The 72089-nt window shown below is 39.7% G+C and overlaps 1 long non-coding RNA gene across 2 annotated transcripts; it reads left to right on the top strand.

Annotated features, from left to right (window-relative positions):
- The first annotated feature begins 994 nt into the window (after positions 1-994).
- LOC112447126 (uncharacterized) lies at positions 995-46735 on the top strand. Of its 2 annotated transcripts, XR_003035222.2 has the most exons (4): positions 995-1084; positions 14284-14500; positions 44251-44370; positions 45963-46735. It is a non-coding gene; the product is annotated as an uncharacterized lncRNA (long non-coding RNA). The 2 variants fall into 2 exon arrangements; XR_009494963.1 differs by lacking the exons at positions 995-1084; positions 14284-14500 and adding an exon at positions 41196-41283.
- Positions 46736-72089: the final 25354 nt, after the last annotated feature.

A 72089-nucleotide genomic window follows, 5' to 3' on the forward strand; every position in this document is an offset into this window, starting at 1 on the left:
CATAAAACATATATTCTCTGAACTTCACAGTTAGGGATTTGGAGTAGTTTCTGTTGTTCTTGCCACTTAACTTCTATTCTTATCTGCGTTTCTGACCAAAGCTGTTATACAAACCATGAATAATCAGATGGTAAAGTGCACAGAACCAGTGGCTGGAATTTTATTTCCTGATTCAAGGTTTCATGTAAATGAAATGCAAGGATAAGGTTTGGAAGCAGAATCTATTACCTTACACCTACTCTTCAATACATAGAAATGCCTGGGCTCCAAATTATGCCAGAGAGAAAGTCTGCCTTCACTAGGAAGAAAATCTTACCCAACTCAATTTACTACCTAAGGATGGAGACCACATACAGATTTTGATGGTTAAGGCCCACTAGTAAAACATGCTCCAGTAAATGTCTTTTATTTACAAATTAGCACCTTTGCCTCACTTTGAGGAGCTGCTAATGGGAAGAGTGCAGAGAGACAAAAACATGGGAAGGAGGCAGAAAGTTCTTTCCAGAAGAGATGCAGGAATGGTCTCTGTTATCGATATTTACAGGAAATTTCTGAGGCAGGCAAGGTAGCAATTTTAATCCTCATTTTATAGTTGAAGGAAATTTACACCCAGAGCAATTTTACTACTTGCCTAGAATATTCTTACTGGAAAGAGTCACAGCCAAGCCTCAAAGCCAATTTTCCTGACTCCTGCTTCACAGGTTTTTCCACATCCGCAGATGGTGTCTATGGGCTTGGCTTTCACTTTCAAGCTTCAGTGACCCTGGATGATGATCTGGGCATCTGAGCCCAGGCAGAGGTGGAGGGGCCAGACACGGTGTGGGCAGCCCACCCACTCTTGCTGCAGTTCAACGGACCCTCCTGATGCACGTCCTACCCTGGAATTGTGATTTATCCCATAGACAAAGCACAAGGAGCATCCATTATCTGGAGAAGCTCCCAGAAGATAAGGTCCCTCTGCACCCAGCCGATGTGACTGTTTCGCTGACTTGGACAGCATGTTGGAGTCAGAATGGGCAATCCACAGGAAAGAGACCACCAAATGGAAGGACCCAGTGAGTGCAGCCATGGCACAGACTTAACGGTGTGTATCTGTCCCCACTGTGGATTTGATCACCCTACCCCTGCCTTTGACATCAATTTTGGAAACTTTTTTTTAGTTATTTTATACTGCAGGAGCAAACCTTTTATGTGATATCATTGAAACCAATCACTGCTTGACTAATCAGGAAGGTCAGTTAAATTGAAGAATCATGAAACATCATATACGCCTACCTTAAATATTTCAGCTTAGTATAGCATGCATTCATTCAGTCAGGATTTGGCAAAATCTTTGACCTATATACAGGTCTCTGACTGGATTTTCACATTGTATGTTCATTGTAAACCTCATTCCTAAAGACTTCTTTAAGACTTCCAATTTCAGTTTCCTTTAAATGGGATAAGATTTAAAGACATTTCTGAGAGAATAAAAATTTAGATTATTTCTACATAATACTTTTTATTTTCTATTTTTAATGTAATGTTGCCATAAATTAATCTGATATGTATTTTAGTGACTTACCAAACCCATTTTATGCAAAACATTAAATTAACCTGGTTTTAATAGAATTAGACAGAAAAAAATTGTTCTAGGGAAGACCATGTGGGGTGGGATTTATATGCCTTTGAAAGAGTTGGTCTCACCATTTTCCAGCAGAACATGCTTCAGCAAAGTGTTTTATCTTATTAAACTTTAGTTGCTGGTGACAATGACAATGATGAGTAACTATCTTGCAAGGCTATTATGCAGCTTCAGTGAGTTGGTGTTTGTGAAAGAATTTGGATGCTTGCAAGGCCAAAAAATTATAAGAAAATGTGGGAGGAAATGTGCTTCTCAGGCGGTGCTTGTGGTAAAGAATCCTCCTGCCGATTCTGGAGATGCAGGAGACACATGTTTGATCCCTGGGTCAGGAAGATCCTCTGGGTGGGAAATGGTGATCCATTCCAGTATTCTTGCCTGGAAAATTTTTCTGGACAGACAGGCCTGGCAGGCTACAGTCCAAGGAGTAGCAAAGTTGGACACAACTGAGTGAGTGAGTGAGTATACACATGCATGAAATGAGATGGGGAAAAAAAGGACAATACAGGAAGCAGCAAATAGGGCATGAGAAAGATGGCTGTCTCTCTCTGCATTCATTCTTGCCATCAGGTAGGTCAGAGTTACAGACCTGGAAATCACTAAATAGCCATATAATTAGTGCATGCTGAATACCAGTGAGTGTTGTATAGCGTTTATGCCTGAAACGTTAATAAGGGACACATTTTGGACCACTGGAGAGAGTAAGGTCAGTGTGCTTTGCCAGGAAACAAGTGTTACACCAGGAAGAAGAATCAGGGTTGTAGATTGAATTAAAAAAAAAAATAGTGGAGACTTTCTAAAAGAGAAGATCCATAACTCTGGCCATGAAGCATGATAGATATGGCTGAGTTTTGGGGATGGATGGGTGGTACTTCCAGCAATAATAAGCATGCCAAACAAGGAAACTGTACCACATGCCTCATGGAGAACCATCAAACAAAATCATGATAGCGCTCCTGAGAGCTTTTGCTATTCCCTCATCTTTCTGTGCAGTTAGCCTTTGATTTAATCTCTTTATCCCCCCAGCTCTCCACGGGGTGTAAACAAACACAAGTCTGATTCACAGGGCTGTTTGTTTTTCCAGCACAAGCAATTGCTGTGGAGAATAAAATGAATTCAGAAACACTTATAGAACTGGAAAGAGGTGTCATTGGTATTTTCAAGTGTTCATGCAAATTACCAAGGGCCTAATTCATCCCATGGTCCTTTTCTCAAAAGCACAGCTTGATATCAAAGAGGAAAAATAAATGTGCCTGAAAAAAGCCAGTGTCCGCTCTTGCTGTCTAGCTGGAGAGATCTAGAAAAAAAGAGAAGAAATATTCCCAGATCTCCCTGTTAATCCTGTATCTCAGGCTTTTGACCCAGGGGGAGCAGCTTCTTGATAAACAAGATCACTTTTTAAATAAGCAGAAAGGAAATATTTCTTCAGAGATTGTTCTGACAGGTTCCAGGTCTTGAGGAGCTGAGTCATTTTTCCTGTTCAAAACTCACTGATAGATTTAAATTAGGCACAGTAGAAACTCGAGTCTACAAAAGTTGTGCAATTCACAGAACACACATTTGGAGACTTCAGCATCCATGTCTCTTGGTTTATACCACACATGATGTTTTTGTTGTTGTTGTTGTTCAGTCACTAAGGTGTGTCCGACTCTTTTCGACCCCATGGACTACAACACTAAGGGCTTATATGTAATCCTCATAAAAAATAAGCCAACAGCTCCATTATAATCTACACTCACACGTACGTGAGATGGAGGTGCAGTGGTCATCGCAGACCTTCTGGCTTTAGAGCAGAAGCTGTTGAAAGCTGTTTCTCCTAACACTTTCCTCCTAGATACCCTGGGGTGATGATGGTGAAAAGTCCCCATAAAAAGCCCTTCATCCCACCAGGTCAAGAGAGGGCAGTGCTTGAGCACAGGTACCAGTCTGTGCGGAGATCTTCCCCGAGCTCACCCTGACCGGCCTCATGAGCGCATGAGGGTGCCGGGCATCCATCCAGACCCTTGGCTGTCAAGCCGCCTGGTGCCTCCACGGACCCTGAGATCAGGACCATTCACACAGGCTGCTGGCACTCAGGCCTTCCTTGGTCACTTGTCTTGAGCCCCATGACTTCTTCTCCTTGAGCTCTCTCTCTCCCTGCTTTCTTCCCGCGTCTACTTGGCTGCCCTCTGCCCTCTTGGCTTTGTTTTCCGCTCCAGCTGCTCTGGCTCTTTCTCTGGCTGAGCCTGACTGCACACAGCCAGCCCACTCCCTGATCCTTCTGTCCCTGGCAGCTTCAGACAAAACTCCCGCTTGACCAAACTCCAACCCCCAGCGCCCACGTGGCCCCTAAGGCGGGATTCCTCCAGTGCTTTTCACATGGCTGAGCAGGTAAATCGTGTGGTGGGTTATACAGCTCTAGCTCCAGAGTGGGAGACGGGGGTTAGAAAGCCTTTGGTATCAGACTTGGGCTGATCTCCCAGCCTCACCTGTCACCACTCCTTGGTTCCCCCACAACTCCTATTCTCCCTTGTCTGAGGGACTTCGCACATGAGATTCCCCCTTCCTGGGAGACTCCTCACCCCCACCCTCCACCACTGACTCCAGCTCATTCTTTGGGCTTCAGTTTGACGTCACCCCCCTGGGGATCCTGCATTGCTGTGTCCCCCAACCCTGGCCTGAATCACGTAGGTGCCGTTTCTTCCTTCTCCTTTGTCACCCAGCACCTCTCCATCACCTCCATGAGGGCTGCGTGCCTCACTGCGCAGCACAGTTTAGAGAACTTTGTAAGAATTCTCAAAACTGATTCTCCCCCACAACCGAGACAGATACCATTTTTAAATATTTTAATTTCTTTATACAATTATTAAAGGTTATATTCCATTTACAGTTATCACGAAATATTGGCTGTATTCCCAGTGTTGTAGAATACATCTTTGTAGCCTATCTTCCACCCAATCGTTTGGACCTCCCACTCCACTCCAAACCAACCAGTAACCCATTTGTTCTCTATATATCTGATAACCACACACTGGTAATTAGTTTGCTCACTATATCTGTGAGTCTGCTTCACCTTTAATGATTGATTTACCATGTTTATATACGTGTGTAAGGCTACACAGGCAGTTAGGTGCCGTCAGCGGTCGAACCCAGGCCGTCTTGCCCTGGAGCCTCTTGCTGTCGTTATTCTTACCTTCCTCTTCTGTGTGGCATTTCTCACACCACATGGCACTGTCTGATCACCCCTGTTTCATTCACAGCTGCATCCTAGCATGAAGTATATATCCTGATGAAAAATAAGCTCAATTAATACTTTTTTTGTGCAATGCGTACCTGAATTCTGGTTATAGATATTTTGTGTCTCACAAATTCAAATAACACATTCCTGATTCTTGATCTGATGAGATCAAATGTGACAGAAAAACAAAGACGACCAGCTGACGGGTGTGTGGTCTTTGGTCCCTTAACGATCTCTATGTTAATCAATCTTATTTGATAGGAACAATTGCAGCCAAAAGGAAAGTGTTGTCTGTCTCAGCCCCACATTTTACTCAGTCAGATGGAGGCGGACCATTTAAAATGACTTGTACAAGGTCATGCACGGAGCTGGTGACAAACAGGAAGCCAGGTTGGCTGACCTCCAGTCCTGTGTCCTTTCTCTGCACCTGGTCAAACAGAAACTCCTATCACACGAAGGTGAGCAGGTAAAACAAGCACCAAATATGCAACTGGTTTGATTCTGACTGCAAATAACACCAACGGGCCCCTGGCTCCAGCACTCCCTGGGACGGTGATCAGCCCAGAGTCAACACAGGGCATCTGATAGGGAGGCACGATTGGGCCAAGAAGGGCTTAGACTCTGCAAAGCTCTAAGAGTGTTTTGCTTACAGTTCAGTCTTTATTGCTGTGTGAACTTGAGTGCATTCTTTTACTTCTCTGGTCTCCAGTCCCTTCTATAGTATGACTCAGTGTTTTGAACTGAATGTTTGCACCCCCCTTAAATTCCATGTTGGAACTCTAACCTGGAATGTGATGATATTTGGAGTAGGCCTTTGGGAGGTAGTTGGGTTTATGAGGTCCTAAGTGTAGGAAACCCTGTGAAGGAATTTAGTTGTTAAGTCACTAAGCCATGTCAGAGGACGTCCCTGGTGGCTCAGACAGTAAAGCGTCTTCCTACAATGTGGGAGACCCGGATTCGATCCCTGGGTCAGGAAGATCCCCTGGAGAAGGAAATGGCAGCCCACTCCAGTATTCTCGGCTAGAAAATCCCACGGACAGAGGAGCCTGGTAAGCTATAGTCCATGGGGTTGCAAGGAGTCGGACACAACTGAGTGACTTCACTTCACTTAAAGCCATGTCAGAGTCTTTGTGACTTCTTGGACTGCAGCATGCCAGGCTCCTCTGTCTTCCACTATCTCCTGGAGTTTGCTCAAATTCATGTCCATTGAGTCAGTGATGCCATCCAATAACCTCACCCCCTTCTCCTGCCATCAGTCTTTCCAGTATTAGGATCTTTTCCACATCAGGTGGCCAAAGTATTGGAGCTTCAGCTTTAGAAACACTCCTTCCAATGAAAACCCTTCCAGGGTTGATTTCCTTTACAGTTGACTGGTTTGATCTCCCTGCTATCCAAGGGACTCTCAAAAGTTTTCTCCAGCACCACATTTCAAAAACATCAACTCTTCGGCACTCAGCCTTCTTTATAGTCCAACTCTCACATCTATACGTGACTTCTGGAAAACAATAGCTTTGACTATTGGATCTTTGTCAGCAAAGTGATGTCTCTGTTTTTTTAATATGCTTTCTAGTTTTGTGACCCACTCCAGTATTCTTGCCTGGAGAATTCTATACACAGAGGAAGTTTGCAGGCTACAGTCCATGGGGATGCAAAGAGTCAGACACAACTGGGTGACTATCGCTTCACTTCACCAGATTTGTCATAGTTTTCCTTCCAAGAAGCAAGCATCTTTTGATTTCATGTCTTCAGTCACTCTACACAGTGATTTTGGAGCTACTCCCCCCCCAAAAATTGTCATTGCTTCCACGTTTTTTCCTTCTATTCACCATGAAGTGATCAGACCAGAGCCATGAACTTAGTGTGTGTGTGTGTGTGTGTGTTTTAATGTTGTATTTTAAGCCAACTTTTTCACTCTACTCTTTCATCTTCATCAAGAGGCTCTTTAGGTCGTTTTCACTTTCTGCCATTAGAGTGGTATCATCTGCCTATCTGAGATTGCTGATATTTCTCCCAACTGTCTTGATTCCAGCTTGTGATTCATCCACCCCAGCTTTTTGCATGATGTACTCTGCATAGTAGTTAAATAAGCAGGGTGACAATATACAGCCTTGTCATACTCCTTTCTGAGTTTTGAACCAGTCAATTGTTCCTCATCTGGTTCTACTTGTTGTTTCTTGACCACAAACATATTTCTCAGGAGACAGGTAAGATGGTCTTGTATTCTGTTTAATAATTGTCTGCAGTCGAAGGCTTTATCATAATCAATGAAGCAGAAGTAGATGCTTTTCTTGAACTCTTTTATTTTCTCCATGACCCAATGAATGTTGACAATTTGAAGTCTGGGTCCTATGCCTTTTCTGAACCAAGTTTGTACATCTGGAAGTTCTTGGTTCACTATTGCTGAAGTATAACTTGAAGGATTTTGAGCATAACCCTGATATTGTTAATAATAGCATGTAGAAGGAGTGCAATTGTACAGTAGTTTGAACATTTTGAGGCATTGAATTTCTTTGGAATCGGAAAGAAAACTGACCTTCAGTCTTGTGGCCCCTGCTGAGTTTTCCAAATTTGCTGACATATTGAGTGCAGCACTTTTACAGCATCACTTTTCAGGATTTTTAAGTAGCTCAGATGGAATTCCTTCGCCTGCACTAGCTTTGTTTGTAGTAATGCTTCCTAAGGCCCACTTGATGTCACACTCCAGGATGTCTGGCTCTAGGTGAGTGACCACACCATCATGGTTATCTGGGTCATTAAGACCTTTTTCGTATAGTTCTGCATGGTCTTGCCACCCATTCTTAATCTCTTCTGGTTCTCTAAGATCCTTGTGGTTTCTGTCCTTTGTTGTGCCCATCTTTGCATGAAATGTTTCCTTGATGTCTCCAATTTTCTTGAAGAGTTCTCTAGTTTTCCCCATTCTATAGTTTTTCTCCATTTCTTTGCACTGTTCACTTAAGAAGGCTTTCTTAATTCTCTTTGCTATTGTCTGGAACTCTGCATGAGTTGGCCACTGATCATGGCACCATCTATTTAACTAGAAACCAATTACAACTCCTTTCTTCCTAGAAAACTGAGCTCTTATAAAGAGAAGCATATCAGTGAGCTTACCAATATTTTTTTATGCTCATAAATATATTTTCATCTGACTTTGGCACCAAAGGTATTTTGAAAAGGCATTTTTTTTCAGGGAAGTCAGAAGTTTTTCCCAGATCTCCTAATACCGTAGTGTTTACCACACTAGCTCTTCCTGTAAGGATGTTGAATTTTATTTTTGTCCCAAACATATATATTACATTACACATTTAGGGGGTGATATATAGAACTGGGTGTATATTCAAAGGTTATTAGCCAGGGAGTTGAGAAAAAAGCGATATCATGCCAATAATTACAAGAGTAGGTACCAGAATTGAGGAATTTCTCTGTGCCAGATGAATTATACACATCTTTCTAATAAGCCTTTCCTGAAATGTGCTCTGAGGACTATTACTATTAATTACTGAATACTACTATGTAGTCTTTTCCCTTAGAGAGTAGATCTTATAGAGAACACTCTGCATATAATTCACAAGGATTACTTGTTCCCTCCTCCTGCCAGAGCACTTAACAAGCTCCAGTCTTCACTGTTGGCACCTGCTGGGATTCCTAGAGGTAAAACCCTAGAGGGAAATTGTGTATTCCCTCCTAAATCTGTGTTCCCTCAAGAGTTTCTTCCTCATCCTAATTCATACTTATGCCCTAGAAATTAGTCACAATCACTCCTTAAGATTCCTCACCAGCTTATGGTCCCAGTGGCTTTGCTTCAGATACGCAGATCTCAGCTGTAAACCTTTGGATTCAACTGTCTCACCAGACTCGGAGGTAGTAGTGTGTTCTCTGACCTCAGTTCAATGATGGATTCAAGAAAAGTCCTTGATGTTCAATTTGTTCAGTTCTTCTTGTTGTAAGGATGGAAGTAGGGATTTTCAAAGCTCTTTACATGTTGGACTTGAAGTCAAATATTATTTCCTTAAATTTTCAATATTTTCACTAAATACAGAATTTAGGGCTTTTTAGTTCTTTCAGTATTTTATGTATGGCACTCCATTACCTTCCTGTTTACACAATTTATAGTAAGTCTGCTACAAGTCTTACAAATGCTTCTCTCTCAGTAATCTCTCTTACATCTTTTTCTGACTCCTAGATTTTTCTTTTTGTCTTTAGATGTAAATGGTATTATTATGATAGAGTTATGTGTAGTTTCACTGATATTTATTCTACTTTATGTTCTCTGATCTTGGATTTATGGTCTGGTATCTCTTCTTAACTTTGGAAAATTCACTGTCATTATTTCTTCAAGCATTTCTTCTCTTCTTCATATTTATTCATATTTATTCCAATTCAATATATCTCAGAGATCATTTGATATTGTCTCTCATAGACATCATATTGAAAAGCAGAGACATTACTTTGTCAATAAAGGTCCGTCTAGTCAAGGCTATGGTTTTTCTAGTGGTCATGTATGGATGTGAGAGTTGGACTGTGAAGAAAGCTGAGTGCTGAAGAATTGATGCTTTTGAACTGTGGTGTTGGAGAAGACTCTTGAGAGTCCCTTGGACTGCAAGGAGATCCAACCAGTCCATCCTAAAGAAAATCAGTCCTGAATATTGATTGGAAGGACTGATGCTGAAGCTGAAACTCCAATCCTTTGGCCACCTGATATGAAGAGCTGACTCATTTGAAAAGACCCTGATGCTGGGAAAGATGGAGGGCAGGAGGAGAAGGGGATGACAGAGGATGAGATGGTTGAACGGCATCATCAACCCAATGGATGTGGGTTTGAGTGGACTCCGGGATTTGGTGATGGACAGGGAGGCCTGGCATGCTGTGGTTCATGGGGTCACAAAGAGTCAAACAGGACTGAGTGACTGAACTGAACTGAGCTGTCTGATGCTCTGTCCTTTTTTTTTTTTTTTTTTTTCACTCTTTATTTTTCCTCTTTGCATTTCAGTTTGGGTGATTTCTATTAATCTGTTTTAAGATCACCGATTCTTTGCTCAGTTGAGCCAAGTCTATTAGTAAGCCCAGTGACAGTATACTCCATACTTAGTATAGTGTTTTTTTTTTTCCCTTATGGATTCTATATCTAATAACGTTACTTATCTGATCTTGTATTTTGTCCTCTAATTTTTTCCAGTAGAAGCTTTAACATGTTAATCATAATTATTTAAAGTATTTTGTCCGTTAATTCTAATATCTATGAATATGTGAGTCTGGTTTTGATACTTGCTCTCAGACTGTGTTCATTCAGCTTCTGTTTATGAGTCATACTTACTGTTTTGTTAAAACCTTGGCATGTTGTGTAGGGTAGTAGGTACTAACATCAATAATATTTATGCTAGGAGATAATCATACCTTTTTTCCCCTCAGCTCTTTAATGTGGTGACTTGTGCTATTCTATTCAGGTTGCAGAGAGTCAGACACTGTTGAAGCAGCTTGCACACGCTCACACTCAGAATTTCAATTGGGTTTGAAGCTTTCTCACCATCTGGATCACCTGGTAAAGAACCTGCCTGCCAGTGCAGGAGACATAAGAGACTCGGGTTCCATCTCTGGGCTGGGAAGATCGACTGGAGAAGGGCATGGCAACCCACTCCAGTATTCTTGCCTGGGAAATCCCATGGACAGAGAAGCCAGTCTATGCGATCGCAAAGAGTCAGACACAAATGAAGCAATTAAACCCACACGTGCCTCTGGGTCTTTCAATGACTCTACTCTCCAGAGAAAATCTGTCTCTTGCAGTGGTCCTTGCTGCATTCCAATGTTATTTCTACCCAGTGCTTGTTGGTTTGAGGTAGAGGCATCTGGGGACATTCTCTGATGTTTTAAGCCTTAGGCACTGTGAAACTGTGCCTTGTGGGTTTGGATTCTACATGGGTCTCTTTCCTCTTCTAGATGTAATACTGGGTCTTGCATTTATTCTTTGTCATTTCTCAAGGATGGGATTTTATTTCACTATTTCCTTCCCCTCCAGCTTCAGGGGGTTTCAATCGATGCACTCAGGCTTAAGTTTGGTTGCTTTTCTTTATGTAAGTTAAGTGTTTTAAGTTGAGACAGTGGATTTGGGACTGGGCGCAGTGTCAGCAGTAACTCATATTCCTCTCTCCTAGACAGGACCATGGAGAAAGTTTTCTTGGGATTCCCCTGTGTGTTCTTGTGAGCACCTGTTAGAAAAGCCTGGGAGAATGCATTAATATCTCTATGTCCTTGGCCCATAGTAACTTCACACTCTCTCTCACAGTAATATACACAACCTTTAGCTATTTATTAAAATTAGCTAGTGGACTTTTTTTTTTTTTTTTGTCAATCTATGCTGCATTCCCCTGGTAGCTCCATTGGTAAAGAATCTACCTGCAATGCAGGAGACCCTGGTTTGATTCCTGGGTGGAGAAGATTCTCTGGAGAAGGGAAAGGCTACCCAACTCCAGTATTCTGGCCTGGAGAATTCCATGGCCTGTATAGTCCATGGGGTCACAGAGTCAGACACGACTGAGCAACTTTCACTTTCTTTCATACAGCATTCACTGGCAATGTGCCACAAAAGTAAATGCTTAAGTACTGCTTTTAATTACTGATGTGTCTCTCCATCAGGAAAAGTTCAAGAAAGTGTTAGTTGCTTAGTCATGCCCAGCTCTTTGCAACCCCATGGACGGTAGCCCACCAGGCTCCTCTGTCCATGAATTCCTCTGGGCAAGAATACTGGAGTGGGAAGCCATTTCCTTCTCTAGGGGATCTTCCCGACCCAGGGCTTGAATCCTGGTCTCCTGTATTTCAGACAGATTCTTTACCATCTGAGACACCAGGGAAGTCCTATATCTCTCCATATTTTAGGTTAATTATTTGTCCTTCTCACCTAAATTAAAAAAAGAAAAAAAAAACCCAAAAAACTGTTTTCCCAGCAGATTTTCTTGTTACAAGGGTTGGAAAGGTGCTCATTCTAGTTATCTATGAACTGAATTTCTGGCCACTCACATTCAGTTTTTCACCCTAAAGTTTGACATTTCTTTATTCAATCTGCTAGATTTTATTTCCTTGCCCATATAATGACTAGCAGTTCCCTTAATCCAGACTCCTTGGTGCTTACATGCCTCAGCTATTCCCAAACCAGAATAAAAACTCTCAGACTTCCTGAAGATAATTTTTTTTTTACATCTATTTTTTCCCCATGATATTTCCATCATTCATCTTGCTTCCTGGGTTAAAAATTTATAATTTAATGAATTTTGTGTACCTACAATCTTAAAAGAATGAATACAAAGCAGAGCATAGAAATCATAAATTAAGTTGACAAAGTTCTCTCTTCTGTGGAGGCCACATTCCAATCAATAATATAATGTATGCATATACCTGAGATAGGTAACTCAGTGTATAAGGCACAAATCAGAGAAACAAAGAATGTTACAAGAACACAGTTTTATGTGTGTAACAAAACATGTGCTTTAAAAACTGTATGTGCACATTTGCATTTTAAATATTTATACAAATTCACCATGACCATGTAATACTAATGTCAAATGAATTAATATGGAACATAATGTATCTATTTTAAGCTTTTATTTATTTACATTTTTTAGATGTGTGATTATATAGCTGGGATTTTTCCCATTTGTTCCATGGAAGGTGCTAGTGAGGGTATGTAAAACTTCACACAGAGGCAAATCCCCACCAGTAACAAACTGAGCATGCTACGCTTACAGGAAAGGTTTTGAAATATAGCTCTGATTATGTAAGAGAACTCTGGAGCAGACGGGAAACTCAAAAGACAGTGCACTTTGAAAGACTAGTGTGAAAGTGCATCCCAGAATACTTGTATTTCCTATGAGGGTGCAAGTGAGATAGGAGGAGGAAAGTGTGAGGGTAGTAGATTGGTTATGTTTAATGCCTAAGCACAAACTTTCGATTTTCTAAAGAAATCCTTCTAAAGATGGAAGAAGATTTCTGGCAATTTTGGACATAATGGAAAGACTATTCTTGAAGATGCATGCTAGAGCCAGGCTGGAAATATTGTTGGCAGCAAAAATGATACAACAATAGCTTCTGAAGGTTCAGAATGTAGCAGCACCAAGTTCTGCACACCTTGTACATGACTATCAAGCAGTCTCAGAATAAGTCTGTGAATACATATTGCATTCAGAGTTATGATTAAACCTGGAGAAAAAGAGAGAGAAAGTGGTTCAAGGAAGGGCTCAAAGCAGCTGCCACTACATTAAAGCATGGTGATAAAGTGAAAGTGAAAGTCACTCAGTCATGACCGAATCTTTGCGACCCCTGGACCATACAGTCCATGGGATTCTCCAGGCCAGAATACTGGAGTGGGTAACCTTTCCCTTCTCCAGGGGATCTTTCCAACTCAGGGATCGAACCCAGGTCTCCTGCATTACAGGTGGATTCTTTACCAACTAAGCTATTAGGGCTCAAAATTAATATCACATGTTAAATCTCCTTTTTGAGTATATTGTTATATTATCTTGTACAATTCTCTATATGTTTAGATTTTTTTAAATAATAAAAATATGGACAATCCAGGTTTATTTCCAGTTTCTGATTCTACTTATATATGGAGGAGAGGTTCTCTGTTGAACTATGACTTGACATGATGAAAACACATGCTCACACAAGCATATATGCAAACAAGAGAATGATTAGATTAACTATTTAATCTATTACCAATGATGTAGCCAAACAGGGCAGAAACAGATGTAGCACTAAATCAGCATGGCTTTCCTTGGTTCCCCCAAATTCCTGTGGGGGTCACAAAGTTGTGTCACTCTTGCAAGGATAAGTATTACAGGAAGTGTAAAGTTCAATTTTCACTCTATCTTTTCTGTTTTGTACACGACCTTATGTCATGCTTCTATAAATGCTTCCATTAATACTGTGTGCGCTGCTTTATAAGAGACATTCTCTAATGTTGAATGTTATTCTTTCTAAAACCAAATTCTGAGTCTGCAGGTTTGCATACTTACTTGGGGAGAAAACTGGGTCAGCAACTGATATCCCAGAATTATTGTGCCACCTGATTTCTAGCAGGTTGGAAGCTAGCAGCCTTTTAAAATGTAGGTTAACAGAAAAAGTGGTAGATCCCCCCCATGAAGAATATTAAATGAGAAATTAGGTAAATGGTGGAACTATTTAAGAAGAAAAAGAAAACTATTGGAAGAGTAGGTTTAGGAAAGGGAGAACTTAAGAACTGTGTTTTGATTGTATGTATGAAAAGGCTTCTTGACTTCCAAAGGGAGATTCCAAGCGCACAGTTAGATACATTCACTGGCTATGTGGAACCAAATACTACTGGTTCAAGAGAATCAGTGTCACAGTTGTGGCTGAAAATTGGTCATGCGTTAGGAGAATCTGCACCATAAAAATTATTAAATGCTACAAATCTTTTTTTTTTTTTTTTCTTTTACAGAGCCCATAGGAATACAAGGTACAGAGAGCTGCAATGAAGTACAGCAAGGATGTCAGATTGAAGACTGAGATTTAATAGTCATCTGTTTATAGACAGTATTTATATTGGATGAGGTTACCTTGGGAGGAAAGGTGGAGAAGAAATAAAGTCCAGGAACTAACATCTGGGTCCCTCCAGAGTTCAGAAGTTGGAATGATCAGCAGTGGGAGTCATTGAAGTAAGAAGAGAACCAGGAGAACATGCTAAGTGAAAAGGTTGTTTCAAGAAAGAGAGACCAAACAGTTCTGTTCAATCACAGTAAGGGAAGGATTAAGTAAAACAATGGTTAAACATTAACAGTTCATTTTGGCAACGTGGAATTATTGGTGATAGTGATTACTTGTCACAGGGGTGGAAAGGGTGGTGATCTTATTGGAATATGTTTAGAAGAGAATAATGGCTTTGTTTTTTCTCAATTCACTTAACTACTTCCAACTTTTCTCCTAAAGCATAGGATTTTCTAGGCTCTTTCAATAATTAATTAGTTAATTAATTTTCTATTTATTTTCCTTATTTTATTCATTGTGCTTTGCACTTTTCTTTAAATCATTTTCACTTAATAATGTAGGAAGATGATATTAGTAAAGCATGGCACATTTAAGCAATATAAGCTATTCCCTAAGTCCTATGGGAAGAACAGCCAAGCTAGTCTTTAGCACATGGCTTCCTCCAACCTAGATTTGCAAACAATGTGAATGCATTCAGGCGTGACAATTTTGTTAAAGTGGGTGTTCAATTTGGATGATTTTAATAAAATATTTTTGCAAATTGCTCCAGCAAATATTTGGATAGTGGAAGCTCAGATAATGAGAGAGACATGCAAAACAAATGAGAATAATCATAAAGAATGTTTCATGTTCAAAAAAAAAATTATGTGGAGTAAAGGCAAGACAATGTAGTGGCAGTACAGCCTAGGTTTCAAAAATCTGACTTTGAAGTTTGGTTCTGCAACTCAATGCCTGGTACTACTACCTGTGTGACCTCGGCTAGCAGGTAAGCTACTCTAAGTTTTAATTTTCTCTACTGCAAAATGGGGTTATCATAATAATATCTCAGGATTGTCAGGTGGCTTGAAAGGGATGGTATACAGAAAGGGTTTAGTGTAATACACAGCAGCTAATAGATATCCTCTGCTGCTGCTGCTTCTAAGTCGTTTCAGTCGTGTCCGACTCTTGTGACCCCATAGACGGCAGCCCACCAGGCTCTGCCGTCCCTGGGATTCTCCAGGCAAGAACACTGGAGTGGGTTGCCATTTCCTTCTCCAATGCATGAAAGTGAAAAGTCAAATTGAAGTCACTCAGTCGTGTCCGACTCTTAGCGACACCATGAATGCAGCGTACCAGGCTCCTCCGTACATGGGATTTTCCAGGCAAGAGTACTGGAGTGGGGTGTCATTGCCTTCTCCGAGATATCCTCTAAATGGTAGCTAAAATAAAACAGAAGAGAGCATTAGCAGAGATGATCTTTTGACATGCATGCATGCATGCTAAGTTGCTTCAGTCGTCTCCAACTCTTTATGATCCAATGAACCATAGCTAGGCAGGTTCCTCTGACTGGGATTCTCCAGGCAAGAATTCTGGAGTGGGTTGTCATGCCTTCTTCCAGGGGATCTTCACCTCCCAGGGACTGAATCTGCATCTCCTGCATCCCTATTACTGCTCATGCTTAGATGCATGGTAAGAAATACTGGAGCCCCCAGCTCTCTTTTTCTCTAATTTTCTATTATCTTACCGTGTAGACACAGAAATAGTCAAGACTGGCTAAACTGGAAAGCAGAAACAAGCAGAGAAATAGTGCCTTAAATGTTTGGGTCAAGTACTTTGGCTCAGGACAGTATTTACTTAATATATGAACAGATTATAAACTGACAAAGCCAAGGAGCTCTCCAATCCCAACCTATTCAGTATCATTATCTTGAACTCAGGAACCACCATTTCATCTAAAATACACTGAGGTTATCTAGTTCAGTTCCCTTATTCTACAACAAAGCCGCTGAGGCTTAGAAGGAAAATGACTCAGAAAGACTCCTAAGCCAGCTTCTTTTGTTTAAACCAGATAATCTATGTGGCCTGCTCTGTGTAGTTCAAGAAAAAGGATGAAGTTACTTGAATCTCTCACTCTGAAGGACATTTATTTCTTTTAATATATAGAAGCTCAAACACATTATAGTACTTATCTAGATCCAAGTCCTTATTTTTCAGAGGAAGAAATGAATGCATGTAGAGGAGAAATGGATTGCCCCAAGGTCAGCTAACGATACAGCTGAGCTTGGAATCTATGTTTCCTGACTTACAAACCATTTCTCGGTCCACTAAAATAGAACACTCAGAGGATGCTAAGACTCCAAAGGACATGTAATTGAATTCTGAGATGCTGTCAAATATTAAGAATGAATAGTTGCAAGCTCTTCATTTAACAATAGCCAAGACACTCATCTTGCCTTTCCACTGAAAAATATCAAGTGAGGGACTAGTTTTGCAAACTTTTCTTCTAAGAGACAAACTCCACAGGCACATGGTCTTTTCTTTTTTTCTCAGTGAGTTGAGTTCATGCATAGAGCTTCCATTAAGTTTCCAGTAATCTTTTTCTGTTAATTTCATGAAGAATAGTGTCTGTTTTATCTGGAAATATCCTCATCTTCTAGGATACTTTGCTAATTCTTACCAATTCTGAAGAGTACAATTTTGGTTGTGTGAATGAGATTCACTGATAATTAGGTTGTGTGTGTGTGTTAGTCACTTAGTCATGTCTGACTCTTTGCAACCCCATGAATTGTAGCCTGCCAGGCTCCTCTGTCCAGGGGATTCTCCGGGCAAGAATACTGGAGTGGGTTGCCATGCTCTCCTCCAGGGAATCTTCCTGACCGAGGGATTGAACCCACATCTTTTATGTCTCCTGAATTGGCAGGTGGATTCTTTACTACTAGGGCCAACAGGAAACACATACTAATGTACTAATTAGTGAGTATTAGTGTAGAGTGTGGAGAAGGCAATGGCACCCCACTCCAATCCTCTTTGTTGCCTGGAAAATCCCATGGACGGAGAAGCCTGGTAGGCTGCAGTCCATGGGGTCACTAGGAGTTGGACATGACTGAGCGACTTCACTTTCACTTTTCACTTTCATGCACTGCAGAAGGAAATGGCAACCCACTCCAGTGTTCTTGCCTGAAGAATCCCAGAGATGGGAGAGCATGGTGGTCTGCCATCTATGGGGCTGCACAGAGTCAGACACAACTGAAGCGACTTAGCAGCAGCAGCAGCAGCACAGCAGTGTATAGTGAGTACATACTACCCATGAAGTAGCTTAGTGTTATTGGAAAGTATACTTGGATTAGTTGTACACTATAAAAATAAAATTAAAAAATATATTTGTTTTATTGTTTAGTTGCAATGTCATGTCTGACTCTTTGTGACCCCATGGAAAGTCATCCACCAGGCTCCTCTGTCCATGGGATTCTCCAGGCAAAACTACTGGAGTGGGTTGCCATTTCCTTCTCCAGAGGATCTTCCCAACCCAAAAATCAAACTCATGTCTCCTGGACTGTCAAGTGGATTCTTTATATATATATATATATATATATATATATATATATATATTATTTATTTTAATTGGAGGCTAATTACTTTACAATATTATAGTAGTTTTGCCATATATTGACATGGACCCACAGGTGTACATGTGTTCCCCATGCTGAACCCCCTCCCACCACCCTCCCCACCCCATCCCTCTGGATCATCCTAGTGCACTAGCCCCAAGCACCCTGTATCATGCATCAAACCTGGACTGGTGATTCGTTTCACGTATGGTAATATACATGTTTCAATGCCATTCTTGCAAATCATCCCACCCTCGCCCTCTCCCACAGAGTCCAAAAGACTGCTCTATATATCTGTGTCTCTTTTGCTCTCTTGCAAGTGAGGTTATTGTTACCACCTTTCTAAATTGCATATATATGCATTCAGTCAGTTCAGTCGCTCAGTTGAGTCCGACTCTTTGCGACCCCGTGATCGCAGCATACCTGGCCTCCATATCGATCACCAACTCCTGGAGTTCACTCACACTCATGTTCATTGAGTCAGTGATGCCATCCAGCCATCTCATCCTCTGTCGTCTCCTTCTCCCCCTGCCCCCAATCCCTTCCAGCATCAGGGTCTTTTCCAATGAGTCAGCTCTTCACATGAGGTGGCCAAAGTACTGGAGTTTCAGCTTTAGCATCATTCCTTCCAAAGAAATCCCAGGGCTGATCTCCTTCACAATGGACTGGTTGGTCTCCCTGCAGTCCAAGAGACTCTCAAGAGTCTTCTCCAACACCACAGTTCAAAAGCATCAATTCTTTGGCCCTCAGCTTTCTTCACAGTCCAACTCTCACATCCATACATGACCACTGGAAAAACCATAGCCTTGACTAGACAGACCTTTGTTGGCAAAGTAATATCTCTGCTTTTCAATGTACTATCTAGGTTGGTCATAACTTTCCTTCCAAGGAGTATGTGTCTTTTAATTTCATGGCTGCAATCACCATCTGCAGTAATTTTGGAGCCCCAAAAAATAAAGTCTGACACTGTTTCCACTGTTTCCCCCTCTATTTCCCATGAACTGATGGGACCAGATGCCATGATCTTAGTTTTCTGAATGTTGAGCTTTAAGCCAACTTTTTCACTCTCCTCTTTCATTTTCATCAAGAGGCTTTTTAGTTCCTCTTCACTTTTTGCCATAAGAGTGGTGTCATCTGCATATCTGAGGTTCTTGATATTTCTTCTGGCAATCTTGATTCCAGCTTGTGCTTCCTCCAGCCCAGCATTTCTCATGATGTACTCTGCATATAAGTAAAGTAAGGAAGGTGACAATATACAGCCTTGACGAACTCCTTTTCCTATTTGGAACCAGTCTGTTGTTCCATGTCCAGTTCTAACTGTTGCTTCCTGACCTGCATACAAATTTCTCAAGAGGCAGATCAGGTGGTCTGGTATTCCCATCTCTTTCAGAATTTTCCACAGTTTACTGTGATCCACACAGTCAAAGACTTTGGCATAGTCAATAAAGCAGAAGTAGATGTTTTTCTGGAACTCTCTTGCTTTTTTGATGTTCTAGCAGATGTTGGCAATTTGATCTCTTGTTCCTCTGCCTTTTCTAAAAGCAGCTTGAACATCTGGAAATTCATGGTTCATGTACTGCTGAAGCGTGACTTGGAGAATTTTGAGCCTTACTTTATTAGCCTGTGAGATGAGTGCAATCATGTGGTAGTTTGAACATTCTTTGGCATTGCCTTTCTTTGGGATTGGAATGAAATCACCTTTTCCAGTCCTGTGGTCACTGCTGAGTTTTCCAAATTTGCTGGCATATTGGGTGCAGCACTTTCACAGCATCATCTTTCAGGATTTGAAATAGCTCAACTGGAATTCCATCACCTCCACTAGCTTTGTTCATAGTGATGCTTTCTAAGGCCCACTTGACTTCATATTCCAGGAAGTCTGACAATAGGTGAGTGATCACACCATTGTGATTATCTGGGTCGTAAAGCTCTTTTTTGTACAGTTCTTCTGTGTAGTCTTGCCACCTCTTAATATCTTCTGCTTCTGTTAGGTCCATACCATTTCTGTCCTTTATAAAGCCCATCATTGCATGAAATGTTCCCTTGGTATCTCCAATTTTCTTGAAGAGATCTCTAGTCTTTCCCATTCTGTTGTTTTCTTCTATTTCTTTGCATTGATTGCTGAGGAAGGCTTTCTTATCTCTCCTTGCTATTCTTTAGAACTCTGCATTCCAATGCTGGTATCTTTCCTTTTCTCCTTTGCTTTCATTTCTCTTCTTTTCACAGCTATTTGTAAAGTCTCAGGCAGCCATTTTGCTTTTTTGCATTTCTTTTCCATGGGGATGGTCTTGATCCCTGTCTCCTGTACAATGTCACGAACCTCAGTCCATAGTTCATCAAGTACTCTATCAGATCTAGTCCCTTAAATATGTTTTTCACTTCCACTGTATAATCATAAGGGATTTGATTTAGGTCATACCTGAATGGTCTAGTGGTTTTCCCTACTTTCTTCAATTTCAGTCTGAATTTGGCAATAAGGAGTTCATGGTCTGAGCCACAGTCAGCTCCTGGTCTTGTTTTTGCTGACTGTATAGAGCTTCTCCATCTTTGGCTGCAAAGAATATAATCAGTCTGATTTTGGTGTTGACCATCTGTTGATGTCCATGTGTACAGTCTTCTCTTGTGTTGTTGGAAGAGTGTGTTTCCTATGACCAATGCGTTCTCTTGGCCAAACTCTATTAGCCTTTGCCCTGCTTCATTCCGTATTCCAAGGCCAAATTTGCCTGTTACTCCAGGTGTTTCTTGACTTCCTACTTTTGCATTCCAGTCCCCTATAATGAAAAGGACATCTTTTTTGGGTGTTAGTTCTAAAAGGTCTTGTAGGTCTTCATAGAACCATTCAACTTCAGCTTCTTCAGCGTTACTAGTTGGGGCATAGGCTTGGATTACCATGATATTGAATGGTTTGCCTTGGAAATGAACAGAGATCATTCTGTCGTTTTTGAGATTGCATCCAAGTACTGTATTTCGAACTCTTTTGTTGACCATTATGGCTACTCCATTTCTTCTAAGGGATTCCTGCCCACAGTAGTAGATATAATGGTCACCTGAGTTGAATTCACCCAATGCAGTGCATTTTAGTTCGCTGATTCCTAGAATGTCGACGTTCACTCTTGCCATCTCCTGTTTGACCACTTCCAATTTGCCTTGATTCATGGACCTAACATTCCAGGTTCCTATGCAATATTGCTCTTTACAGCATTGAACTTTGCTTCTATCACCAGTCCCATCCACAACTGGGTGTTGTTTTTGCTTTGGTTCCACACCTTCATTCTTTCTGGTGTTATTTCTCCACTGATCTACAGTAGCATAGTGGGCACCTACTGGCCTGGGGAGTCCCTCTTTCAGTATCCTATCATTTTCCCTTGTCATACTGTTTATGGGATTCTCAAGGCAAGAATACTGAAGCAGTTTGCCATTCCTTTCTCCAGTGGACCACATTCTGTCAGACCTCTCCACCATGACCCGCCCGTCTTGGGTGGCCCCACACGGCATGGCTTGGTTTCACTGAGTTAGACAAGGCTGTGGTCCGTGTGATCAGATTAGCTAGTTTTCTGTGATTATGGTTTCATTGTGTCTGCCCTCTGATGCCCTCTTGCAACACCTACCATCTTTCTTGGGTTTCTCTTGCCTTGGACGTGGGATATCTCTTCACGGCTGCTGTATTGGTGTTTTTCTTTCTGGCTTACTTCACTCTGTATAATAGGCTCCAGTTTCATCCACCTCATTAGAACTGATTCAAATGTATTCTTTTTTGGCTGAGTAATACTCCATTGTGTATGTATATCACAGGTTTCTTATCCATTTGTCTGCTGATGGACAACTAGGTTGCTTCCATGTCCTGGCTATTATAAACAGTGCAGCTGTGAACATGGGGGTACACGTGTCTCTTTCAATTCTGGTTTCCTCAGTGTGTATGCCCAGCAGTGGGATTGCTGGGTCATAAGGCAGTTCTATTTCCAGTTTTTTAAGGAATCTCCACACTGTTCTCCATAGTGGCTGTAGTAGTTTGCATTCCCAAAAACAGTGTAAGAGGGTTCCCTTTTCTTCACACCCTCTCCAGCATTTATTGCTTGTAGACTTTTGGATAGCAGCCATTCTGACTGGTGTGAAATGGTACCTCATTGTGGTTTTTGGTTTGCATTTCTCTGATAATGAGTGATGTTGGGCATCTTTTCATGTGTTTGTTAGCCATCTGTATGTCTTCTTTGGAGAAATGTCTGTTTAGTTCTTTGGCCCATTTTTTGATTGGGTCGTTTATTTTTCTGGAATTGAGCTGCAGGAATTGCTTATATATTTTTTGAGATTAACTCTTTGTCAGTTGCTTTGTTTGCTATTATTTTCTCCCATTCTGAAGGCTGTTTTTTCACCTTGCTTATAGTTTCCTTTGTTGTGCAAAAGCTTTTAAGTTTAATTAGGATTATTTACCATTAAGCCACCTGGGAATATTCTAAGGAAAGTCAGGGAAATTTAAACATTACAAAATTCTTCCAGCCCTTTGCCATCCTGGCTCTACTGTGCATTGTGTACATGAATCATGCATTGACCTAAGCTCCCCATTGGCAGAAATACCTGCTCAAACATAAAGAGCATCAGTCTCCTAGCATCAACAAAATAACTCCTTAGGAGATAGCCTTCCTCTTAATGTTATAAGGGACCATGATGACCCATGACTCACTATTTGATTTGCATGTGCAGATCTGGATTGTGTAAACTGTCAATATTTCATAACATAACGTACAGCCCTCTGTGTCAACAATTTACATAGCTGCGCTTTGACTTCTAATATGGAAACAGTTCTCAGAGCTTTCTGAGAGGCTGTTCCTGGGTTGTAATCCTCAATTTTGCACAAATAAAAATGTTCATCTCTTTCTTGGATTAATTAATTTTTTAATCTATGTAAATGTATATTGCAAATTCTAGGACACCACTTAGAAAAGAAGTATAACCAATAAGCTCAGAAAAGAGAAAAAAATGAATTAAAAATGCTCTTAAAGCTACTAAAGATAGGAAGATAAAGACAAGAACAAGGTCAATGAATAAAAAAATAGTAATGAGTATGACATATTAATCCAACCGTATCAATAATCAGTTGAAACATCAATGGTCTAAATGCATCAATTAAAAGATAGAGTGGATCAAACAAGATACAACCATATTTTGTCTACAAGAACCACCCTCCCCCCCATAAAGACATATAGAGATTAAAAGTCAATGGATAAAAAAAATGAAAAGTCAATGGATGGAGACATATTTTTGTGTGTGGCATAATTCTAGCTTTGTAGAGTTGCCTGTGAGTGAATTGTATGTTAGTGACTGTTTTTATGGCCTAGGATTTTAAAAATATGAACTGGCATATTAATAGTTGTCATTATCATGTGGTAAGTTATTTTCTAAAATTATTTAATTACTCAATTACTATCAGATGGTGGCTCATCAGTAAAGAATTCTCCTGCAATGCAGGAGACACAGGACACTCAGGTTTGATCCCTGGATTGTGAAGATCCACTGGAGGGGGGCATGGAAACTCATTCCAGTTTTCTTGTCTGAAGAATTCGATAGACTGAGGAGCCCAGGACTGAAGTGAATGAGCGCGTGCACACACAAACACACACACACACGCATATTATTCATAGTATTTTTGAAAGTGAAAGTCACTCAGTTGTGTCAGACTCTTTGTGACCCCATGGACTATACAGTCCATGGAATTCTCCAGGTCAGACTACTGGAGTGAGTAGCCTTTCTCTTCTCCAGGAGATCTTCCCAACCAGAGATTGAACCCAGGTCTCCCGCATTGCAAGTGGATTTTTTATCAGCTGAGCCACAAGGGAAGCCCAAGAATACTGGAGTGGGTAGCCTATCTCTTCTCCAGCAAATCTACCCAACCAAGTAATCTAACCTGGGTTTCCTGCATTGCAGGTGGATTCTTTACCAACTGAGCTATCAGAGAAGCCCTTCACACTTTGTGAAATTATATTAAAATTCTAACAACAAGATTGATAAATGAACAAAGTATATAAACAAAAAATTCACAGCAGGAGAAATGCAAATGTCCAGTAAATATATAAAATAAATATTCAATATTACTAACAATCAAATAAGTGTAACAATCAGAAAATGTCATATTTTTCACTCAAAGTAGCAGTTTGAAAAAAAATTGACATTCACACTGAAGGTGTGTATTGAGACATTCCTTAATCATGACCAGTAAGAATGTAAAATTCAGCAATATTTAAAAAAAATAATTTGCCAGTATTTATGAATACCTTTACTAACAGTTACTTTTTAAGTCTGTAAGGACTCTTGGAATCTATCTTGGATTAGTTTGGACTTGAGACAAAGATGCATCTGTTATATTCATCAAATTATTTTTTTTTACAATAATTAACGGTGGTAACAAACTTATGCATTTAACAGTTGAGGAACGATTCAACAAATGATATTGTATAGACAGGATAAAAACAATGCATGCTTTTTCAAACAGAATGTGTGTGTGTGTATGTGTGTGTGTGTGTGCACATATGTGCTCAGTAATATCCATCTTTGTGACTCCATGGACTGTAGCCCACCAGGCTCCTCTGTCCATGGAATTTTCCAGAATAGACTATTCGAGTGGGTTGCATTTGCTCTTCCAGGAGACCTTTGTGACCCAGGGTTTGAACCCATGTCTAATGTGTCTCCAGCAATGGCAGGCAGGTTCTTTACCAGCCAGGGAAGCCCTCAAAAAAGAATAAAGACCAAAAAAACCTATAAAAGAAGAAAATAAGACAGTATTCATATTATTCCCATTTTGAATATTTAGTTGTACATAAAAACATCAACATGCAGAATGTGGTTCTCTTTGCATTATAGGATTATTGGAAGCATTATTACTTCTTTACAAAATTTTTTGTTTGTGTAAATATGTAAAATATGTAAATATGTAAAATAAGGTCTTAAAATTCAGATCAAGGATGTTAAGTGACCTGGACATAAAGACCAGGGACGTTTCTGCGGAAGTTCAGACTTTTTCCCGTGTTTGCCGTGTCCCCCGTACAGTGCTACGTCACAAGGCTGGGTGCTTCTTACATGAAACCATATTGTTTGCAGGGACATTCTGACTCAATGCAAAAATTCTGGCTTTTCAAATTTTCAGTTTTAAAAAGATGGCAGATTTCCTCATCCTTTTCCAGACCCTTGTCTAATTTCTGAGTATAGACTCTTTCTAGCTCCCAACTCAGAGACTGTTGGGAATGAGGGATATTGATATGAAGTTCAAAAGTGAGCAAGTGTCCACTCTTTGCGATCCCACTGTAGCCCACCAGGCACCTCTGTCCATGGGATTCTCCAGGCAAGAATACTGGAGTGGGTTGCCATGCCCTCCTCCAGGGGATCTTCCTGACCCAGGGATCCAATCCATGTCTCTCATGTCTCCTGCATTGGCAGGTGGGTTCTTTACCACTAGAACCACCTGGAAAGCCTCAAATCCATTTCTAATAGAGGTTTATTTTTAGATACTAAAAAAATTTTTTTAATACTAAACAAAAATAGTATGTTGTTGTTGTTCAGTCTCCAAGTCATGTACAACTCTTGTCAACTTCATGGACTGCAGCACGCCATGCCAGCCTGTCCCTCACCATCTCCCAGAGTTTGCCCAAGTTACAGTCAATTGCACCAGTATTGCCATTGACCCATGTCATCCTCTGTCACCCTCTTCTCCTTCTGTCTTCAATCTTTGTCAGCATCAGAGTGGTTTCCAATGTGTCAGCTGTTCGCATCAGGTGGCCAAAGTATTGGAGTTTCAGCATCAGTCCTTCCAATGAGTATTCAGGACTGATTTCCTTCAGGATGAACTGGTTGGATCTCCTTGCAGTCCAAGGGACTCTCAGGAGTCTTCTCCAGCACCACAGTTGGAAAGCATCAATTCTATGGTGCTCTTCCTTCTTTATGGCGCAGCTCTCACAACCAGACATGACCACTGGGAGGATCACAGCCTTGACTAACAGAGCTTTGTTGGCAAAGTGATGTCTTTGCTTTTTAACACACTGCCTAGGTTTGTCATAATTTTCCTACCAAGAAACAATCGTCTTCTAATTTCCTGACTGCAGTCACTATCCACAGTGATTTGAGAGCCCAAGGAGAGGAAATCTGTCACTACTTTCATCTTTTCTCCTTCTATTTGCCATGAAGTGATGGGGCTGGATACCATGATCTTAGATTTTTTAATATTTAGTTTTAAGCCAGGTCTTGAACTCTCCTCCTTCACCCTCAACAAGAGGCTCTTTAGTTCCTCTTCACTTTTTGCCATTAGAGTGGTATCATCTGCAATATGAAGTTGTTGATATTTCTCCTGGCAATCTTGATTCCAGCTTGGACCTCATCCAGCCTGTCATTTCTCATGATGTGCTCTGTGAATAAGTTAAATAAACAGGGTGACAATATACAGCCTTGTTATACTCCTTTCTAAATTTTGAACCAGTCAATTGTTCCATGCAAGGTTCTAACTGTTGCTTCTTGACCTGCACACAGGTTTCTCAGGAGACAGGTAAGATGGTCTGGTATTCCCATTTCTTTAAGAGTTTCCCACAGATTTTTGTGATCCACACAGTCAAAGGCTTTAGTGTAGTCAATGAAACAGAAACAGATGTTTTTTTCTTGAATTCCCTTGCTTTCTCTATGATCCAGCATATGTTGGCAATTTGATGTCTGGTTCCTCTGCTGTTTCTAAACCCAGCTTGGACATCTGTAAGTTCTTGGTTCACGTAATGCTGCAGTCTAGCATGCAGGATTTTGAGTATCCCTTACTAGCATGGGAGATGAGTGCAACTGACCAGTGGTTTGAACATTCCGTAGTACTACCCTTCTTGGGAACTGGGATGAGGATTGACCTTTTCCAGCCTTGTGGCCACTGCTAGGTTTTCCAGAATTGCTGACACATTGAGTGTCGCACTTTGATAGTGTCATCTTTTAGGATTTGAAATAGTTCTGCTGGAATTTCATCACCCACCCCAGGTTTACTGACAGCAGTGCTTCTCAGTCCCTCTAGACTTCACAATCCAGGATGTCTGGCTCTGGGTGAGTGACCACACCATAGTGGTTATCTGGGTCATTAAGATCTTTTTTGTACAGTTCTTCTGTGCAAAATAATAGTATATTATATTACAAAACCCTACATTGTTTTATAGAAATATACGTCTTTCCACACAATTTACTTATGGCGTGATTTCAGTTTTGTGAATAATGTTGTGTGTGAATTAATGTCTATAGTGTAAGTCTAGAAAAATGTGAATGAACATATTAACAACTATTATTTCTTGGTGCTATGTTTATAGACGAATTTTTATTTATTGCTCATTTCTTATCTTCTAAAAGTAGTTAGTAATTCTATATTTTCTGATAGAAAGCTATATTTTATAGCTTTTTGAATAAGATAAACAATGTGGGTGTTTAACATAACATAAACCTTATATTGTTTGTTGTTCAGTCGCTCAGTCATGTCCGACTCTTTTGAGACCCCATGGACTGTAGCCTGCCAAGCTCCTCTATCCATAGCATTTTCCAGGCAAGAATATTGGAGTGGGTTGCCATTTCCTCCTCCAAAACATTATATAAAAAGCAGAAAATTGTATATTGCTTGTATGTTCTATAAACACTGTAGAATTTAATAAAATAAAAGTTAAATGTCTCATAATTTGTGTTAGAGATGAAAGAGCAAGCATTAGAAGTATTCATTGTGTATATTTCCTCATTATAAACAATAGCAAGTTTACATTTTAGCCTTGCCTTTTTAGTTTCTCTGCACTCTGATTTCAAAGTGGCAATATTGAAAAAAAAAAAAGAAAGAAAGAAAGAAAGAAACTCAGCATCCATTATCTCCTTTGTCTCCAAGATAATATTCTATTAAACTGACTTCCTGCTGAAGGATGCATTGACACGAATGTTACTCAGAAGCAGAAGAAAGATTAGGATCATCCCCACGTAGGCATGAGCACCATCTGGACCAGGGCTTCTCTGTAGACCAGAGTCGGTTCAATCACCCCTTCATCACAGATCCAGACCTGGCAGATTTCTAACACACACAGCCACCTGGAGGCATAGCGCTGCCCAAACCCAGCTGAGCTTTCACTCTGTGGTTTTCATTCTCTTGTATTTGATGTCCAGCACGCTTCCCTCTGATGTCGGCTTCTGAATTCCCTGACTTATGATCAGCATTAGAGAGAACTGCAGTGATGCTCAGATGATTTGCGAAGACCTGCAGCAGCAAATGCCTTCCAGTGTTCCCTAGATCCCACACTGTTCATCACGTTTCCTTTTCTCTTTTTTTCCAAACAGCATCTATTTCCAAGCCCTTTCCCCCATTCATTCTTCAATCCTAGAATTTAAACTCTCAAAAGTATTTACATTTAAATGGAGTGCTGAGGCCTTTTGGTGTTTGAAAAAAGCTTTTGAGATTTTTTTAATGAACTTCTAAGAGGTACTTGGATTGAAGCATTGCCAAGAGTAGGTCTATTCGGAACAATGGGAAGCCTGGCTTCAATTTAGAACTAGCCGGTCATCAATTCAGGACAAATTAGAGCCTTCAGAACTCTGCAATTGTTCCTGCTCCTTAGCCTTACGTTCAAGACCTTTGCCAATCGGTTACTGCTTACTTTGTCAAGCTCATCTCTGACCCGACAGGAGCCACAGCAGCCTTCCTGCTACTCCTCAGATGTTTCTGCTTTCCTATGATCTTTCCTCCTCTCTTCATCAATTGCCTTTTCAAAATTCATGGGCTAAGTTCAATATCACCTCCATCATGAAATTTCTCTTTGCTGCACATGGGTGGTTTAGGGAAAAGTGTATATATTACTCCCCAGAAATTTCTAATTTTCTAGCTTCTACAAGCCCTCAGAAGTTACATAACTAAGACACATATAATACAGCTCTATTTTAGGTAAGATAAAACATCATTTATTTTGTATAACTTCTGTGTAAACAAAGTCATATATATTTACTTATTTATGTTGGAGTCTGATTTACAATGTTTTGTTACTGTCTTCTGTACAGTGAAGTGAATCAGCTATACACATATATAACATATATCCACTCATTTTTAGATTCTTTTCCCATACACGTCATTACAGAGTGTTGAGTAAATTCAAAGTCATGTTTATGAAGTTCTCCGGATATAATAAGTATCTCCATAGCTCTGGAAATTGGGTAAAGTTATTTACCCCATCACTGCCCCCAGAATTTCCACTCCTGAAAAGCAATCTTCAAAAGATTGTAATAAAGATTAAATGAGGAAATCTATGTAAAAATCTTAAGAGAAATATCTGGCAGATAATAGCAGTTCATTAAAAAATTTTAACAATCCTTATTAACCAATGTTCTCTTCCTGGCTCTATCTGTGTGTGCTCAGTCGCTAAAAGTCTTGTTCACCTCTGTCTCCCATAGCTCAGCAGGCTCCTCTGACCATGGTATTTCCCAGGTAAGACTACTAGAGGGGGTTGCCATTTCCTGCTTGAGGCGATCTTCCTGGCCCAGGGATCAAACCCACATCTCCTGTGTCTCCTACATTGCCAGGCGATTCTTTACCCGCTGAGCCATCTGGGAAGCTTGCCTGGTTCTGTGCTTATTTGAATAAGCTCTTAATGGCAGTATTTAGTGCACCTGTGTTCAGGTTCTTCCCCAAACACCACATTCTATTTGATAACAAGAACCATATGAACACAAAGCCCAAGATCATGTGTGTGGTGTGTTATAAGCTTTTAATACACTGTTCATGCAGTACAGTCAAACTAAACCCAGAAAAAATATAAGTCCTCTGCTATTTTAATGGCTCCATATTGTTATCTGACAACATGAACAAATAGATGTACCAAAGGATGTGATTGATGAAGTCAGTTTGACTTTCAAATAAACCTCATTCTCACTTAGCTCTCACTCTGTTGCTTCTTTTGGAAAATGAAAAAAGATCAATGTTTCCCCCAAATAACATGATGATTCCTTTGACTTTTGGCTGCTTTATTTTTTCTTTGGAAGGCAGACCACAATAGGGTGCATGTTATGGGCAGATGACATTTCTTTTTGTAATTTAGATGAAAGGACTATGAAATATTGGTATTTGGTTGAACATACTGGGCTGTTCCAAACAAAGACTTTTGATCCTGAGTGTAGACCTGCCAGGACTCTATATTTCAGATTGATGGATGATCTTTCCAGCATCGTATTTTCATTATTTTCTACTTTCCTGTTCTATGTGTCAAACCACCATTAAATCACAGATACTAAATGCTGAATAAAATAAAACATCTATGAATTAGAAATGAGTCCTTTCATTTCCTTAATGCAGCTCTCTCATCCCATGCTGCATTTTACATCATTCATCTGGTTTTCCCAGTCTCCTGGTATATCCTTCTTTTTGAACTTTCGGTTCCTCACATTTTAATGAAGTCAGTGTGAGGGAACAAAATGGCTTTGAGCGGAGTGTCAAAGGACCTGACCATAGTCTCAGATTTGCCTCAGCTAGTGTTGTGCCTTGAGAATCTCTTTTCTCATCTTTCAATAAGAAAAATGTACAACATGGTCTTTAAGTCATTGAAACTCTATGATTTCTGATTTTTATCTAGAGCTCTGCCCCTTGATAATCTATTTTGAAAAAATGGATCCTTTCCCCACCTTTAAAAAAAAATTCATGTTGACCAGTATTTTAATTATGTCTCCTTTTGTTTACTTTCTACTGAGGGCTGCTTTGAAAAATAATAAAATAATCTGCAGTAAATATTCTAGCATAATTTACCTTCTTTTCTAGTTCTAGTTAAGCTCTGCCTTCTCTGCTTCCTCTATATCATACTTGTTTATATTATTCTTTTATTCTAAAGTCCTCTTTGATTCTCCCAATATTTCACAACCTCTAATTTAATTCATTAGCAAATTCTTTTATAAGTTTATTAAAGTACATAGCTACTGTGGGCCAAAACTGGGTTATTTTGCTGTTTTGGAGTGTTGAATAAATAAAATTCCCATTCTCTGCCTGAGCTTGAAATTAGTTAAGATGTAGATTAAAGAAGATGAGATGAAGATAAGTACAGCCCGTTGAAGCTGTTGGAAGATGCTACATTTCAGTTCAATTCAGTTTAGTCACTCAGTCGTGTCCGACTGTTTGCAACCCCATGAATCACAGCATGCCAGGCCTCCCTGTCCATCACCAACTCCTGGAGTTCACTCAAACTCATGTCCATCGAGTTGGTGATGCCATCCAGCCATCTCATCCTCTGTCGTCCCCTTCTCCTCCTGCCCCCAATCCCTCCCAACATCAGAGTCTTTTCCAATGAGTCAACTCTTCACATGAGGTGGCCAAAGTATTGGAGTTTCAGCTTTATCATCATTCCTTCCAAAGAACACTCAGGGCAGATCTCCTTTAGAATGGACTGGTTGGATTTCCTTGCAGTCCAAGGGACTCTCAAGAGTCTTCTCCAATACCACAGTTCAAAAGCATCAATTCTTTGGTGCTCAGCTTTCTTCACAGTCCAACTCTCACATCCCTACATGATCACTGGAAGACCCATAGCCTTGACTAAATGGACCTTTGTTGGCAAAGTAATGTCTCTGCTTTTCAATATGCTATCTAGGTTGGTCATAACTTTTCTTCCAAGGAGTAAGTGTCTTTTAATTTCATGGCTGAAGTCACCATCTGCAGTGATTTTGGAGCCCAAAAAGATAAAGTCTGACACTGTTTCCACTGTTTCCCCATCTATTTCCCATGAAGTGATGGGACCAGATGCCATGATCTTTGTTTTCTGAATGTTGAGCTTTAAGCCAACTTTTCCACTCTCCACTTTCACTTTCATCAAGAGGCTTTTTAGTTCCTCCTCACTCTGCCATAAGGGTGGTGTCATCTGTATATCTGAGGTTATTGATATATTCTCCTGGCAATCTTGATTCCAGCTTGTGCTTCTTCCAGCCCAGCGTTTCTCATGATGTACTCTGCATATAAGTTAAAAACTGCATTTAGTCTGTCCCAAATTCCCAAAGCAGGATAGTGGTATTTCTCCCAATTATTCTCCCAAATATCTCATGTAGCCAGGTCTCTTCCCTGTTCCCTACAGAATATGCATGGGAATAGAAAGGTGAATGGGCACGAGAGAGGCCAGAGTGTTACTTATGTAGGTTCTACCTCAGAGCAACATGAGTGTGTGGATTCTAGTGTCTACCAACACAAGGGCCTGGGGACTTCGCAGTAAGTCACCCAGGAGCATCTTTTCTGTGGAATTTATAGTTTGCATAAAGAATATAGAGTTTGAAACATAGTCAGAAATGTGTAAGTGTGTCATGCAGAAATATGCTAAGGAATGTAAGACAGGGAATGTAAGACAGGAAGCTTACCTCCCTCCAGCGAGTCAAAGAAAGCATCTCTTAGGAACTGATGCATGAGCAGAAGCCAAGAAGCTCACTGATGGGATGAGAAGAGGGTTCCAGGCAATGGGAAATGCACAAGAAAACTCGTGGCACCTTTGGAGAACTGGAGTGAAAACAGGGTCTGGACCAAGAGTGTGAATGGCACCAGATGAGGAGGAAGGGAAGGGCTGAGCCCAGTTATGCAAGCTAGAGCTTAGACTGTATCCTAAATGACAGCAAGAAGACTCAGAGATTCTGAGCATCTGTAGAAATCCAAGGAAAGATGTCCAGTCATCAACTGGGTGATCAGGATATCTGAAGAGAGGACCACTCAGAAAAGAAACACAGTTGTCTAGTGAATAAGTGTTGAAAGACTAGAAGAGTCTTTGCTTGATCCCCAGAAACTCCAACATTTGATGACTGGGCAAATAAAGGTAGAGAGTTAAGACCAAAATGAGAAATCAGAAAAAAACAACAACAAAAACAGAGTGTTTGGAGATGGAAGACATGGCCACTTTCTAATGCTACCAAAGAGGCCAAGCAGGATGAGGACCGAAACAAGCCGACAAGCCCATTTCAACCTGTACCCATTTTTCTTTCTGCCTACAACAGGGAAGAGAGAGATACTATTACATTTTTCCCCCTTTTTTTCTATACTTCATGTCTTCATTGCTCATTTGTTGATTTATCCTAAAATATTTTGGGTGAAAATGTTTTTCTCGAAACACTCCTAAAGGCAGTTCAGCTTTGGTTCCCTCATGTTGACTGCTCTACTGAAACTCCTCCCGCTAATGTTGCCAGAAATATTTCTTAAGGGAAGTTAGGAGTTAATAGCGGAAATGTCAAATATTTTCAGTTTTGTGTTTTTTAAATTTTTTTGTAAAGTAGAAGAAAGTGTTATCTACTAAGAGTGAAGGGAGAAGAAGAGGGATTTGACCTTACAACAGTGAAAGGGTAGGATAACTAGAAATACATATTTAAATATTTGCGGGCAGATTGTTTTTACCTCCATATGGCCATTTATTTTGAATATTGAAATATGTGGATGTTTCAATTAAATAAAAGTGAAAATGATTCTAGCAGAGAAAGCTTCATCAGAGTCAGGTTTATATATTGATGAGATTTTCTTCTCCTCATCTTTTTTTGTTTTTTCATTTCCTCCTTCTCTCTTTTCTTGCACTTTCTTCTGTCTTCTTTTGTCCTGCCTTCTCTTCTCCCACACTCCTTCTTCCTCATCTTTCCTCATTTCCCCCCACCTTCATAGCTGGTGGATTATGAGGCATACCCAGGGAATTAAGCTGCAGCTGGATAGACCTAATATTGAGGAACTGTTTATTGGCTTCTCTGCTGGGGCTCAGAACACTTGCCCTTCAAGAGTGCACCTACTGGAACTCTTGCACTGCTGTTTTCTCCAGGTCATTGCCATCTCCCTGGTGTCCGCTCTCTCTATTAACTTCTTTGATACTGTTCATTTGGGGAGTTGGGCTCATTCCTATCATTACATCATTTCTCTTTTGATCCTCTTTCCTTTCTTCTAGGTTTCTCTCTTAATATTCCTTTGGGGCTTTACAATGCTATCTTTCCCCCACTACAACCTCCTCCAGGATAAGACCCAGAATCATTCTCTTACCTTTTTACAAATGTCTAATCTGCCCCAACAGCATGTAATACAATAGAGGGACAGAGACCAATAGGATAGGAACCTTGACGTCAGTGAGGATACCATATGAGTGTGTGAGCAGGGGATGGGGTAGGCGGATGGGACCATGCAGAATCCTATAAATGCAGACATGGGCAAACTCATGAAATAACAGGACAGTGCAAAAGGAAGCAGCTATTAGAACTGCTTTTAAAATCAAAGAAGAGTTCACTGAAGAGAAAGTCCTTTATTTAGATGAATAAATGTAGAAATGGAAAGAAGGGAATCTCAGATAGTGTCCAGCATCAGCAAAGGCACAGAGACACATCACTTAATGACATGTTTGAGGGGGAATTTAAGTTTTTAAGTACAGCTGAAGCAAACAGGTGAACACTAGGGGAAAAGCCTAGATGTTGGGGAGCATAATGTGAGATTGGTAAACGTGGTTCCCGAGACTGTGCTGTGTGATGCTAAGACATTTGGATAGCCTGGGAAATCTCAATTTCACATTTTTAAGGGAGGATGTCAACATGAAAAAAATAAGATCAAGGCATCTTATCCCATCACTTCAAGGCAAATAGAAGGGGAAAAAGTGGAAGCAGGGACAGATTTTCTTTTCTGGGCTTCAAAATCATTCCAGACAGTGACTCCAGCTGTGAAATTAAAAGACGCTTGCTTCTTGGAAAGAAAGTTATGACAAACCTAGACAGTATATTAAAAACCAGAGATATCACTTTGTTGACAGAGGTCTGTATAGTCAAAGCTTTGTTTTTTTCCAGTATTCATGCACAGATATAAGAGTCGGACCATAAAGAAAGCTGAACACCAAAGAGTTGATGTTTTTGAACTGTGGTGTTGGAGAAGACTCTTGAGAGTCACTTGGGCTGCAAGGAGATCCAACCAGTCCATCCTAAAGGAAATGAACTCTGAACATTCATTGGATGAACTGACGCTGAAGCTGAAGCTCCAATACTTTGGCCACCTGATGCCAAGAACAGACTTAGAAAAGACCCTGTTGCTGGGGGAAAACTGAGGGCAAGAGGAGAAGGGGGAAGCAGAGGATGAGATGGTTAGAAAGCATCATTGACTTAATGGGCATTAATTTGTCCAAACTTGGGGAGTGAGTGAAGGACAGAAGAGCCTGGTGTGCTGCAGTCCACGGGGTCACAAAGAGTCAGACATGATTTAGTGACTGAACAACAGTAACAACAACAAAATGGAAGACACATCACACACGGAGATGCTAGTTTATTCTCTTAACCTCACTGGGTGATCTTAGATGAGCAAATAATTGTGATACAGGGAACAGAATAGGAAACCTGTTCTAAAACAACATGGACACCTTTAAAGGATCTGCCTTTCCACATAAAGATCCATGACAAATACCTACAACCTGTGTTGATTCATAGACGTCATACTTTCTATTTGAAAGGAGATGGGAGGTTGCAAATAATAAACAAGTTTTAAATGGCAAGTCATAATCACACAGTAGAATATTTATGTGTGTGTGCCTGCTAAGTAGCTTCAGTCATGTCCGACTCTGCGATCTATGGACTGTAGCCTGCCAGATTCCTCTGTCCTTGTATTCTCCAGGCAAGAACACTGGAGTGGGTTTCCATGTCCTCCTCCAGGGGATCTTTCCAACCAGGGATCAAACCCATATGTCTTATGTCTCCTGCATTGACAGGCAGGTTCTTTACCACCAGTGCTACCTGGGAAGCCCAAGTCAGCTATACATATACCTCAGCTCAGTCACTCAGTCATGTCTGACTCTTTAAGACCCCATGGACTGCAGCACACCAGGCTTCCCTGTCCATCACCAACTCCTGGAGCTTACTCAAACTCATGTCCATCGAGTCTGTGATGACATCCAATCATCTCATCCTCTGTCATCCCCTTTTCCTCCCACAATCAAACTTTCCCAGCATTAGGGTCTTTTCAAATGAGTCAGTTCTTTGCATCAGGTGGCCAAAGTATTGAAGTTTCAGCTTCAGCATCAGTCCTTCCAATGAATATTCAGGACTGATTTCTTTTTGGATGGACTGGCTTGATCTTGCAGTCCAAGGGACTCTCAAGTGTCTCCAACACCATAGTTTGAAAGCATCAAAAAGTACCAAAAGTATCAAAAGAATATTGATAATCACACAAATAACTAAATGATAAGAATTGTGTTTCCTGGAATCTTCACAGAGTTTGGTTAACTCATTGGATTTAATGAATCATTCACTATACAGAAGTTGGGTAGTTTGCACCTTTTGTTTTTTCTTCCTCAGCAACTGAAAAGCCAGATCTGAGTAGAATAAGGAGTTGAGCAGAGAAAATTCCTGAGTCTCTCTTTCTCCAGCTTTTGTATATCGTGTTAAGAAGTCTGCAATCTTTATTTCAGCTTGCCTCAGGAGAAATCATAAGCCTTCCAAACAGAGACAGATTCCATTTCTCTGTAAGTATCTGATAAAAGGAAGTTGGAAATTTCCTAGGCCTTGAATTGCTTTAAATCTCAAATTGAGTCACATGTCAAGAACTAATGCCTTACTTCCTTTGACCATCCTGTTCTTGTTTTTCTTACATGATTTTAGATCTAAGACTTGAGAAACAAAGATGCTGTCAAGTTTATAGAAGATCACACATCACCTAGTTTTAAAAGAACAACTTTTAATTGGCTTTTGATTCCTCAAAAATAGCTTTGGTTTGGCAATTCCTCTAAGGAATGCTAGATGCCTTAGTTCAACTCACGGAGTTTGTGAGAAAGGAAACAGAAAGCATCACGAGTTTTGAGAGTGAGCACTGGCTCATGCGACAGGAGAAGTGGGTTCTACTCTTAGCCTTGCCTTATCTGTGTGGCTTTTGATAAATTGCTTTTTGTTCCTGGACCTCAGTTGCCTTATATATAAGGTCAATGTTTGCTTTAAATATTCTTTATGGCTTTTGCTATGCTGCCATTCTGTGACTTTAAGGATATACATATAGAGAGTATATGTATATATATGTTTGTTCCAAGAGCCTAGTTTGGAAGTTCAACAGTTAGCCTAGGCACCCAAATAACACAGCTGGCTATTGAGTCATGTACTGTAATGGGTGGTTTATATATATATATATATATATACACACACATATATATATATTATTTTTTTACAAATAATGTGTATAAAACAAACAAGCACAAAAATAAATAAAACCTTTTTAATCTTACAGTACAGTACCTTGAAAAGTACAATAGCAGAGTACAAGAGCTGGCATACACAGGCTGGTATCGAGTGAACAGGCAAGAAGAGTTACTGACTGGAGGTGGGAGATGGTAGAAGGATCTTCAGCAATAGGAGATGGAGGGCAAGCTGCAATCTCACTCATGCCTGACGTTGATAGAGCATGTGTTGGCATCTTTGAATGTTTACAACTTGAAGGTTCATATATAAGGGCCTTATTGTACTTCTCTATGCCAATGCCTGGCCTATGAGCCCACATTTTAAGTGCTGACAGTTGACTTTTCTTTTTGTAAAGCAAGTGCCTGACTTAAGTTTTAATTGTCAAGTCAGATTCTTCAAAGAGAGCCATCTAGAATAACACACCACCAGCCACTCTTTGCGTCTGCAGTTTCCTTTGCTTTAGAGGTCTTGTTGGCTCCAATAACTGATCATTTGGGCTCCAATTTTCTCTCTCCTTCCTCTTGAAACTCCAGCTCTTATGTTTTAAGTTCACCAATAGAGTAAGCCTCCAAAAACCTACATCCTCACCCTTGACCTCAATAAAAGCAGAACCCTAGGCCCATATGTGTGCTCCCTCTCTCTGTCTCTCCATGTGCTCTCACCGTGTGGACGCAGGTGTGCTATGTAACTTCAAGGTTCTGTAAGCAATAAACCCTTATTTTCCCCAAATGTCCTAATGCTTATTGCTGAAGGATGTCTTCCTATCACGATAAGAGCCACAAGGGCTGGTCCAGGCACAGCACTGATTATTGATGGCCTGAGACCAACACAGCTCCATGGCAGTGTTATAGGTGATGGTTGTTTAGTCACTAAGCTGTGTCTGACTCTTTGTGACCCCTTGGACAATATTATACTAATTATTATAACCCCAGTTTTTGCATTAATATTTTATTATTATATCTCTTACAAAAGAAAAACAAAAGGAGGCTTAATAAGGTTGACTAGTTGTCCAGGGTCACAAATGTAGTAGGTGGCAATGCATGCGTGCTCAGTTATGTCCAACTCTGCAACCCCATGGACTATAGCCCACCAGGCTTCTCTGTCCATGGGATTTTCCCAGCAAGAATACTGGAGTAGGTAGACATTTCCTCCTTCACAGGATCTTCCTGACCCAGGGACCACACTCATGTATCCTGCATTGCAGGTGAACACTTTACCACTGAGTCACCGGGGAATCCCAGGAAGTGGCAATAGTCTGTTTATAGGAGGTTTTAATGAAACAAGTGAATATTTTTGTTTAAATAACCACTACTTACCACAAAGTCAGTTAGGAAGATGCCACAGAAACAAAATAATTTATCACCAAAGATCAAGTCAAGCAGACATCAGTTGGCTCCCCATCATTTATTAAGAGAAAACAGGCTTGCTCAGATGTCATTCTTTTTTTCTCTGAAAGTCTAATACAATTCCCAGGATTTTGTCAAGTCCCAGAGTCTTTTGTTCATTGCTCATTGTCATCTCTCAACTGGTGTGTGTGACATCGCTTCAGTCGTGTCCAACTCTTTACGATCCCATGGACTGTAGCCCACAAAACTCCTCTGTCCATGAGATTCTCCAGGCAATAATACTGGAGTGGGTTGCCATATCTTTCTCCAGGGGAATCTTCCTGACCCAGAGATTGAACCTGAGTCTCTTAAGCCTCCTGCATTGGCAGGTGGGTTCTTTACCACTAGCACCTGCTGAAACTCCCTCAACTGGTACCCTATTCTTTTTAACCTCTTAGAAATTACTTTTGGCATACAAAAAGCTGTACTTATTTAATGTACGTAATCTGATGTATTTGAAGACAGATACACACCCATGAAATTATCACCACATTCTGTGCCATAAACATATCCAATACCTTCAAATATTTTCTCCCATATTCTTCATTTAATATTTTTTTGTAAATTAATTAATTTATTTTAATTGGAGGCTAATTACTTTACAATATTGCAGTGTTTGTTTTTTTTTTTGCCATACATTCACATGAATCAGTCACAGGTGTACATGTGTCCCCATCCTGAACGTCCCTCCCACCACCCTCCCCATCCCATCCCTCAGGGTCATCCTAGTGCACCAGCCCTGAGCGCCCTGTCTCATGCATTGAAGTCGGACTGGCAATCTGTTTCACATATGATAATATACACGTTTCAATGCTATTCTCACAAATCATCCCACCCTCGCCTTCTCCCACAGAGTCCAAAAGTCTGTTCTTTACATCTGTGTCTCTTTCGCTGTCTCGCATATAGGGTCATCATTACCATCTTTGCAAATTCCATATATATGCATTAATATATCGTATTGCTGTTTTTCTTTCTAACTTACTTCACTCTGTATAATAGGCTCCAGTTTCTTCTACCTCATTAGAACTTATTCAAAAGCATATGATAAAAGCACACCATTAGATTTACCCTCTCAGCAAAATTGTATGTATACAATGCAGCGCTGTTAACTACAGGCCTTGTGTTTGCAAATCTCTAGGTCTTATTTATCTTGCTTAACTGAATCTGTGTACCCTCTGATCAACAGCTGTTTTCTTTCTTTGTCCGAGTTAGCCTCAGTCATAGAACATTGCTTCTTTGCTTAGATTTTCCCAAAGTACCATTTACAGAAGGCATTCGTGTGGAGGAGAATTTTACAGGAGATTTGAGTTCAATGGCAGACATGTGGAGCTGTGCAAGAGGAGAGCAGAACTCACAGCTGAATGCCAATGGTTAAATAGTACTCTTACTTAAAAGCTCCTTCACTCACACCTGCCATGGGTAGTTCTCAATTCTTTATTCCTTCTTTCCTCTCCTGCCTCCCTCTCTCCTTTCTTTCTTGTTTTCTTTTCTTCCCCTGCCTTCAGAGTTTCATCTTCATTTCTCTCTCCACCTTCCTTCTCTTACACTCAAGAATTCCTCAGCAGCTCTGATGCAAGGTATTTTATTGATCTCTGTATTTCACTCTGGCACATTTTGATTTGTCCTCAAACATTCCAATTAAGGTGAGCTCTAATATAAGAGAGTCTGTTCCCCAGGAGTGGAATCCAATCAGCCTCGATTACTGTGGGTTTGCTCCTTTTTATCTCTCTTTTCACTGTCTCCACCTTCTTCCTTCCTCTTTTACCATGCTTTAAGTAGATATAAATGTATGAAGATGTGTATTTCTTGAGGAAAAATCGATACTGTCCTTTGATAACTGCTTTGAGTTTGTGTTTCTTTTTTCCCCTACCCTTCAATCCATGAAGTTGAGCTTTGATGTCTGTGGCTAAATCTAAGGCCTCATCATTCATCAAGTCAGTATGAAAATAGGCTTATAAAAATCACACAACCGCCTTGTGAACTGCAGTTCTGTCAAGCCAATGTGGCTCACCTGTCAGGTTTAATATGGCAGGCTGAGATAGGTCTGTCCTTTGATTTCATGCTGCCTCAGGTAAGGATGACAGTGACATTATATTTTCAGTTTGTATGTATATTATGAGGAAATATCAGCCTTCACCCAACTCACCTACTTGTGTCTTTGACCTTTCCTGCCTTCTAGTCATTCCTACCTTCTGGCACTGAATAAGTCCTCATAGGGCACAACCATGATTTTTCCACTTCTGAACTCATGAATTTTCCATAACTCAGCTTCTAAACATGGAGCCAGAGGACTTGGCATTGTATCTTGACTTCTCATCCAGGATTCTGTGACTTTGGGTAAATCACTTCCATCACTGAATTTTTATGTCCATATCTTTAAAATGAAAGTGCAAGTGTGAGTCGCTCAGTTGTGTCCGATTCTTTGCAGCCCCATGGACTGTGTCTTGCCAGACTTCTCTGTCCATGGAATTCTCCAGGTAAGAATGCTGTGGGTATCCAGGCAAGAGAGTGGATAGCCATTCCCTTCTCCAGGGGATCTTCCTGACCCAGGGATCAATTCTGAGTCTCCCGCATTTCAGGCAGATTCTTTATTGTCTGAGACACAAGGAAAGGATGAATTGGCAACACTGACTCAATGGACATGAGTAAATTCCAGGAGGTAGTGAAGAACAGGGAAGCCTGGCTTGCTGCAGTCCATGAGGTCACAAAGACTCATCCATGACTTAGTGACTTAATAAAAATAATTTTTAGAATGGGCACATTCTCGGACTGTCAGAGGTTTATTGTGAAGATCCACTTTTGAAATATGTTCAAGAGCTTATAAACGCAAACAAATTATGCAATGTAAGTTGTAATTCTCACAGGATGAAACAACTCTCTAAGTCTTTTGTTTGAAGCTTAAATTATGTATCTACTCATATCTTAAACTTTCTATCATCTTACATTCAAAGTGAAAAGTTTGTGCAGAGGACAGAGCACTGGAAAGTACACTTTACAGTGCAATTTACAATGATCTGTTACAGTGGATCCTGTGTTTCATGAGCTATATGACCTTGGAAGAGATAGACAGTGTTACTAATTGTACATCTCAACACCAATGAAGTGCTTACTTCTATAAATATACCTACATTCCAGTATTATCTGTTAAGTTATATAGAATAATGGTAAATAATTAAAGTCTATCAAACAAAAAATCAAGTTTATATTCCTTTAGAGGGTCCCACTGTGCCTAGCAAATTCTTAGATACATAGTAACTTTGCAAACTCCATAAATCCAATGCAAGAATTCACTCTCTTCTTGACACAGCACTGTTCTCAGCTTAGTGGATAGTCTCAATCTCCTAACTCTAGAAACATTTATGACATTTTCCACACTTCCTTCTCCTTCTTCATATACTGTCAGTCACCAAATCCTGTGGATTCTACTAACTCAGTATCTTTGAAATTCCCCTGCTCTTTACTGCTACCTCTTTTTATTAGATCTTCAAAACTTGTTTTCTGATTGACTTCACCACACTTCTTTCTGGTCTTTCCTATTTAAATTTATTTTCATCGTGTTATGCCACCTATCACTTGGTTATTGAAGTGACCATTTTCGTATAGAAATCTAATATGACTTTTTCCTACTTTGGACGTACTGTGCTGTTGCTTGAGTTTGAAACCAAACTGTCTGAGATTCTGCCACTTTTTATCTCTGTGGCCTCAGTGGAATTATCTCCGTTCGTCAATTTCTTTCTGTGGCGACCACGAGTGTGTGCCTTTCAGATCTCCGACTGCATGGGGCTCAGATGGACTGATGGGCCTGGGTGTTGCCCTCTGAAATACAGAGTACCATGCTTTCCACAGGCCCCACTGAGAAGTGACTGAAAACAGAAGGGCTTCTGAAGGAGGCATATTTCTGGGGTACACAGCATTCCTCTGAAAGTGATGTCTGGTCTGAAAACATCCCACTGGCTTTGCGGAACATCCTCAGATTCACTACAGTGTTAAACTCTTTCCCTCAGTATTTCTTCCTTCCTTTTCTTCTTCACAAAGGCTAGCCCTGCATTGTGGTCTGTGCAGCTCCACCAACCTTCACTGATCTGTTTCCTTTTCCCTCACAGATATTTCCTGTAATGAACTTCTTACATATTGAATTCTGTCTTGATATTTTGCTTCTTAGAGGATCTAGACTAATCCACTTCATCTGTAAAATAAATGTAACAGTAGTGTCTTCTTCATAGGAATATGATGAGTATCAAATAGCATATGGATATAAAACACTATAAAATAGCTTGCTGTTATTATGATCATTATTTTCTACTTATTCAACATAGCATACTGTATCATGTATCAGTTATATATACACATATACACTCCTCTGCCAAAAAGAGAATCCCTTTTATTCCAGTCATGCAGAGTAACAACTTATCCATCAGGCCAAGCTCTTTACTCATCATCTATGTCATGCCTTCTTTAGCTCATCTTTTTGTTGTTGATGTTTTCCTCTAGCCCTGGGTATATCACTCTCCAACTACTTACATTAGCACTAATCACATTGTTTGGCCACTAATTAACGTGGCTACCTGTAGACTCTGAGTTCTTTAATGGTTTGTGTTTTGTCATACCTACTTGTGGTGTTGATAGTACTGTGCACATTTTAGAGGCTAACATAGTAGGTTTTAAACAATACATTGAGCAAATGAATGCCTGTAAAAGTGTATCATGTTGATTTGGTAGCAATATAAGGGATAAAAGAAGCCATGATATCACTCATGCTGCGGCATCTGGTTTCCTTTGTTTGACTAAAATCTGTTACACGTGGAACTTCTTAAATTTTTCAGTATCAACCAAGTTAAATAGCTGTCCCTGGTGTTAGTAGAAAGGCACCTTAATAAAAAATAGATGTTATTCTTCCATAAATCACTTTGTCCTTCTACAAGTGTCTTCAGGTTCTAACAAGTTATAATTCTAAGTCAAAGTCAGGCAAAAGCTGCTGAAAACTCAACATTAGTCTTAGCTTCATATTTTTATCCTGAGCCTTCAACAAGGAGTTTAATACAGGCTCGAGAGGATAAGGCTGGAGCAATGTAGTTCCTTCAATCTTTCAATGTAGTTCTATCCCAATCTTTGCCCCATATTCCTGTCCAGTTGATTCTACTTTTAGTGTGCATTTATACTCCAAATTATACCTTCTTATATGAAAACTAGTAAATGAGTAATTGGAAGGAGGTGAGGTCAGAGAGATAACAAAGAGCTAAATTGAGAACATTTTAAAGACCCTGGATTGTACCCCAAGTGAGATAAAGAGACGTTGAAGGCCTGTTTTCAAGGTTTCCAGGTACACACCTAGAATCACAAACTTTTATGTTCCTCAGTAAAATGAACATGTGGGTCTAGGAACCAGTGGGTAGGCAGGCATGGCACTCTAACTATCACTCCCGGTGATCCACTTGGAGAATTTAAGCTTCCTTTTCCTGCAACTGTATACTCTGCAATGGTATGGATTCTAATTCATAAAGTGGGAACATTTCTACAAGTGGAAAAAACAAGAGTTTTACATTGAGCTATGGTTTGTGCCCAGGAGCTTCAGGTTTCTTGCATCCAGGGACAGCAGATAAGAGGGCTATACAGTCCATGGAATTCTCTAGGACAGAATGCTGGAGTGGGTAGCCTTTTCCTTCTCCAACAGAGATGGTAGCTGAAGGAAAAGGGGATGCAGATTGGAGAAAGGAAGATGGAGATGAGTATTAGTTGTGGCCCCAAGACTAATTACCTAGACAAGAATTGTAGGTTTTCTCACTAACATCTCTCTTTTAAATTCCCTCTCAGGAATCCTGGAGGAGTTACCCCTCCACCATTCAGTGGATATGACTGTCCTTTGGGAAATGCTGATGCATCATACAGACCTTCCTTCAAAGAAGGACTTACTGCCTTACTCCTGGACATGCTGTAAGTACACAGCTTTCAGTGTCTGAAACTATGGTGGTGGTGATTTAGTCGCTAAGTTGTGCCTGACTCTTGTGACCCCACGGACTGCAGCCTGCGAGGCTCCTCCGTCCCTGGGATTCTCTAGGCAAGAATACTGGAGTGGGCTGCCGTCTCCTTCTCCAGGGGCCCAAAACTATAGATCTTGCCTTACCAGGCCCATCTTTCTCAAAGGCATGCTTTTCCCAGAGACGCCCATTTCAATGGCTGATTGAGATGGAAGAGTAATGGTCCAATGTGGGGCAGTTCTAATAGGATATTGTCTACCCAGAGTTTCCTGTGCGCTGAGTAGAGTTTATCAAAACCATATTTCAGCTGTACATCTCCCTCTGCCTGATCCTGCTTCCCTTCTCTTTCTGTAGGCGTTGGTCACAAGGGCTTCTATAACAAATATTCCACTTGATAAATTTTGTCTGAATCTGTTTATCAAGAAGCACAACCTGTGACAGATCAACAGGTGACTTCTGTTTCATGAATGGCCTTTTTTTGTTGTTTTCTGATAACCACTTATTGGTATCAATATCCAAATCTTAGAGGCACATGGGTGAATTGGGGCTGGAGATAGCTCAGTTGGCTCAGACTAAATATTTAGAAAACATGAGACTCTCTGGGGCTAATTTTAGATGCGTGGATTCTAATGCATATATATGGAATTTAGAAAGATGGTAACAATAACCCGGTGTACGAGACAGCAAAAGAGACACTGATGTATAGAACAGTCTTATGGACTCTGTGGGAGAGGGAGAGGGTGGGAAGATTTGGGAGAATGGCAATGAAACATGTAAAATATCATGTAGGAAACGAGTTGCCAGTCCAGGTTCGATGCATGATGCTGGATGCTTGGGGCTGGTGCACTGGGACGGCCCAGAGGGATGGTATGGGGAGGGAGGAGGGAGGAGGGTTCGGGATGGGGAACACATGTATACCTGTGGCGGATTCATTTTGATATTTGGCAAAACTAATACAATTATGTAAAGTTTTAAAAATAAAATAAAATTGGAAGAAAAAAAATAAAAAAAAATAAAAAAAAAGAAATAAAGGCGAAAAAGAAGAGAAGGTGAGTCAGAAAATGGTATAAGGCTGGGACTACATGTGGTGGAGCAAGTCACTGAAAAAAATTCGGGTGCTGATGTGGTCAAAAGAATGATTTTTAGTAGAAGAATATCTGACAAATATTGTGTATTTACACAATGTAAATACACATTTATGTTGTATGGTTTATCTGAAATAAGTTGTTCCTTCATCTTTGTGTTTGCATGCTGTTTCTTCAGTTCTGTCCTTCATCTTCAATATCCTGTAAAAGTCTGTCATATAAAGAAGCTTTACATGATAATTGTGGGGAGACTGAATTATGCCTGGATTAGTATCGTATAGAGCAGGGAGCAAGCTGATCCATTAACGTATCAAATTCATTGGAATTGGGAACTCAGAGTCATAGGGGACCGTGGTGACACAAACTCTAGGAGTCGGGATTGAATCACATCTAAATCTTAAGCAGTACTTGGTTTATATCTATTCACTTATTTGTTTTATTCTCTGATTGTCCTTTCTTACAGTGGTTCCCATCATGCAACATAATGGCATATTCATAAATAACACTTGTGAAATGTTTGTGGAATAAATGTATATGGATATACATTAGTATACTTGGTTGTACAAGTATCTTTCTTCCTACTCAACTATGAACCTCAGTGAATCTGAGCCACTTATTTTTTTATTACCCAAAGTGCCTAAAACAATGCTTGGCTCACAGTAAATCAGTTACTTGTTGAGAAGAATTCCTTAAAGCTGAATGTCATCTCAAAGCAAGACACTGATGCCAGCTATCAATTTACTGCCTTTCAGCTCTTCATCTACCCTTCATTGCCTACTCTATGATGATAGAGATGACTTCTGTGAATGTTCCTTCTTCGCTGTCTGGCACAGTGCCCAGTTCTGTTAGTAGAGGGAACTGGGAAGGCACTGCAGGAGGAAGAGTTGCTTCTTGGCTCTGGTGTGCTCACTTATCAGGATCTAATTTTGCACTGACGTACCCAGCACCTGGTCCCTACAGCATGCATAGCTTCTCAGGACCCAGCTCCTGTGGTGCATACTGGTCAAGCCCACCCAGTGGCCAGCAGCTTCCCTCAGCAGCTGCTCTTCATCATATACCCTGATCAAGTGAGGCTTATCCCAGAAATGGAAGAACTCTTCAACATATGTAAATCAATCAATGTGATAAACCGTATTAACAAACTGAAGAATAAAAACCATATGATTATCTCAGTTGATGCAGAAAATGCTTTTGACAAAATTCAGCATCCATTTATGATAAAAAAAAATTTCTGGAAAGTGGGCATAGAGGAAACATACTTCAGTGTAATAAAGTCCACAGGAAACATCATTCTCAACAGTGGAAAAACTGAAAGCATCTCCTTCCTCTAAGATCAGGGATAAGATAAAGGTGTCCATTCTCTCCACTTTCATTCAACATAGTTTTGGAAGTCGTAGCCATGGTAATCAGAGAAGGAAAATGAAATAAAAGTAACCTTGGGTAGGTTTACAGTTGAATGCCTCCAATGAGATACCTACTTGTGAACCGTCTTTCTCAGGACCTTCAAAGATGGCTTTCTAGCAAGTTTTAGAAGAGGGATTTTCAGAAATTTCCCCTGGCATGGCAGTACAGAGATATCTCTGTCATCTAGTGAGTTGCTAGCATGCCCTTTCTGAGAAAGTCTGGATCTCAGCCCTGAGGATCTTCTGTCTCAGTCCTGGAGACACCAGTTGGTCTTTATACTTGAAATTCCTGTATTCTTTAGCATTCACTCTACTTATTGCTGGGCTTCGAAGCTGTTGCTAGTGGTAAAGAATCTGACTGCAATTCAGGAGCTGCAGGAGCTGTAAGTTTGATCCCTGGGTCAGGAAGATTGCCTGGAGGAGGAACTGGCAACCCACTCCAGTATTTTTGCTGGAAAATCCCATGGAGAGAGGAGTCTGGCAGACTACAGTCCATAGGGTTGCATAGGGTTGGACACAACTGACTTAGTACACACACATGCTCCTTACTGTCAGTATGTAATTATTTCAAACCCCTTTTTTAGTGAGGTTCTTTATATTAAACTTTACCCTTTACCCTAAGTCACTGTGAGATTTCTGTCTCCTGATTAGATACTGACTATATAGTAACAAACTCAAGACAACTCTGAATGGAAAATTCACTTTTCCACATATTTATAAATTTCAGATATTTTTCACAGGGTCCACAGAATTCAGCAAACTTAAAATCTAGAGGAAATTCAGATTAATGCACTGTTCTCTAAAGTAGTAATAGAATTCATAGATCAATTACCCAGAAATGTAAGCATGTATGTCAAATGTATTAAAAGATGTGAATGCTAGGTACAAAGAAATAGATTTTGGTTTTGGCTTTAGCTATGAGACTTTCTCTGGAGAAGGCAATGGCACGCCACTCCAGTACTCTTGCCTGGAAAATCCCACGGACGGAGGAGCCTGGTAGGCTGCAGTCCATGGGGTCGCTAAGAGTTGGACATGACTGAGCGACTTCACTTTCACTTTTCACTTTCATGCACTGGAGAAGGAAATGGCAACCCACTCCAGTGTTCTTGCCTGGAAAGTCCCAGGGATGGAGGAGCCTGGTGGGCTGCCGTCTATGGGGTTGCACAGAGTCGGACACGACTGAAGCGACTTAGCAGTAGCAGCAGCAGCAGCAGCATGAGACTTTCTCAGAACCTATATCATGCAAATGTGAAATATGAACTTCTGAGGGGTGGATGCCATACCAATGGTTTCCAAAGTCTATTTAGCCACATTCTCTGACCTTAGCATCTTACCAAACATGTGGTTCTCAGATGTGTGCTGAAAAGCTGCCTGTAGGATTGTCTGGTAGGTGGTTCACATATCAGCCTCAGAATCACCTGAGAAATAGTTGGAAATGCAAATTCTAGGGCCCAGCCCATCTTTCTGAATCAGAAGCTCTGAGTGTGAAGTCTATCAATCTGTATTTTAAAAATGTCTCTAAGTGATTCTATCTACACCCATAGATATGCACTCAAGTTTGATTCATTGATTTAACTCACTGCTGCTGCTGCTGCTAAGTCGCATCAGTAGTGTCCGACTCTGTGTGATCCCTTAGATGGCAGCCCACAAGGCTCCTCTGTCCCTGGGATTCTCCAGGCAAGAACACTGGAGTGGGTTACCATTTCCTTCTCCAATGCATGAAAGTGAAAAGTGAAAGTGAAGTCTCTCAGTTGTGTCCAACTCTCTGCGACCCCATGAACTGTAGCCTACAAGGCTCCTCCTTCCATGGGATTTTCCAGGTAAGAGTACTGGAGTGGGTTGCCATTGCCTTCTCCAGATTTAAGTTCAGCTCAGTTCAGTCGCTCAGTCATGTCTGATTCTCTGCGACCCCATGAATCACAGCATGCCAGGCCTCCATGTCCATCACCATCTCCCGGAATTCACTCAAACTCACGTCCATCGAGTCGGTGATGCCATCCAGCCGTCTCATCCTCTGTCCTCCCCTTTTCCTCTTGACCCCAATCCCTCCCAGCATCAGAGTCTTTTCCAATGAGTCAACTCTTTGCATGAGGTGGCCAAAGTACTGGAGTTTCAGCTTCAGCATCATTCCTTCCAAAGAAGGACTGATCTCCTTCAGAATGGACTGGTTGGATCTCCTTGCAATCCAAGGGACTCTAAAGAGTCTTCTCCAACACCACAGTTCAAAAGCATCAATTCTTCGGCACTCAGCTTTCTTCACAGTCCAACTCTTACATCCATACATGACCATTGGAAAAACCATAGCCTTGACTAGACAGAACTTTGTTGGCAAAGTAATGTCTCTGCTTTTCAATATGCTATCTAGGTTGGTCATAACTTTTCTTCCAAGAAGTAAGCGTCTTTTAATTTCATGGCTGCAGTCACCATCTGTAGTGATTTTGGAGCCCCCAAAAATAAAGTCTGACACTGATTCCACTGTTTCCCCATCTATTTCCCATGAAGTCATGGTACCAGATTTAACTCACTACTATTCCTGTATAGTGAGGAAGCACAATCTCAAAAAAAAAAAAAAAAAAATTCAGATACTTCCTGATTCAAACAGCTTGCAAGAAAAAATAAAAATGTTCTATGTTCAAACAAATTCCCATTTCTGGTTCTTTCTTCTATGTTCACCTTCAGTTGTGACTGCCTCTGAAACCTTCCCTTAATTATTACTTTCCATTTTGTGTGTGTGTGACAGGAAAACAGAAAATGGGCTTGCATGTATTAAAAAGAACAAGCCAACTGTATAAATATAAAACAGCATTTCGGATACAGGAAGCAATGTGCCCCTGAGGTGCTCAAACACTAAAGCATAAACCATTTGCTGGAACATGGTATAGAGGAGTCAAACATCAAATGAATTCTGGACCAGACGAGATGGTCTTTGAAGGCCATTCATTCATGTGATTTCTCATTTTTATGATTTCATAGTATGATTTTTTTAACTCTTATCAAATAATTCAAAATGTTCTTGTGAGAAGAAAAATGTTTTTAATTGAGATAGAATCCTACTGATCTCTGCCTCCCCCAGCTCTCTCTCCACAAAAACGTATGCTGGTCCAGATGCTTCTTTTCATTTTCCATTTAGGTGGCATTTTCAAATATAGAAAACAATTTTGTAAACTCCCTGCCGTTTCTGTTTTGCTTGGGCTCTGCAGAGGCTCAAATAATTTATGGAAAAACAGCACCTGTGTTTTCCCCGGGAATGGCTTTCACAATATTGATGAATTTCAAATGAAGGGCATCTACCTCATTCAAGTTAAATGGAAAGTTCTCTCTACATTTCCAGACAATGATGACAGAACATGCTCCAAAACTATTTTCTCATCCCATAAAAACACAAAACTGTATGTAAATATTTCCTTCCTTTGAAAGAAAGGAAAATGGTAGAGTCAAACAATTTTATCAGAGGAAGAAATTCTAGGGTTGATGTTTTTTGAGGATTTATCCAATAAGATTGATTCATTGTTTCATAAAGCCAGAAAAATTTTCTGATGTACTCATTTACCTATTAAATAAATATTAATATTAATTTATTCAACCTCTGCTGTATCTGAAATCATAATAATAAGTGAATATATTTTATTGGGATTCACAATGGACATTTGGTTCAACAAGGAGGACTGAACTTAAGCTTATCTCTGCTTTCAGCTCACGTAGGGGCTCTGTGAACTATGGCCTACAGACTATCTGTTTTTATAAATAAAGTTTTATCAAAGCCACAATCATTCATTTACATATTACTTTTTATGGTTTAATAGTCCTGCTTTTTTCTTTGTTTCATTTTGAGTAGTTTCTACTGTTACACCTTCCTGTTTACTAATCCTTTCCTATGAAAGGTTTTCTCTGTCACTGATCCCATTCATTGATTTTTCCCCCTTCCATTTCACAGATAATCTTTTTCATCTCTAGAAACTATATTTTGATTTAAAAAAATATTTTCCATGTCTCTACTTAACTGATTTAGCTTTCTTTTCTTTAATGTCCTTCTACTTTGAAAAAGAAAAAGTCTACATCACTCCCAGGTCACTTTAGATTCATTGGCCTTTGTTTTTTCTCATCATGGGTTATAATATTTCGCTTCTTTGGCTTCCTGGTAATTTTTAACTTGGTACAGACATTGTGAATTTTATCTTACTGATGATGGGTATTTTTGAATTCTTTTAAATATTATTGGAATTTGTTCTGGGATGCAATGGGATGCAATTAAACCATCTGAGGTCAGGAAGACACGATTACAGGGAAGAGGATTAGAAGAAAATAGTAGCGTGCCTGGTACACAGATCCAGGATTTACCTGCCTGAATGAAGCAAACAATCAAACAAAGGACAAAACATATGAAATAATGGTTTGGAAGACACTGGACATGAGGAAAGAAAAGACAATGATCCCTGAAAGATGCAAAACAAGGTGAATCAGAAACACAATTGGAAATCTTGGAATAATAATGTGGTTGTTGGAAAAGAGCTTGGAAGCCATGCTCAGGAATTGCAGCACTCATGAGTCCAAGGTTTCCCACCCGATGTACCAAAATACTGACGGACCCCTCTGACCACAAGCAAAGTGGTCTGTTTATTCCTGAGTTGTTATACTGATAGTATTATTTTCTATGTATTATAGAATGAAGAAGCTAAGGAAGAATATGCTTAATATCTTAATATCTAAAAGACAGCTTTTAAGACAAGAGAAACAACACTGTTTGTATAAAAAGCATGCCTCAAATGTATATATGTGTGTGTGTGTGTGCTGTACTGTGTTTAGTTGCAGGTCAGTCGCTCAGTCGTGTCCGACTCTTTGCGACCCCATGAATCGCAGCACGCCAGGCCTCCCTATCCATCACCAACTCCCGGAGTTCACTGAGACTCATGTCCATCGAGTCAGTGATGCCATCCAGCCATCTCATCCTCTGTTGTCCCCTTCTCCTTCTGCCTCCAATCCCTCCCAGCATCAGAGTCTTTTCCAATGAGTCAACTCTTCGCATGAGGTGGCCAAAGTGCTGGAGTCTCAGCTTTAGCATCATTCCTTCCAAAGAAATCCCAGGGCTGATCTCCTTCAGAATGGACTGGTTGCATCTCCTTGCAGTCCAAGGGACTCTCAAGAGTCTTCTCCAACACCACAATTCAAAAGCATCAATTCTTCGGTGCTCAGCCTTCTTCACAGTCCAACTCTCACATCCACACATGACCATAGGAAAAACCATAGCCTTGACTAGATGAATCTTTTGTCGCTCTGCTGCTGCTGCTAAGTCGCTTCAGTCGTGTCCGACTCTGTGCGACTCCCATAGACGGCAGCCCAACAGGCTCCCCCGTCCCTGGGATTCTCCAGGCAAGAATACTGGAGTGGGGTGCCTTTAGTCGCTCAATCGTGCCCAATTCTTTGCAACCTCTTGGACTGTAGCCCACCAATCTCCTCTGTCCATGGGGATTCTCCAGGCAAGAATACTGGAGTAGGTTGCCATACCTTCCTCTAGGGGATCTGCCTAACCCAGGGATCGAACCCAGGTCTCCCACATTGCAAGTGGATTCTCTACTGTCTAAGCCACCAGGGAAGCCTATATATATCTTTTAATGTATATATACATATATATATATATATGTATATACACATTTGAAAGTTACTTAAAGAATAGATATTAAAAGTCCTCAGCATAATAAAAAAAATTGTAGCTGTGTGTGATGATGGATGTTATTGGAATTATTGTAATTATTTTGCTATGTATACATATATCATTATATTCTATACTTGAAACTCATATAATGGTATTTGCCAATTAAATCTCAATAAAAACAAATAAGTAAAAAAGAGTGTCTTGTAGTGTGGTTGAAAAAGGATTTGATGGCTAAAGAGAAATGGAGTTAGAAATAAAAGTTAAAAAGCTTATAAAATGCCCAACAGTTAATTTTCTGACACTTGAATAGATAATCAGAAAAGTAAAAACCTTAGAAACTTAATTTTTAAAAAATCTTTTAAGGAAGATTCAGTTGCACAAGGTGTTATTTTTTAGATGTACAGACAACATATCCAAAGGAAGAGCTGATATTATTTTGCACATGAACGTCAATAGCCAAGAAAAATTCGTCAGGCTGGAAAAAACTGGGAAGGATTATCTCTAAGGAATAACCTGCTAGTCCTTGAAGAACCAGATTTTGTTCTTTGTAAAATTCTTAGCCATTGTGCAGAGAAATGACAAATTCATTATCTCTTCTAATAGCTTCCAAGTAAGCTGTAAACTAGAAAAGCTGTGGAACTTAGAAAAAAATCACTAATGCACAATAGCACCTGTTAAATATTTTCATTTGTTGGGAAAAAATACAGAAACTGTATACACCTGGTCTATGGTACCCTCAAGTGCAGGCACAGGATTGTCCCTTCTGGAAGGGACCTCTGAGACAAGGCATCATTTGGGATGTGGAGTGTGTCCTGTGGTTGGTGATGTGCAAACAGGGTTCAGAGAGGTAATGGATGAATCTGCCAGTGAGTTTACAGGAAGAAAACCTTTAATATGCCTTCTCACTAATACCCATGGATTTTATGATAATCTGATCAGATATTGAGAGACATCATAAAAAACAATACCATGTTATGTTTACCTACTGTATTATAACTTGAAACATAAGTCCTTGGGATTCATTTAATCAATCATCAATATATATTGGTTTCCTATTATGCTGTGAAGAAGCTGAGTGCCGAAGAATTGATGCTTTTGAACTGTGGTGTTGGAGAAGACTCCTGAGAGTCCCTTGGACTGCAAGGAGGTCCAACCAGTCCATCCTAAAGGAGATCAGTCCTGTGTGTTCATTGGAAGGAATGATGCTAAAGCTGAAACTCCAATACTTTGGCCACCTCATGCGAAGACTTGACTCATTGGAAAAGACCCTGATGATGTAAGGGATTGGGGGCAGGAGGAGAAGGGGACAACAGAGGACAAGATGGCTGGATGGCATCACCGACTCAATGGACATGGGTTTGGGTAAACTCTGGGAGTTGGTGATGGACAAGGAGGCCTGGTGTGCTGCGATTCATGGGGTCGCAAAGAGTCAGACATGACTGAGTGACTAAACTGAACTGAACTGAACTGATTATGCTCCTGACAGTGTGCCTACTCTAGGGCACAGAGGCCAGGTCATTGGCCTCAAAAGCTCAGACTCCAGTGGAGAAGAAAGAGTGACCTGTATGTAATATGATGAGCCAAACATGGTCATTGCGTCAGATTCTCCCAGCAGCCTTTTCAAGATGGCACAGCACATGTTGACCAGTTTTAACTGCAGAGCCACCCACAGTGTCAAGTTCTGTCTATTAGTAGCCCAATCTGGGCTAGAATAGGGTTATTTGGGATCCTACTCTGGTTCCCTTTTCTCAATGGCTGGTTGCTGTAAACACCCCATGTTCATCAGGATGTAGTCCTGCCTCTCAGCAGATGGTTCAAGAACACTGTCTCTAGATCTGGATTAATAAGGAAGATTTCAGCTGGCACTCCCCATTGAGGGAACTTGAACGAATGGCTAGAGATCTCCAGTTCCAGAAGTGCCAGGTAATGCCATCTAAGTGCTGTGTATCCCTTACTGGGTCTTGCACTGTTTAGGTTATAGTAGTTCAGTTTCTTTTTCACTTTTCTGTGCTTGTCGTAAGTAACCCTCTCATACTGCTTTCAATATGAAAAAAAAACAAGAGAATTTCAGAAAAAATATCTACTTCTGCTTTATGGATTAGGCCAAAGCCTTTGACTGTGTAGATCACAAAAACTGTGGAAAATTCTTCAAGAGATAGGAATACCAGACCACCTGACCTGCCTCCTGAGAAATCAGTATGCGGGTCAAGAAGCAACAGTTTTAACCAGACATGGAACAACAAACTGGTTCCAAATTGGGAAAGGAGTATGTTAAGGTTGTATATTATCACCCTACTTATTTAACTTATATGCAGAGTACATCATGTGAAATACTGGGCTGGAAGAAGCACAAGCTGGAATCAAGATTGCCAGGAGAAATATCAACAACCTCAGATATGCAAATGACACCATCCTTATGGCAGAAAACAAAGAGAAACCAAAGAACCTTTTGATGAAAGTGAAAGAGGAGTGTGAAAAAGCTGGCTTAAAACTCAGCATTCAGAAAACAAATATCATGGCATCCGGTCCCATCACTTCATGGCAAATAGATGGGGAAACAATGAAAACATTGAGAGACTTTATTTTCTTGGGCTCCAAAATCACTGCAGATGGTGACTGCACCCATGAAATTAAAAGACACTTGCTCCTTGGAAGAAAAGCTATGATCAACCTAGATAGCATATTCAAAAGCAGAGACATTACTTTGCCAACAAAGGCCATTGTAGTCAAAGCTGTGGTTTTTCCAGTAGTTATGTATAGATGTGAAAGCTGGACTATAGAGAAAACTGAACACTGAAGAATTGATGCTTTTTAATTGTGATGTTGGAGAAGACTCTTGAGAGTTCCTTGGACTGAAAGGAGATCCAACCAGTCAATCCTAAAGGAAATAAGTCCTGAATATTCATTGAAATGACTTATGCTGAAGCTGAAGCTCCAATACTTTGGCCATGTAATGAGAAGTACTGCCTCACTGGAAAAGACCCTCATGCTGGGAAAGATTGAAGATGCGGAGAAGGGGACGACAGAGGATGAGATGGTTGGATGGCATCACTGACTTGATGGACATGAGTTTGAGCAAGCTCTGGGAGTTGGTGACGGACAGGGAAGCCTGGTGTGCTGCAGTCCATGGGGTCACAAAGAGTCGGGCACTACTGAGGGATGGAACTGAACTGAACTGATTGCTTTCACAGCAGTCATTTCACCACCTGTTGAAAGTGTCCTCAAAGCTGATACAGTTCAGGCCTTGCTGTTTATCTCTGAATCATAACAGGTTCAGCCCAGAGAGACGTTGACTTTCATTAAAAACAATAGCAATTGTCCACTCCCCTGCAGTAATCACTAGCTTGTTCTTTCTGTCTGTGAGTCTGTTTCTGCTTTATTATATTTGTTTGTTTGTTTTACCATTTAGATTCCACATACAAGTAAAAATGCAATGTTTTTCTTTGTCTGACTTATTTCAGTAAGCATAATACCCTCCAGGTCCAGCCATGTTGTTGCTAATAGCAAACTTTCATTCTTTTTATGGTTGAGTAATATTCCATTATATATATATATAATGGGCTATATATATATATATATATATATATATATATATAATGTGCTATATATATATAATGTGCTATATATATATATAATGTGCTATATATATATATATATATATCACATCTCTTTATTTTTCATCTGTTGGTGGACACTTACATTGCTTCTACAATCTTGGCTATTGTAAATAATGTTGCTATGAATGTTGGAGTGAATATATCTTTTTGGATATATGTGTGTTTTTGTTTTTAATGATTTTGCTTTTAGGTTTTTGTTTTGTTCGGATAAATACCCAGGAGTGGACATGATGCATTGAATGGTAGTTCTATTTTTGAGTTTTTGAGGAACCTCCATACTGTTTTCCACACTGGTTGTGCCAATTTACATTCCTACCAACAGTGTATATGGGTTCCATTTTCTTCACATCCTTGCCAGCATTTGTTATTTATCTTTTGGATGATAGCCATTCTGACTGATATGGAGGAAAGACAAAATCAGTGCAGGGAACTAAGAAGTTCAAGCCACTAAGTACAAAGTAAAGAAATTACAAGGATATAATGTGCAGCATACGCCAATATTTTATAACTATCTTTGAATTGAGTATAATCTATAAAATTAACGAATTACTAGGTTGCACATATGTTGGAGGTTGTTCAAACCAATATAACATTGCAAGTCAACTATACATCAATTTGAAAATGGGCAAAAATAAGAACAGCAGCAACAACAATAATGACATAACTATATACTCATTTGCAGGCTTAGAAAAAAAAATAAGGGTCTATTGCTGGAGAGTTGAAGACTAGAAAAGTAAGAAATGACTCTGAAGAAGTTATATTAGAGTTTAAGCTCTGAGAGTTTTAGAATTCCTTGATTAAAGAGGTCAAATTTCAGAACTGTGACTTTAGAGGCACTATTTTAGACAACACTAATGACTTACCTGAAAGCATAAAATGTTCAAAGTTGTCTGGAAATGTAAGAGAATCAGGCAAACACAGTGATATTGCCAACAAAAAACAAAACAGAACAACAACTGTGTTTCTAGCATGTTCTTTGTCTCATCTGGTCTGTTTCACTCCTTATTCCTGAACCAGATCCCTATCCAGATCAATTTATGTTCTGGTCTTTTCTGACATGATCCATCTATCTCATTAGAGTTGAAGCTCCTTCAGACTAAAATATATGTTATATTCTTCTTTACAAACTCAGGTATTAGCACAGACTCAGGCAGGCAGCTGGAACTCAATAGTTTTCTATTAAATAAGTAAGACTTTGTATCCATTAACAAATAAAGAGTCTAGATTTAAACTTTTCCATGGGAATTACTGAGATGTAGCCCAGGCTCCACAGGTTACACATAAAACATGTAGTCTTAGGAAAGTTAAGTTTCTTAATATGAGAGAGACATTTAATAAAGTGTGATCATTTGTATGATATTCAGTTTATTTATTTTTCCAAAAAGCACTGCTTTTATACATATGGGATGTATTATTACCAAGTTTTCACAATTTGTCAGTGTTTTTCCAGAAATATTGATTACGTGTGTATTAAGACAAATGTCCTGGGGCCAAATAATCTGAAAAACATTCAGTGGTGCGCTGGAGCTGTCCTAGACTGCTTTGTGAGATCCAATCGGTAAGCCTCTGCTGCAAATCAGTGATTAAACACAGTTGTCAATAAAACAAAAATCATATATGCTTGCAAATAAAAACTTGCATGAAAACAAATATAATAAATACATAAAGTTTACTACTTCCTAGTTATTTCATAGCATTTTACTATTATTATGCTATTCAGGGTGTATATGTCTATTGTACCTTCAAGACAGAAATACTACTGCTCATTTCTTGCCAACCGTGGTCACTCACATCACATTGGTGGCTTAAAACTGACCCTTATGGGAATATTTACACAATAATAATCAGTAAATAGTGCAAATCAGCTTAACTTAGTGCCAGGAGGTCAAATAAAGTTTCACTATATTGAATATGATTTCTAAAAGGGTGAGAAATAATTTAACAGAAAAATCACATATCATACTTGATAAATTTATTGGCAAAACAGTTAAAGGACTTATCTGCATCTACATATATCAACTCATTGTTGAATTGTGACTATACACTGTTTATGGATACAAGAATTTGGCCAAAATCAACAAATTTTGTCATAATCACTTGCTAAAATAGTTAATGTATATGAGTATAGCTGTGAAAAGAAGAGAAGCGAAAAGCAAAGGAGAAAAGGAAAGATATAAACATCTGAATGCAGAGTTCCAAAGAATAGCAAGAAGAGATAAGAACGCCTTCTTCAGTGATCGATGCAAAGAAATAGAGGAAAACAACAGAATGGGAAAGACTAGGGATCTCTTCAAGAAAATCAGAGATATCAAAGAAACATTTCATGCAAAGATGGGCTCGATAAAGGACAGAAATGGTATGGACCTAACAGAAGCAGAAGATATTAAGAAGAGATGGCAAGAATACACAGAAGAACTGTACAAAAAAGATCTTCACGACCCAGATAATCACAATGGTGTGATCACTGACCTAGAGCCAGACATCCTGGAATGTGAAGTCAAGTGGGCCTTAGAAAGCATCACTATGAACAAAGCTAGTGGAGGTGATGGAATTCCAGTTGAGCTTTTCCAAATCCTGAAAGATGATGCTGTGAAAGTGCTGCACTCAATATGCCAGCAAACTTGGAAAACCCAGCAGTGGCCACAGGACTGGAAAAGGTCAGTTTTCATTCCAATCCCAAAGAAAGGCAATGCCAAAGAATGCTCAAACTACCGCACAATTGCACTCATCTCACACGCTAGTAAAGTAATGCTCAAAATTCTCCAAGCCAGGCTTCAGCAATACATGAACCCTGAACTTCCTGATGTTCAAGCTGGTTTTAGAAAAGGCAGAGGAACCAGAGATCAAATGGCCAACATCTGCTGGATCATGGAAAAAGCAAGCGAGTTCCAGAAAAACATCTATTTCTGCTTTATTGACTATGCCAAAGCCTTTGACTGTGTCGATCACAAGAAACTGTGGAAAATTCTGAAAGAGATGGGAATACCAGACCACCTGATCTGCCTCTTGAGAAATCTGTATGCAGGTCAGCAAGCAACAGTTAGAACTGGACATGGAACAACAGACTGGTTCAAAATAGGAAAAGGAGTTCAACAAGGCTGTATATTGTCACCCTGCTTATTTAACTCATATGCAGAGTACATCATGAAAAACGCTGGACTGGAAGAAACACAAGTTGGAACCAAGATTGCCAGGAGAAATATCAATAACCTCAGAGATGCAGATGACACCACCCTTATGGCAGAAAGTGAAGAGGAACTAAAAAGCCTCTTGATGAAGGTGAAAGAAGAGAGTGAAAAAGTTGGCTTAAAGCTCAACATTCAGAAAACGAAGATCATGGCATCCGGTCCCACCACTTCATGGGAAATAGATGGGGAAACAGTGGAATCAGTGTCAGACTATTTTTCTGGGCTTCAGAATCACTGCAGATGGTGACTGCAGCCATGAAATTAAAAGACGCTTACTCCTTGGAAGGAAAGTTATGACCAACCTAGACAGCATATTCAAAAGCAGAGACATTACTTTGCCAACAAAGGTTCATCTAGTCAAGGCTATGGTTTTTCCTATGGTCATGTATGGATGTGAGAGTTGGACTGTGAAGAAGGCTGAGCACCGAAGAATTGATGCTTTTGAACTGTGGTGTTGGAGAAGACTCTTGAGAGTCCCTTGGATTGCAAGGAGATCCAACCAGTCCATTCTGAAGGAGATCAGCCCTGGGATTTCTTTGGAAGGAATGACGCTAAAGCTGAAACTCCAGTACTTTGGCCACCTCACGCGAAGAGTTGACTCATTGGAAAAGACTCTGATGCTGGGAGGGATTGGAGGCAGGAGGAGAAGGGGATGACAGAGGATGAGATGGCTGGATGGCATCACTGACTCGATGGATGTGAGTCTCAGTGAACTCCGGGAGTTGGTGATGGACAGGGAGGCCTGGCATGCTGCGATTCATGGGGTCGCAAAGAGTCGGACATGACTGAGCGACTGATATGATCTGATTAAAGTCATCATTTATCTTCTTTTTCTCCTTCCTTCCTTTGCTGAAATATTCAGTCCTAAAGACATTAGGTAGAGTCAAGCAAAGTTGGTGTCCATGAGGTGACTGTGAGGCCTTATTGGCCTAGAGTAGGCTGTTGAGGACCAAGGTAGATAAAGACGGTGTCCCCTTTGAGGGGTTGGTCTGGCATGTAGTGTTAGAGCCCAAGCAGGGTGTTGAGATTGCCCATTTCCAGAGATGGCAAAGTGTAGGCTGTCAGAGCCTGAATAGATTAAGGAAGTGGTTCATCAGGGTAAGGGAGTTCCCATATAGGGGCAGCCAGCTTAAGTGACTGGGATTTTGTGGGTGAAGAGAGTATCCAACATGGGGACAGTGTTGGCTGCCCAGTGTGGACTGCTGGATCCTGAGTGGAGTCAAATGGCCAACTATATAGGGGCGGTAGTGGTGACCATGAAATATTGGTTACACACAGAAGAACTGATCAAATAAGTAAATATTACGAGTAATAGAAACCAGTTTTATTACTGTGAGAGAAAGTACTTACAAATATTGAAATAAAGCAACTTAGAATTGAGCCTGCAGGGTTAGATTAGCATCATAGGTATTTAAAACACATGAAAAAATGTCAATATATCAATATATATTGTAATATATCAATGTAAAGACATGTGCATATGTATCTGTGTGAACATTCACATGTATTTGTCTATACCACTGATGGGCTCTGGGAGTAGAAAAGCACACCCAGGAACCAGATCTTAGCTTCTAAAAAATGTGATCTACAGTATTTAAACCAAAAGGAACCAGGAAATCATGGAAAAACTTTGATTCTTGGGCCAGGTCAGTGAAAGTGCAAGATGAGACTGGAACATCTTGTACTTGAAAGCAAGAAAGTGTTCAAGAATTAGGGGGGCTTATCAAAAGGACACAGAAGCCAGCTGGAAGCATTTACATTGTCCAGATTTGGGGAAATTTCAGCATCAAAATAATGAATGGATTGAATTATAACCCATTAAATAAAATAGGAACATATGACTCTATATTTTTATAAATATGCAAATAATAAATTAAAAATTGAATGAGAAATAACATACTTATGCAGAGTCAAAATACCTCCCCATAAAATCCTTGCTAAATAGAAAAGGGATTAGAGTAATGTTATGGTGGGAAGCCTGGCAGACACCACCTTAATCCAATGATCAAAGCAAGCATCATCACATATGGGATAAGTCAAAAACATGTGGACCGGATAGGAAGCATTGCATCAGTGATATTCTTGCCAAAGATACACAGACTGCATCTAATCAAATCTAAATTTGGGGATGTTCTACAAAATAACTGGCTTGTAATGTAAAAATATCAAGATCATGGAAGTCAAGAAAGACTTTAACAAAGATCTCAGACAAAAGTTATAATAAAGATACATATAAATGAAATGCCACACATGATTCTGGACATGATCATTTTTCTGTAAAATACTCTATTGGGATAATTAAAAAATCTTTAATAGAATCTGAACTTTGGATGGTTGTGAAATATCAATATTATTTTCATTATTTAATGAGCATTTAAAAGAATATTCTTCACATGGAAACACCACTAAAGTATTTGCGGGTGGTAGATATCAAGTAAGTGATGGGCTAAGGGAAAATTTATTTCTACTATAACTGAAACTTTAATTTTGAGATAAAAACAATGCCACCATGTCATATGACTTAGCAACTTCATTCCTAACCATACAGCCAAGAGATATAAAAGAATATATTTACACAATATACACAAAAATTGTATCGAATTACCCAAAGTGTACTAGTCCTGCTGCTGCTAAGTCGCTTCAGTCGTGTCCGACTCTGTGCGACCCCATAGACGGCAGCCCACCAGGCTCCCCCGTCCCTGGGATTCTCCAGGCAAGAACACTGGAGTGGGTTGCCATTTCCTTCTCCAATGCATGAAAGTGAAAAGTGAAAGTAAAGTTGCTCAGTCATGTCCGACCCTCAGCAACCCCATGGACCGCAGCCTTCCAGGCTCCTCCGTCCACGGGATTCTCCAGGCAGGAGTACCGGAGTGGGGTGCCATTGCCTTCTCCATACTAGTCCTAATAGCTGGAAATTGGAAACAACCCAACTACCCCTCAGGAGGAGAGTAAATAAACACATTTGTAGAATATTCATGCAACAGAATACCAATTACAAAAAACAAAACACCACTAATACATGCAGCAACACGGATGATTCTCAAAAATATGAGTGAAAAAAGAGAATGAAGACAGACACTATATAATACCTATTGAATGATGCCATTTATAAAGTCCAAAAACAAGCAAAGCTAATCAATGATCTGGAAATTAGAAGAATGATTGCTTTTTAGGAAAACTGAATGAAAAAGTGCAGACAAAAACTTTTCCAACACAATGTTCCATACCTTAACCAGGTGATCTGTACACTGGTGTATGCATTTGGCAAAATGCATTAAGATGTACAATTATGATTATGCATCTCATTGCAAGTAAACTGTACTTAGATAAACCACTGTAATCATTTAATAAATACTATGGAGAAAAATTCAGACTTCTTAATATTCTAAGTTCAGCATTTATGAGTAAAATATCAACAATCTCAACTCCTCTTTCTGCCTTGCATTTATTCTCCTGCATTTCTGTAGTAGTCCATTTACACTTTTCATGAAGAAAAAGAGCAAGTTGTTTGTAATGACTTGTAAGCAAATTCCTTCATAAACATAAAACTTGCAGGAAGTCTCTGAAATTATAAAAGTTTGAACAAGAGAGCATTTTGGTCTAATGTATGCAATCCAATATTATATAGTGCCTTATGTCTAGGGAATATATTAGCAAAAATTACCTTTTATTACAAAGCACTAGGCCTTCAAGAAATTCTTTATGATTCACTAAAATGGTAGCAAAGTGTGGAATATTTTGTGGTTGTTGCAGCATTTTCCAGAAACCACACACCTTATATTGAATGAATCTATAATTGTTGGGCAATTTCTTTTTTGAGCTGAACAGCACTTTTGAGACTATGTTTTTCTGAGAGGTCGTGAAAAGAAAATTGGAAATATCACATATCTGCTGACATGACATAGAAGGGGCCTTTCACTTTACATTTTCTTTTTACTTCTGAATGAAGGCAAAATGCTCTTTAAAGACAAAAATGCTTCCTTTGGGTTCTCTGTTCTGAATGAAAACTATTTATCCAATAATTGGGGGCTACATGTCTTACAAATAAAAACTAGGGTCAGAGGTTAAGTTGCTTTGTTATTTTGTAAACCTGGGGAGTCCACTGAGTCTTATATAAATCAAATGTGGGCCTTGAAAACACTAAATTGTCTTAGTTTTACATTCTCTTAATATGCTATAATTTTAAAAGAGAAATATCTGAAGATATTTCAAGATAATTGCTCCCCCCGTTTTTCCTCTTTCAAGTAGGAGTGTTTACTCTGAAAACTTTCATTGAGTTGAATTTTTGATCGATAGGCTATTGATATGTATGATCTCCCTACAAGTCCACATGAGGTCTCTCTCCACCTCAAGCAGAATTGCATCACATTGCCATCTTTGTGGGTTTGACGTTAGAGTTACTGTCAAAATGACAAGCTGCGTTTATGACCTTGCAACGAACAGGTATTTCTTCTTATTCTGTCCTGGAGCCTGGGTTTTATTGGAGCTAGTGAAATAAGTGAAGATTTATGCAAGTCAGGATCTGAACAAAAAATTTAAAAAATACAATTCTTCCATTTTAATTAGCTCCCAAGATGACTTCTCTATTTTAGAAACAGTTCAGTTCTCTTTAACACAAACGGTGGTTCCATAATGAACTAATTGGGTACTCTCTTTGTGAAAACAGCAATTAGCTCACGTGGTTGTTGGATTCTTGCCCCTTCTCTTTCCCCTTTTGATACCAATGCCTCATCACTCCTGACCAACTTCCTTGTGTATCCCTGTTCTCATTGATCCTTCTTTTTCCTCAATATAGTTGTATGTGCACAACCATGTGTAAAATAAATAGCTGATAGGAAGCTACTTTACAGTGCAGGGAGCTCAGCTTGGTGTCCTGTGATAGATGCATGGGATGAGGGGGTGGGAGAGAGGTCCAGGAGGGAGGAGACACATGTATACACACAGCTTATTCACTTAGTTGTACAGCAGAAACTAGCACAATCAGTTCAGTTCAGTTCAGTCATGTCCAACTCTTTGCGACCCCATGAACTGCAGCATACCAGGCCTCCCTGTCCATCACCAACTCCTGGAGTCCACCCAAACTCATGTCCATTGAGTTGGTGATGCCATCCAACCATCTCGTCCTCTGTCGTCCCCTTCTCCTTCTGCCCTCAATCCCTCCCAGCATCAGGGTCTTTTCCAATGAGTCAGCTCTTCGCATCAGGTGGGAAAAGTATTGGATTTTCAGCTTCAACATCAGTCCTTCCAATGAACACCCAGGACTGATCTCCTTTAGGATGGACTGGTTGGATCTCCTTGCAGTCCAAGGGACTCGAAAGAGTCTTTTCCAACACCACAGTGCAAAAGCATCAATTCTTCGGTGCTCAGCTTTTTTTTTATAGTCCAACTCTCACATCCATACATGACCATTGGAAAAACCATAGCCTTGACTAGATGGACCTTTGTTGGCAAAGTAATGTCTCTGCTTTTCAATATGCTATCTAGGTTGGTCATAACTTTCCTTCCAAGGAGTAAGCATCTTTTAATTTCATGGCTGCAGTCACCATCTGCAGTGATTTTGGAGCCCCCAAAAATAAAGTCTGACACTGTTTCCACTGTTTCCCCATCTATTTCCCATGAAGTGATGGGACCAGATGCCATGATCTTCGTTTTCTGAAAGTTGAGCTTTAAGCCAACGTTTTCACTCTCCTCTTTCACTTTCATCAAGAGGCTCTTTAGTTCCTCCTCACTTTCTGCCATAAGGGTGGTGTCATCTGCAAATCTGAGGTTATTGACATTTTCCCGACAATCTTGATTCCAGCTTGTGCTTCTTCCAGCCCAGCGTTTCTCATGATGTACTCCACATAGAAGTTAAATAAACAGGGTGACAATATACAGCCTTGACGTACTCCTTTTCCTATTTGGAATGAGTCTGTTGTTCCATGTCCAGTTCTAACTGTTGCCTCCTGACCTGCATACAGGTTTCTCAAGAGGCAGATCAGGTGGTCTGGTATTCCCATCTCTTTCAGAATTTTCCACAGTTGATTGTGATCCACACAGCCAAAGGCTTTGGCATAGTCAATAAAGCAGAAATAGATGTTTTTCTGAAACTCTCTTGTTTTTTCCATGATCCAGCGAATGTTGGCAATTTGATCTCTGGTTCCTCTGCCTTTTTAAAACTAGCTTGTACATCTGGAAGTTCACGGTTCACATATGGCTGAAGCCTGGCTTGGAGAATTTTAAGGATTACTTTACTAGCATGTGAGATGAGTGCAATTGTGTGGTAGTTTGAGCATTCTTTGGTATTACCTTTCTTTCGGATTGGAATGAAAACTGACCTTTTCCAGTCCTGTGGACATTGTTGAGTTTTCCAAATTTGCTGGCACAATATTATAAAGCAATTATATTCCAATAAAAAGTTGTATGTAAAAACCTATTGTGAGATTTATTTGTATCAGTTTTTTATTATTCTATAATTATTTTGAGGATAGATGAATAAAATGTTTGAGAATTAACTTTTTAAAAAGAAATTGGGGAAAAAACTAGAAAGTATCCCAGAAGAAGATAATACAGACACAAAAATTATGAAGCACATAGAAATATTTCTGGCAAGTAAGGATAAGCAAAAGTGAGAAAAAAAGTTAAAAACTGACTATCAGAAATAAGATGGTATGTGTGAACACAGGTGTGCAACTGCACAGGAATGGATTTAAATATGTAGAGTTCAGTTCAGTTCAGTCAGTCACTCAGTCGTGTCCAACTCTTCGCGACCCCATGAATCGCAGCACGCCAGGCCTCCCTGTCCATCACCAACTCCCGGAGTTCACTCAGACTCACGTCCATCGAGTCAGTGATGCCATCCAGCCATCTCATCCTCTGTCGTCCCCTTCTCCTCCTGCCCCCAATCCCTCCCAGCATCAGAGTCTTTTCCAATGAGTCAACTCTTCGCATGAGGTGGCCAAAGTACTGGAGTTTCAGCTTCAGCATCATTCCCTCCAAAGAAATGCCAGGGCTGATCTCCTTCAGAATGGACTGGTTGGATTTTTGCTTTTTTTTCTAGCAAAATATAAGCTAATGATACTGATTCAAAAAGAAGTTGGAAATACCAACTATTCAGAAAGGTAGATAAAAATATTCCAATTAAAACAGAAACAAGCTCTAATGCGTTGCTAAATTTCTCCATAAGTTTTAAACTGAGGATTCTCAAGATTTATTCAAAGTTTTCAATTGTATAAGGTAGCTTCCCAACTTGTGTTTCTTTCTTTTTTCTTTTTTTGGTTTATCTCTTTCTTTTTTTTTCTTTTTTTTTAAATTAAATTTATTTATTTTAATTAGAGGCTAATTACTTTACAGTATTGTGTTGGTTTTGCCATACATCAACATGAATCCACCACGAGTGTACACGTGTTCACAATCCTGAACCCACCCCCACCTCCCTCCCCGTACCATCCCTCTGGGTCATCCCAGTGCACCAGCCCCAAGCATCCTATATCATGCATTGAGCCTGGACTGGCGATTCATTTCATATATGATATTATACATATTTCAATGCCATTATCCCAAATCATCCCACCCTCTCCCTCTCCCACAGAGTCCAAAAGACTATTCTGTACATCTGTGTCTCTTTTGCTGTCTCGCATACAGGGTTATCGTTACCATCTTTCTAAATTCCATATATATGTGTTAGTATACTGTATTGGTGTTTTTCTTTCTGGCTTACTTCACTCTGTATAATAGGCTCCAGTTTCATCCACCTCATTAGAACTGATTCAAATATATTCTTTTTAATGGCTGAGTAATACTCCATTGTGTATATGTACCACAGCTTTCTTATCCATTTGTCTGCTGATGGACATCTAGGTTTCTTCCATGTCCTGGCTATTATAAACAGTGCTGTGATGAACTTTGGGGAACATGTGTCTCTTTGAATTCTGATTTCCTTGGTGTGTATGCCCAGTAGTGGGATTGCTGGGTCATCTTAGAAGAAAAGTTATGACCAACCTAGATAGCATATTGAAAAGCAGAGACATTACTTTGCCAACAAACATCCATCTAGTCAAGGCTATGGTTTTTCCAGTGGTCATGTATGAATGTGAGAGTTGGACTGTGAAGAAAGCTGAGCGTGAAGAATTGATGCTTTTGCACTGTGGTGTTGGAGAAGACTCTTTCGAGTCCCTTGGATCGCAAGGAGATCCAACCAGTCCATTGTGAAGGAGATCAGCCCTGGGATTTCTTTGGAAGGACTGATACCGAAGCTGAAACTCCAGTACTTTGGCCACCTGATGCAAAGAGCTGACTCATTGGACAAGACTCTGATGCTGGGAGGGATTGAGGGCAGGAGGAGAAGGGGATGACAGAGGATGAGATGGCTGGATGGCATCACTGACTCGATGGATGTGAGTCTGAGTGAACTCTGGGAGTTGATGATGGACAGGGAGGCCTGGCGTGCTGTGATTCATGGGGTCACAAAGAATTGGACATGACTGAGTGACTGAACTGAACTGAACTGAAGGCAGTTCTATTTCCAGTTTTTTAAAAATCTCCACACTGTTCTCCATAGTGGCTGTACTAGTTGGCATTCCCACCAACAGTGTAAGAGGGTTCCCTTTTCTCCACACCCTCTCCAGCATTTATTGCTTGTAGACTTTTGGATCTTAGCCATTCTGACTGGCATGAAATGGTACCTCATTGTGGTTTTAGTTTTCATTTCTCTGATAATGAGTGATATTGAACATCTTTTCATGTGTTTGTTAGCCATCTGTATGTCTTCTTTAGAGAAATGTCTGTTTATTTCTTTGTGGGTCATTTATTTTTCTGGAATTAAGCTGCAGGAGTTGCTTGTATATTTTTGAGATTAGTCCTTTGTCAGTTGCTTCATTTGCTATTATTTTCTCCCATTCTGAAGGCTGTCTTTTCACCTTGCTTATAGTTTCCTTTGTTGTGCAGAAGCTTTTAAGTTTAATTATGTCCCATTTGTTTATTTTTGCTTTTATTTCCAATATTCTGGGAGGTGGGTCATAGAGGATCCTGCTGTGATGTATGTCAGAGCATGTTTTGCCTATGTTCTCCTCTAGGAGTTTTATAGTTTCTGGTCTTATGATTAGATCTTTAATCCATTTTGAGTTTATTTTTGTGTACGGTGTTAGAAAGTGTTCTAGTTTCATTCTTTTACAAGTGGAATCTCTTTAACAAGGGTGCTGGGAAAACTGGTCAACCAACTTGTTTTAAGAACAAAGCTTATGTTTGAAATAAAAACTTTACAATAACAAAAATGGGAAATTTAATCACACATTAATTTTATCAACAAATATAAATGGTAAAACTTGAAAAATTAGCTAACAAAAAATATGAAAAGATAATTTATGCATTACCAAGATTACAGAATGGCTCAGTATTAGGAAATCTGTATTAATAATTCATCATGAGAAAAAAATTTCAAAGGTAAAAAATATGATTATCAATAAAAATTTTTCACATAAAATAGAAATTTAAGAAAAGCATCTAACATAAGGAAAACTACTCTTCAATAGCAAACATCGAATTAAATGAGGATATACTTTACTTTCACTGAAGTTAATCATGAAGAGATGTCAGCTGATATTTTGGATGTTTTAGTTAATGTAATACAAGTAGCAGCCACAGCAGCAATACGAGTAGATGGGGCTTCCCTCAAAGCTCAGTTGGTAAAGAATGTGCCTGCAATGCAGGAGACCCCAGTTAGATTCCTGGGTTGGGAAGATCTGCTGGAGAAGGGATAAGCTACCCACTCCAGTATTCCTGGACTTTCCTGTTGGCTTAGCTGGTAAAGAATCTACCTTCAATGTGGGAGACCTGGGTTCGATTCCTGGTTTGGAAAGATCCCCTGCAGAAGGGAAAGGCTATCCATTCCAGTATTCTGGCCTGAAGAATTCCATGGACTATATATTCATGGGGTCGCAAAGAGTTGGACATGACTGAGTGACTTTCATACAAATAGGTAAATAATATCAATGTATTAATATATGTGAGAAAATAAAATAACATTTATTTGAATATTGTATGATTGAATACTTTAGAAAGAAGTTAAAAGTGCAAAGAAGGAAGGGAGGAAGGCAGGTATAAAAATAAAAAAAGCCCTAGAAAAAAAATTCAAGTGTTAGAATTAATAAAATCAGTTGATAAGGTACCTGGATTCAATATAAATACACAAAATCAAAGTTTTTCCCCTATGCTAGTAATTACCAGTTAGAAAAGAAAATGAAAAAAAAAATTCAGTGTGCAATGGACATAATCTAGAAACACTAAAGAATGAATTTTAAAAGAACACAAAATTTATATGAAAACAATCAAAACATTTTTGTTATATATAAAATAAGACCTGAACAAATGGAAAGATATTATAGCTAATCTTATATAAATATGAATCATTCCAAAAATTACTGTGTATGCAATTTTAATTATAATGCTATTTTAACTTGACCATAACTTTTAAAAATTACTTTAGCAATAAATATCCTTAATCAAAAAATAAATAAAGTAGATTAATGAAGGGGTCTGTTTTTACCTGTCCTAAGTATTAGAGCTTGGTATAAAGTCATGTAATTAAAACCATATAGGTTTCACCCCAAAATAAGAAAATCAAAGAAAAGCAATATACGAAGTCTGGAAGCTGATGAAATCTCATATTTACTATATAGTATTGAGAAAAATGGGCTTCTCAGGTGGGCCTAGTGGTAAAGAACCCACCTGCCAGAAGATCCCCTGGAGGAGGGCCTGGCAACCCACTTCAGTGCTCTTGCCTGGAGAATCCCATGGACAGAGGAGCCTGGAGGGCATAGTCCATAGGGTTGCAAAGAGTCAGATAAATAATATCTCAATTCCAAGAAAAGATAATGTTTTATTAATGACTAGTACAAGAATAATTGATTATCTAGAAAGAAGCACAAGAATATATAAAATAATTCAAATAATTTACTGTTTAAATATTATAAAAATCTAAAGTATTAGAAGAAAAGTTTCAAGATTATTTATCAATTTTTTAGTGAGAGAAAAGGCCTAAGCAGTTAAAAAATTTTAGAATGTATCACAAACAAATTTAACTATTTTATTGACTTATGTTTGGCTAAATGATTGAATTATGATTTTAAAAGTTTAAAGATATTGTAATAGGCTAGAAAGAATATTTTGCAATAAATGGCAAAAGGCTGTTATTCTTAATCTGAAAATAGTACCTTGAGATCAATGGAAAGTATACAAATCATCTACTAAAAACAATATATTTAGAGAAGCACTTCTCAGAAGATAAAAGCAAATCATAAATACACATATAAAAAGCTAGTTGACCTCTCTTATAGTCACAATAAGAAACTGCTTGGCCCATGGGCTTTGCCAAAGTTAAATGATATAACCCAAAACTTGAGAGGATGTGAACAGACTAACTAAATTTTACTGTGCAGACTGTGAATTGTTTACATCAGAAGATCCTGAAAACAGACTTTTTAAACAATTAATGCTTCCATACCAGATGAGTTCCCTACTCTTCTGAATAATATATGTCCTGGTTTGTTGTCCAGACATTGTTTCTTTCTATTAAAAAAAATCAAATAAATATGAGTTTGAAACAAGCCTGGAGAACTGGCTTTTGAACATTACCAAAAACCACAAGAATCAATCAATTGCAAGAACCACAGAAACATTTATAATCAGTTGTTGCCAAGATTAAAATAAAAACTGAGGCAAGACTTCCATCCCCCCACCTCTAGGAGGGGGGGATGGAAGTCAGACTAGTTGGTCACCTGGGACTTCTACTTTGGCCCAGTAAAGAGGTAGACACATTGGGAATGAACAGAATATTTTCAGAGAGAAAGAGCTGAATTGAGGATCCACTTCTGCCCTCTCAGTGAGAAATAATAAGTTTCTATTTCATAGCCATGATTGAAGTTTCAGTTCAGTTCAGTTCAGTTCAGTCGCTCAGTCATGTCCGACTCTTTGCGACCCCATGAACGGCAGCATACCAGGTTTCCCTGTCCATTACCAACTCCCGGAGTCCACCCAAACCCATGTCCATTGAGTCGGTGATGCCATCCAACAATCTCATCCTCTGTTATCCCCTTCTCCTCCTGCCCTCAATCTTTCCCAGCATCAGGGTCTTTTCAAATCAGTCAGCTCTTCGCATCAGGTGGCCAAAATATTGGAATTTCAGCTTCAACATCAGTCCTTCTAATGAACACCCAGGATTGATCTCCTTTAGGATGGACTGGTTGGATCTCCTTGCAGTCCAAGGGATTCTCAAAAGTCTTCTCCAACACCACAGTTCAAAACCATTAATTCTTCTGTGCTCAGCTTTCTTTATAGTCCAACTGTCACATCCATACATGACCAGTGGAAAAACCTTGACTAGATGGACCTTTGTTGACAAACTAATGTCTCTGCTTTTCAATATGCTGTCTAGGTTGGTCATAATTTTCCTTCCAAGGAGAAAGAGTCTTTTAATTTCGTGGTGGCAGTCACCATTTGCAGTGATTTTTGGAGCCCAGAAAAATAAAGTCAGCCACTGTTTCCACTGTTTTCCCATCTATTTGCCATGAAGTGATGAGACCAGATGCCATGATCTTAGTTTCCTGAATGTTGAGCTTTAATCCAACTTTTTCACTTTTCTCTTTCACTTTCATCAAGAGGCTCTTTAGTTCTTCTTCACTTACTGCCATAAGGATGGTGTCATCTGCACTGAATTTAAGAGATGACAAAGTAGAGAAATAAGATATGCACATGTTA

Source organism: Bos taurus, chromosome 6 (assembly GCF_002263795.3).
Source record: "Bos taurus isolate L1 Dominette 01449 registration number 42190680 breed Hereford chromosome 6, ARS-UCD2.0, whole genome shotgun sequence".
NCBI lineage: Eukaryota > Metazoa > Chordata > Mammalia > Artiodactyla > Bovidae > Bos > Bos taurus.